Raw genomic sequence first — 72089 nt, forward strand, 5'->3', positions numbered from 1 at the left:
TAAACTAACTTATGTCACATGATGATATTTTAGAAACTTACTAATTTTAATGATTATTAGACGAGAAAAATTCGCTTCGACGCCGGGAATTGAATCCGGGTCCTTGGTTGTACATACCAAGTACTCTAACTACTGAGCTACTCCGAAGTTCAATCCACAACACCGGATCGAATCCCTCTCCTCTAGTATTTTTCCCTTTGTGACCTCAGTGGTTAGAGCACTTGGTACGTAGAACCAAGTTCGATCCCAGGCGCCGGAGCGAATTTTTCTGCTCTAATAAAATCATTGTTACCATAATAAATATATTCTTTAGGACCAAAAATTAATCTTTACGTTGCTAATTTTAACTTAATTTAACACTGTTTAATTCAACCTTCAATTTTTTTACTTTAAATATAATTATAAGGTTCTTTATCATGACTTTGTATAAACATGTCTAAGTGATGCAAATCTAGTCTTTCAGGTAAAGCTCCCTGTAAAGAAGATTTGAATAATTTCAAGGGAAAAATTGTTCCGGGGCCGGGTATCGATCCCGGGACCTCTGGTTGAACGTACCAGCGCTCTGCCAACTGAGCTAACCGGGAACTCCACCCGAAAAAGGGAAAAGTTGAGACGGTGTCGGGTGGAGTTCCCGGTTAGCTCATTTGGCAGAGCGCTGGTACATTCAACCAGAGGTCCCGGGATCGATACCTGGTCCCGGAACAATTTTTCCCTTGAAATTATTCATGTCTAAGTGATATTTGTGTTTATTGTTTACATCGACCTGAAGGTGATCAGTTCTTCGTATTCAAATGATTATTATAATGGTTTTCTAATCCATTATTCTAAAGATAAGTTTTTAGACTGTAAAATTTGTCAAATATTTATCGCAAGCTTACTATATCGTCATCATCATCGTCATCATTATCAAAATATTAATTTATAACAAAGATAACATTAAGTTTAGTTTCTTTGAAAGATTGTATGGACTTCCGAAAATGCTATTAAGAATATAATAATTCTTGCGATGTCTCGCTTACATTCCCTAATTATTGTCCTATTGTAATATTCAGCATTGAATTCTACCCTCTCACTGCTAGTATAACTACGGTGTTCAGTATATGTGCCTTTGTGCTGTTATTTCATTAGCACAGTTAAGTTTCATTATGTCTGGTAACTTGATGCTGGGATTGACCAACATTAATTCTATTATGTCTATCCGTTACAACGGCATTCAAAGCAAATTGTGGTCCTCTCCTCTTCTCGCCCATTGAGAGTATAATTCTAGATTAACTCTTTCAACTTTACTTTCGGATCGAGTTTTGCATGCGCTACCATGTGCTTTATATGCCAGAGGATTTAGTTAAAAGGCAAACGTACAACAAACCTCGTCCACACACTGGCATGCATTGAACTGATTACTGTGACAAGGAAAGACCATGCAATGGGAATTATATATTTTTACGTTTTGGTAAAGGTAAAGAATGAAAAAAAAAATCGTATTGTAGGATTATTAGTAGGGAGCGGATTTTATGTGCTAAAAAATGTAAATATATTTATTTTTTATGTGCTAAAAAGTACGAAAATATTTGCTAAAATATTTTTTTTTTAAATATGACAAAAATACCTTACCTAACTTCATAAAAAAAATGTTACTAGGTACTCACCAACCACAATTGAGTGCTAGGAGTTGGCCGAGAATTGCAGTGAACAACAAAGATCATCTCCAAATTCTCCATCACAAATGCATGCCGATTATCTTTGAACAACGACTTGTACTGTGAAAACGATCTTTCCACATCACAGGACGTCAGACGTGCATATTTAAAGAGAGAGAAATGTCACAAACACAAACACCATCAATTTCACCTACAGGCACACCATCCAATACTTGAGCAACTTGACACATTTTTTTATATCCACTGTTTTTCCCAAACACATTCTGGAATTTGTCCCTTAGTACTTGTACCTCTGAACCTGGTAGCGAGTCTAGTTTAATTTCCACGGCACGCACCTTCTTGTTTCAGACAACAGTTTTTGGATGTTTCGAGTTTTTTTATGGTGTTACACAAAAAGCTTAAATTTGCTAATAGGAAAGCCAAATCGTTTTTTAAATAACCATCTTTCAGTATATCTTGAAGGATATCGATTGACGAAGCCCGATAACAGGGAATGACAACAAGATATATTGCCTTACTTGATAGGCTTGAGCGAGAGGCGAGATATTTGTTTAAATTAAATAAAGTTTATACCCGAGCTCTTATCTGTTGTGATTGACAAACAAAGCGTGGAATGAAATCTTCTGCAACAATAAACATTCCTAATTATATGCTGCAAGATCTCTCCTCCTTGTCCTTGTTAATTTATTCTCTAATAACAACATTGGCATGCTGCCTAGTAGTTCTCAGTACTTGAGGCGATACTATTACAAAAATGGATGATGGATACACCACACAGAGCTTAGAAACACGAAGCAACTGAGAATTCTTACAAAAGATAACCTACTTCTGAGTGATATAATTGATTTAGTTTTAAAATATTTAAAAGTTCTTGTAAAAAATTATTTAAGTAAAAAAACTCCAAGATTTATGTGTTTATAATAGATTTACTGAAAATATGTATTTACATAATTTTTTTGTAAAAATATGTTTTTTTTTATGTGAAATAAAATTCGGGTTATAAACTTTAAACTTCATGTTCGGAATTTTTAACTTTGTTAATTGTGTTTTATCACACGCAAAAATAATATTTAATTACATAGGAATCCGCTCCTTTATTATTAGGTAAAACTAAAATGGACGTGATCATAAAATATTGCTGGCACACCATGCGCGGGCTTTCTACCCTAGTAACCCGGGATCAAATCCTGGCTGGTACAAGTGGAATTTCTGTAAAGCAAAGACGGCGCTTTGTGGTAGTTTGTCGCTGGGTATTCCAGTTTCCCCTACAGGAGTTCTACCAGTGTTTCATTAAACATCATCATGAGGTGCTATGTCACCTCCCATTGTGTGCCGAGGGCAATGCCTAAGGCGACAAGACGAACTGCACTTTCGGCGCGTCACTCATGTATCTGGGCGCTTGGTTGAATGAAGCCAAGTCAAGTACCCGCCACTGAATAATAAAAATCTCAATGTGAGGAATAATTTTATGTTAGTCAGAAAACAATATTTTTGCAAGGAATATTAAACAATTCAACCTCTCAAATATCAAACCCAATATTTAACAACAGGTCCCTAATAGAAACAACAACAACCAAATTTCTTGGTTTACAATTCGATAATGTGTTAAATTGGAAAAATCATATTAAATAAATTACCTCCAAACTTAATTCTGCATGTTTTGCTATTAGATCCATGCAAGAGATAGTAAATATCAATACCTTAAAAACAATATACTTTGCATACTTCCACTCGGTAATGAGATTTGGAATAATATTCTGGAGAAATTCCATAGATAATAACAGTATATTCCTACAATAATAGGTGCCAAATCTAGGGAATCGTGTAGGACCATTAAAAAAAAGCTACAAATAATGCCCATGGCTTGTCAGTATATTTTTTTCATTGATAATCTTCCTCGTATATAATCGTGAAAACATTGTAACTAATTCAACAGTTCTTAGCATAAATACGCGTCAAAAATTACTTTCATACTCCATCGGAAAGTCTATCGTAATATCTAAAAGGAGTGCGTTATATGACAGTAAAAATTTTTAATATCCTCCCTATGGACATAAAAAATGAAATTCAAAACATAAGATTATTTAAGGTCAAATTAAATAAGTACCTAATTTCTCACGCCTTCTATTCTATAGATGAATTCATGAATTTCAACAACGTTTCATGAATATTAATGTGTTTTATTAAGTATTGATACTAAAGCTTTGTGTTGTACTAGTGGACTATATTGTAAAACTCTTCTGAATATATTTAATCTAGACTGTGACTATAATTAAGACTTTATAGTGTTATTAAGATTTTTTTTTTCGTTTGATATATTCCATATTCTAGCTGTGAAGCAATGTACGAATACCATGGAATGTAAATAAATACAATACAATAATTTTTATCTTATCTTTGTTACTTTTTTATTGTCGTCCTTCAAAGAACTAATAATAAGAGCCGAGAGCCAAAATAGCGTAGCTACTGGAATTGTATTTTCTCCCTTCAAAGTATTATCACAGCTAAAAAGGAGTAGGTAGGCTTGCTGCAATACAACATAAAGTGAGCTGACCTTACAGTTTTCATCATTACAAATCTCTGTATTTCACGATAAACAATCGTTTTGGATTTGCTGCTTTGTGGATTTGATGTATCACATGTATCTGCCAATCTCATATGGAAAAAAATATGTATTTACACGACTTTAGATGTTCATTCATTCATAGTTTTCCGTCCAAGGCTAGATCTCTCACTGCAAGTCCAGCATTCTCCAATCTTCCCTATTTTCTGCCTTCCTCTTAATCTCCGCATATGTTCCATATACAGTGCGTTCGTAGCTCGGCCGGACCTGACTGCCGCGTCAGCGGTAGCTACAGCGCTACTCTGGCGGCAGGCGCGCCAATCTTCACCCAGTCCAAGGCCGCGGAACGGTCCGGCCGAGCTACGAACGCACTGTATCTTGATATAGTATATTATCTGGCATCTTCTTCTGCACCGAACTCTTCTCCCGTTCACCATTCCTTCCAGTGAATCCTTCAGCAGACAATTTCTTCTCAGCCAGTGACCAAACAAATTCCTTCTTCTCTTCCTGATCAGTTTTAGATCATCCTTCCTTCATCCACTCTTTCCAACACAACTTCATTTCTTATTCTGTCTGTCCATTTCACACACTCCATTCTTTTCCATACTTTAGCTATAATATACAAAAATGTTTGTCCAAATTCTTAAGTAACTGTATCACTGTTGTTAATTATTAAGGAGAAAACGAGTGGAAGAATGTGACCTTCTTGACTGTTGATGTTCATTATTCTAAACATCATTGAGATAAGCATCCCAGTAGCCTTTGTTATTATTCATCCCCAAGACATTAATTCCAATAAGGGTACAGAAATTGAAGAATAGCAATGTCTTTAAAAATAATTATTAATAATTACTTAATCTTGTATGAATTATAATTAATAACTTTTCACTTCCTAAGTGCAAGAGCAATGACGAGCAACTGACGAAGTCTGCAGTTCTTTTATGATTGCTTTTCATGATGTAAAGTACTTCCCCCTGCTATTTTATCCCACGATCTTTAACTCCTGAGTAACAAACAATATCGTATACTTTCAAAGTTCGGGTGTTTCGGAGCGTGCTAAATATCGTGATACAGATCTTTTATTATATATCTGTTGCTGTGCAACGTCACAATTGCCGTGAAGTGGAAGAGAAATAGAAAACGGTTGTAGTGCTTTTTAATACGCTGACTCCCACGACCAAGATAAACTAGTCGAAATTTAACGGCTATTCAAAGACAGAGATATAATACAAGACTTTCAATGCATAATAAACCCAATTGATGCTGCTGTTCTAGCTTTCGAACCCCTTATCAGTACAAAGAAAAATAAATCTAATTCTGCGATTTACAATATTTTTCCCTGCATAAAAGAGAAGATGAGCATGATATAGAAAATTCTCGTTGGACGCTAATTTGGTGTTTAAAAAAGCGAGGTTTTTAGTTACCTACTATATAATGAAATATAATAAAAATGTGAGCCATTTACATGGCACTATTAATTAAAATATTCCGTAATGAAAATTGCTGGTAAATGAAAATGTAAACATTACAACATGAATGTATGCTCAGAGCTCCACTGAAACATATCCATTATAATTAATTAATTAATTAATCTGTTTAATTAATTAAGAGTAGGCTGTGGTTTACACGGCGCTTACAGTGTAGCTGTGATATAAAGTGAAAGCTTGGGTCATGAGTTCGAGTCTCGACCTCTGTCAATTTGATAACCTGCGTTATATTAATTAGAGTTCTGACATCTAAACTAATGTCACAGTAGATTTACCAAAGTCTTTCGTGAAGGATATAAACTGCCAGATTGCAGAAAAACATGCTGGGGTCTGACTAAATAGAAATGTCCATGGCAGGAAAAAACTATACTATATTAAATAATGTGATGAATAGTTAATGTTATGTAGCGATTTAGTCTACTTCGTATCCCAATGCAACAAATTATGTTCAGAGTCTGATAACTTAATACATTCAACTTCTCTCACGACACTGCTGGGTACACTTTATCATCATTTACTTAAGACTTCGTTCCTTATGAGCTCCGGAGTACCAGATGCGTACCATGGTGTATTACAGCGCTGACCTTTTCAAAGCTAAATAAATCTTCATTACAGATATTAGACAAACTCTAGTTTCTCCTGATTACAAGAGATGTATAGAATTAACAATAAATATACCTGTTTACTTTGTGGACTTAAATATATCGAAATTATTTTCTTTTTTTTTTTTTAGATGATTTCACATATTTTATGCGAAGAATTTATGTCATAGTCATTAACTTTGTTTATCCTTGTGAATGAATGTATCTACAATACAATGGCTAAAATATTTACAAGCCTGTATCAAAAATAGATGTTATCAATATACACGGTGAAATAAGTTTTAATATGAAATATTAAGAAAACAGTAAGAAAACAGAGACATTCCTTTCCATAGTGATCGGTTTTAATCTTGTCTTATTAGCAGATTGTTTTCGAAATATCTCAAAAACCTTTTCACTTCGTATCTCTTAATTCATGTTCCAGTCAACGTCTATATTTTCGGTTCTATAATAAATACAGGTACATTAGAAGTGATTTAAAGTTTTAAGGATGAAACGTACACACTAGTCTGAATCAACATGAGTCAACAAATGAAGCAGATCTGAGACGAATGCAAAGTAGGTCTGAGACGAAGGCAAAACAGGTCTGAGACAAAAGCAAAACAGGTCTGAGACAAAGGCGAACCAGATCTGAGACTAAGGCGAAGCAGGTCGGAGACGAAGGCGAAGCAGGTCTGAGACGAAGACGAAGCAGGTCTGAGACGAAGGCGAAACAGATCTGAGACGAAGGCGAAGCAGGTCGGAGACGAAGGCGAAGCAGGTTTGAGACGAAGGCGAACCAGATCTGAGACTAAGGCGGAGCAGGTCTGAGACGAAGGCGAAACAGATTCGAGACGGAGACGAAGCAGGTCTGAGCGAAGGCGAAGCAGGTCTGAGACGAAGGCGAACCAGATCTGAGACTAAGGCGGAGCAGGTCGGAGACGAAGGCGAAGCAGGTCTGAGACGACGGCGAAGCAGGTCTGAGACGAAGGCGAAGCAGGTCTGAGACGAAGGCGAAGCAGGTCTGAGACGAAGGCGAAACAGGTCCGAGATGAAGGCGAAGCAGGTCGAAGACGAAGGCGAAGCACGTCTGAGCCGAAGGCGAAGCAGGTCTGAGACGAAGACGAAGCAGGTCTGAGACGAAGACGAAGCAGGTCTGAGACGAAGGCGAAGCAGACCTGAGACGAAGGCGAAGGAAGCAGACCTGAGACGAAGGCGAAGCAGGCCGAGACGAAGGTGAGCAGACCTGAGAAAATACAAAGGCGAAGCAGACCTGAGAAAATACAAAGGCGAAGCAGACCTGAGAAAATACGAAGACTTAGCGGACCTGAGACGAAGGCGAAGCAGGCCTGAGATGAAGGTGAAAATGGCTAAGGCGAAATGAACGGATATTGAGAATACGAAAATTAAGATAAAAAAATACCGAGATACGGAGAAGATGAAGATGAAAATAACAGATAATAGGTGATGATAAATTTAGATTCCGAGGATGAATTTAAACTAAAAACTGTAATTTATGCGTTAAATCTACTTTTCAACTATTAAATACAGCGTAGTTCGTTGTCAAACATTTCTTATTCACCCTGCAACTCTTAGAAGTCGTGCATTTTGTAGTCCAAATTTGTCGGTTGAACAGACACAAGCCCGTCCCGGGTTTTTTCACTTCCCCCCTTGATCATTCTATGCAAATGCATAGCAATACAGAGAAACAAAAGACGAATGCTTCCCAGTGTGCACACTTCAATTGACCATTAATTGTCAAGTGGATTCGACAAGCGACACTCCCTCTTCTGTCACTTCCACAATGCAAACATCAGACTGTCTGAGGGAAGTCTGCATTATTTAATACATGCCTCTAATTAATATACCGCACGTGGGAGGACATAAATCAAGGCCGTCAAGTCTCCAAACCATGACATTAAACAGTAAAACCAATGTGTTCCAATGTCTTCTCTGCTAGAACGGTTTCTGGCGCATCTGTCCATCAAGAATCATGAAACTTCAACTGTTTCAAGAGATTTAACAAGCAATTTTAATAGTGCCGAAATTAATTACACCTATAATCATAATTATCATTATCTTGATCATGATTAACTTCAAGTTTAGATCATTTTTCCTGTTTCATCCTCACTTTAAGAAGAATTTTAATCAATGCCAGGTCTTTGGGATTTCCTGGATTTGTGGTCAGCTTAGCACGAGTCCGTCACTTAAACAATACACTTAAACACAAAATGAAGTCCACACGCTTAGTCTTACTGGAAGTGTGACAAGCTTACAATATCCTTCAGATTCGCAATGATAGTAGTAATCAGAAACGTTGCCACTTGAGTCAAATCTGAGCGCTATACGAGTAATTATTTATTCATGTTCAAATATGCGTCAGTCTCTGAGGAGAACTTCAACATAGGCAGGTGTCGAAACCCCTTATTAATATAAATAATATTTAACAACCTTAAATTAACTTGAAGTTGTTGTAGTTACGGTAAATAAGTCTCCCTTAGGAATCCCCTTCCAAAATTATGCAACGACGTTTAAAATATTGACATATACTTAAATTAAAATAATTAGACAATTATTTTTAAATTTCAAACATTAAAACCAAATTACATGTGTTGGTTAATAAATAAATCTGCTCTCTCCTCAATCACATAAATTGTCTTTGCACTCGCCCGTCTCTTCGTCCCTTCCGTCGTCTGGCAAGCCTCTCCGTGTCTACAATCATTAGTTTATAACAAACTGAGGAAGGTACTCCCTATCACTAAATATCTATACACACGCTTCTTTTCAAAGAACTGAAAACAATATGTATAATCCACATGGAGTCATAGTTGTTATAGTTCGATATTCCAGGAGTAACTTGTAGTAATAATAACAACAACAATATTAATACCAACATTAATAATAAGAAACAATTGCGATTTATATTCTAAGATGGAAGAACAGTTGAAAGAAGAACAGTTTGGCTTCAGAAAAGGAAAAGGTACAAGGGATGCAATTGGACTACTACGAACAATCGGCGAAAGATACCTAGAGAAGAATAAAGATGTATACATAGTTTTTGTGGACCTAGAAAAGGCGTTTGACAGAGTGGATTGGAACAAACTGATGGACATCCTGAAGAAAATAAGTGTGGATTGGAAAGACAGGAGACTGTTCAGTAACCTGTATGTATGAAACGAGTCAAAGTCAAGATAGGAGAAAAAATGTATGAAGAAAGTGAAATAGGGAGAGGAGTACGACAAGGATGCCCTTTATCATCTACCCTGTTTAACATCTACTTGGAGCATTTTGTGAAGAACTGTTTTCAGAACATGGGAGGAGTAAAAGTAGGAGGGAGAAGAATATAATTCATAAGATTTGCTCATGATGGCGTTTTTAGCAGAAAAGGAGATGATACTAAGGGATATGCTACTGGAGCTAAATGACAGCTGTGAGCAGTATGGAATGAAGACAAATACAAACCAGACGAAGACCATGTTTGTCGCAAGAAAAAAAGGGAAATTTGCGAATTCTAAGTGAGGCAGTAGAGCAAGTGAACAACTTCAAATACTTGGGGTGTACTATAAGCAGTAACATGAAATGCTCCCAGGAAGTCAAAAGGAGAATAGAAATGGCAAAAGAAGCTTTTAATGGAAAAAAGGAGGATCTTCTGTGGACCTCTGGAAAAATAACTAAGGAAGAGACTAGTGAAGTGCTTTGTGTGGAGTGTGGCATTGCATGGGGCAGAAACATGAACATTACGACGAAGTGAAGAGGAACGACTAGAAGCATTTGAAATGTGGATAAGGAGAAGAATGGATCGTGTGAATAAGAAATGAAGTTGTGTTGGACAGAATGGGTGAAGAAAGAAATGGTTATGATAAGTGATGGAAAACATTTTAGTTTTGTCCTTTAAATGTGCAGAAATGTCATCCGAATAATTGTAACATTTCGTTCTGCGAAGGAATTTTACAATGTTGCATTTGTTTGAAACAAATTTCTGCAAGTTTAAAGATCTAAACTAAAATTCTTGCAATCATTATCATAATATACTGCTCTCTAAAACTGACTGAGCATATTGGGAATTAAATCAACGGCTTTCCCGAAATACGCTCTGAAATATTTCATATGAAAGAATTTTTATCTCGCAAAGGAAGCAAAAGCAAGCAAAATTGTATTAAACATTTGTGTCCGAAATATCTCGAAGAATAAACCCCTGAAATTGCTGACAATGTTTACAAGTTCACTTTGTACACCTGTACTATTATTTACAATGGGGCTACTGTTTCATCTGACTTAGTATGTTGAAGAGCCGTCGGTATGAGTCTACAAGAGAAGTAAGAAGAATAATTCACTAAGGAAATAAAGTCTATCCTTCTATACTCAGTGGATTTGAAACTGGCGGATCAAGGTCAAGCAAGACTGCATTTGCCATGCGTTCTTACCCCATTCCTTGACCGTTCTCTTCAACTGAAGTCAGCAGGGGCAGCCGGGATTATCAGTACTTCAGAACAGTTTAGTTTTAAGTTCTGTGACTCGTGCGTGGTTTGTACGTTTGTTTGATTCGCCAGTTCGAAATGCGCTGACATTAGTAAATATATCAATGAAAGATTCTGGTCCGTTACTAAGCAAGTGGCGACTTCAGTGTGATTTAACTCATTGCCGTTGCCAAGCAACTGGCGTCAGATGTTGAAATTTCTACAAGAATTTATTAATTACACCCTCGGACATATGAGGAGCTTGGTATCAAAACTGGACAACTCCACTTCTGCCTTTTTTTTCTTTTTAAGGAGAGGCGAAAAACTAGTTCCTTGGAAACCAATGTCACTGTTATAAGTACTCTTTTTTTTCAACATTCTCATGTGGTGTCATAGAAGTATTTTTTCAGTCTCAAAATGTGATTAAAATTAATATTCAGGTTGAAATTTAAGTTTAAAAAGTGGCCATCTCTGAAACTAAGTCATGGAGTTGTCTGTTTTTGAAACCAAATGAAGCCATATTTAAAATGGAGTTGTCTGTTTTTGAAACCAAACGAAGCCATATACTGTATAATTAAAGTGAAAAGGTCTACTTTTGAATCTAAGTCTCTTCTAACTCGGTTTCAAAGCAAATATACGTAAAACACAAGCCCTTTATATAAACAATCAGCCATGATGGATTCGCGATGCGTGATGAGAAAAGGTGGTACGAATGTGGGCTTCTCATTGGCTACTGAAGAATTGTCCTAATTTGAAACCAAACCACAGTGAAGTTGTCTACATTCTGATTCTAAAGCGCACAATTAAATGCTATTTTCGCTCTGTTCTGTCCGTTTTTGAACCCAAACAGTTCCAGAATCGCATTCAGCACACAAAATTCTAAGATAAAAATATCAATATATCAAAATCGCAAGAAATTGAGTTGTCTAACTTTGATACTATGCTAAACTTCCCTAACAGAAGTCCAAACACAGATACTCTACAGCTGTTGTAGCCTCCAAAGTTACCGCTATAAATACCAAAAAGGGCAATATAAAGTATAACACGTGTAGAATGATCCAGCAGTCAACAGAAGTATGATTCTGCTTTTAAATGGAGATATAAATGGCACTGGAAGCAACTCCACTACTTCCTGTACGCCAGCGCTCGATAAGAAAGTATTTCCCTCACATTTATTTCAGTGGGAAGTTAGTCCTAAGAGCAATTTTCCAATACTCGCCATCGACTCGAAGATACGGCTCTAACTCATCTGGCAACTATTAGCGTCCGCCACTGGAGAAGGCTTGTTTATCGGGAGTATTGATCCCAGGCCTCCGAATGGGATGATAAATTAGGGTACGGGATTATCAGAGGAAGAAATCGTTGCAAGGCTGAACATTTGCCACTGCTAGCGCTGTATCTCCTACCCCAGTGGCGTCCAAACTGTGGTTAATAAACCACTAAATTATTCTCAGCTATCAATAAACCTCTTAGATATAGGAGCTCTGGGAGAGATGAACTGATTTTGATTAAGTTTATGAACAGTTATATAGCTTACAATATCTGAATATTTTAATTAGATTTCAAACTGCGATATTGCAATATTTCCGGGCCAGTGGGGAGGCGGGGTTTGAGATACTAATTCTAACGTTGTATGTCCTTTGTCTCAGACTCTCCAATCAAACTTCATTACAGCATGAAAAACACTTTTCAAAACAGCTTATTATCTGAAATCCATAATTTTATTACATTATTTATTACATTATATCCGAACTGCGACCGAACACGAGCGCTGCTCATTCGGTCCTCAAATTTTGTTAATATTATTGTATCCTCTTTTTATATTGATTGTATTATTTTAATTCTATTTCTATTGTTGTAATTATATTCTGATGTATTATTCTGTATTATACGCTCTGTTCTGTATTATTATATAAATTTGTACTTGACCATGCTATAGCATCTTCCGATGCATTTGAAATTTGAAATAAACATTATCTTCCCAATAATATTATATGAAAATCTGCACTGTCAATTATCTAAAACAGTATTACATTTTACGATTATATCAATAAAGCATAAAAGAAGTCGTTTCAGTTTATGGACGCAGGTCTAATATTCGGTGACACCCGTAAGAGAGTCCAACATGAATCAAAGTTATCCTGACCGGTGGATTTGGAAAGGAGGTGATACTATTTGGTTCCATGCTCACCAGATCTGGATTTTTCCTGTATCTAGTCTACGAAATAAGGGGACAAAGGGGAAATTTTAACGAGAATCTTAGGCGCTTGTGATATCATATAAATCAAATCAAGAATCTCTGAATGGGTTCGAGTCAATGATGCGAATTTAAAATAGCTAAATGGACGTAATTTTCATAACACATTATAATTAGTATTATTTTTTAATAAATGCTAAGTAGAATCATGTACTAGATCATTCAAAGGGGAAGAAAGGGGACATTTTAACGAGAACCTTAGACGCTTGTGATACCATAAAAACCAAATCAAGCATCTTTGAATGTGTTAGACAGTCAATGGTGCGAATTTACAAAAGCTAAATGGACGTAATTGCCATAACACACTATAATTAGTATAACTTTGTAATAATGTCAAGTAGAATAATGTACTACATCAATAAAACACAAAAAGAAGAAAATTAGGAATGTGTTCTAGCCCTTCGCATTCCTCTACGAAAACGAACGAGAGATTTATCTAGTCAGCAGGTGTGAAATGATGATAATTGCATATAACGTCGTACTGGAGAGCCGATAGGAGTAGTTACAAGAGTCAAACGGTTCTGAAAATTTGTAAGGAACTTACCAGAACATACTGCATAAAAGGAGTACGGGTCAAACTTACACGAATGTTTATGTCACTCATTCGGATCCATTGTACTACCTACAAATGTTGACGTGGGTAAGATGTGGCCGATAAATTTTATCCGCAGCCCTCTCATTCAGGGACAGACATGAACATACGAGACGAGAGTCTCGGCTTTATTTCCTGTCGAAGAAAAGATTTAAGCAATCATCTTTTGTGTTTGTATTTGAGCGAGCAGACATAATATCCAATGAAAATCATGATAACCCCTAACCATTTGATCATCGAGGGAGTCATACACATATACAGGGTGTTTCCGAGGTGGTGTTACAAACCTTCAGGGATGATGGCGAAGGGAACATATATCAATTTGAGATAAGGAACCATGGTCCGGAAATGACTGAATCGAAAGTTATAAGCAATAATAGTTGTGTGGAAATGGAATTGTAATTTGGCACCACTTGTCCTCCTTCCCTTAGCCTTTGGAACAGTCGTGGAAAAATGGTATGGGCCGGATGTCTCCTACGTGGGTACTTGCCCTGATACAATCTGTGAGCTTGTCTACTGTTCCCATTGGCTCATTCGTATTCGAAAATCAGGTCTGCTTATTCCGCTCTCGTGTACTCCATTTCACTAGGACTGATCGACTGGACACTGCAACTTTTACACATACACTGCTGTCTACAGACGTGCATATCAGGACCGACCATGTCCGTTACACATTACGCTATCTGCATTGCTTTAGTGTAGTTTCCTGTCCCCATCCCTCAGACAGCGAACTGGATGGAATACTATAAGTAGACAACGTAAACAACGTCAGATGAATACAGTATGTGCAAGATGTACAGATAAATACACATAAATAAAGTGTACAGAGGAATAAAATTATTTCATTTCCACACAACTATTTTTGCTTGTAACTTTCGACTTAGTCATTTCCGGACCAGGGTTCCTTATCTCAAATCTCAAATTGATACATGTACCTTTCGCCATCATCCCTGAAAGTTTGTACCACCATCTCGGAAACACCATATATATATATATATATATATATATATATATAAAACCAGTATCACTAACGGAGTACCGTACCATTCCAAAGACTCCACCCAGTCCTTTTTAAATACTGCAGATTATAAATGAAATGATGGGGAGGTGAAAATTGTTGGTTGAATGAGAGACACGGGAGTAACCCGAGAAAAGTACTCTGCAAAGTCTACTTTGCCACCATAAATTCCATCTCTACCAGGCCTGGAATCGAACGAAGGGCCATCTGATTGGACATCATCACTAGTGCTGAATACTGACGCTGCGTGAAGTTCTGGTAGGTGAACAGAGTCAGTAATAAAACTGCTGTAATCTACCTAACACAAAATATTCCGATTTTATAAAGAGAAAATAATATTGAAAGTAACTTGGGAAATATACTCTATTCTGGAATATATCTCTTCACAGCTAATGCATAACTAATTTCTTGTTCTTCCATTAACAGAGACAAGCTCTGCACTGGAGAGAAATGCACTTGCAAGACAGAATTTGTTTCTCCCTATGATACGCAATCATTGTACAGATGAGGTCAATTTTTACGTGGGCGATAAACGGTCGTTAAGTTTTGCCTGGAGCCCTCTGTTTCACATTAACCTCTTTATTGTGTCTTGAACATAGAAAATACGGAGCTCTAATTTTCCGCCTGCATAGTCTTCCACAGGCCTCAAGCGGACCAACTTTATCTCCACCTCTCGTTCAAGGATAACATTTACATTTACGAAAGTAGCCTACATCCTGAATGTTTATACACAAAACTGAACTTGAATTTAAAGGAGCATCACATTTGTGAGGGCGGAATAACTGAACAGATATTGCATTTTATTTATCTTGATTGGATCATTTAATGATATTAGGCTGCGTACAGGCCATCGGCAAGTGAAATGAAAAGAACTATGTTAGAAATATTAATTATTAAATTCAATATTTTAATTGTTGCCATGTTCACATAATTTTAAATAATTTGGAGTTTTACTAAGAATCATTTACAATAATTATATAAATATCGTAGATAACATGATCTAAGGAAATTAAGTATGAAATGATTTCAGTACTAGAGCAATAAAATCATAGATATAACTTGAAGTGTAATACACATTTATTGAGTATAGATACCACATATTTTGGGGGAAAGAAAGGGGACAACACTGGAAGAGGAGAAAGAGGACGAGGAAGAGAAGTACAAGAATAAGGACGATGAGGACAAGAATAAGAACGAGGATAAGGGTAAGTAATACAAGGACAGGAATGGAGAGTGCAAGGGGAAACGACGAGTAGAAAGATAAGGACGATGAATACAAGGGTGAGGGCGAGAAGTACAAGGAGAAGGACAAGAAGTACAAGTGTAAGCATAATGAATAAATTAATTAGAACGAGGAGGATAAAAAGTAAATAAGGATAAAATGAGCACTACAAGGATAAGGACGAAAAGTAGAAGGGCAAGAACGAGCGATACATTTATTAGGACGAGGATTACAGTGAGGTTAAAGAGTAAAGGATAAGGATGAGAAGTATATGAATAAAACCGAGGAATAGAAGGAAAAGGACGGAAAGTACAAGGGTAAGGACGAGAAGTACAAGGAGAAGGACGAGAAGTACAAGGATAAGCACAAGGAATAAATTTATTAGAACAAGGAGGATATAAAGATAAAAAGTAAATGATAAGGATAAAAACGAGCACTACAAGGATAAGGACGATAAGTAGAAGGATAAGGACGAGCGATACACTTATTAGGATGTGGATTACAATGATAAGGTTAAAGAGTAAATGATAAAGATGAAAGTATAAGGATAAAGCCGAGGAGTACAAAGATAAGGACGAGAAGTACAAGGGTAAGGACGAAGAATACATGTATTAGGTCAAGAAGGCTAAGGATGAAGAGTAAATTATAAGCATTAAAAGTACAAGGATAAAACGAGAAGTACAAGGATTAGGACGAGTACAGGGATAAGGACGAGAAGGGTCAGAACGAGGAATAAATTTATTATGAAGAGTAGTTCAAGGATAAGAACAAAGAGTAAAGGATAATGCGAGAAGTCCAAGGATAAGGACTAGGAGTACAAGTATAAGTGAGGAGGAGGAGGAAAATAATGAAGACAAGTATTCCAAGGACAGGAATTAAGAGTGCAAAGAAAACGAGGAATATAAGAATATGGACGAAAAGTGCAAGGATAAGTACGAGGAGTACAATAATAAGGATGAGGAGTACAATAATGACGAGGAGTACAAGACTAAGGACAAAGGGTACAAGAATAAAGAATAGTACAAGGATAAAAACGAGAAGTAAATGGTGAATAGTAAAAGGATAAGAACGAGATTTTTTAATTAGTTACGTCGCTTTATCAACTGCTATGGTCATCTAGCGTCTGGATGAGATGAAGGTGATAATGCTAGCGAAAAGGGTCCAACGCCGGAAGTTACCCAGCATTTGCTCTTAATGGGTTGAGAGAAAACCCCAGAAAGAACCTCAACCAGGTAACTTGTCCCAACAAGGATTTGAACCCAGACCTGCTCGTTTCAAGGTCAGGCATGCTAATCCTTACCCCACAGCGGTGACAACGAGCAGTTCAAAGATATAAGCGGAAAGGACAACGATGTGGACGGAGAAGAAATTAGACTGGATGGACAAATATGAGGGCGGGAAGAACAATAAGTGGGCCGGAAGGACAAGGATGTGGACCGAAAAGAGAATGACATGAATCGAAAGAACAAGGATGTGGACGAAAAGGCTATGATTATGGATAGAAAGAACAAGGATTTAGGCGGTAAGGACAAGGATGTGGACGGAAAGGATATGATTATGGACAGAAAGAACAAGGATTTAGGCGGTAAGGACAAGGATGTGGACGAAAGGGATATGATTATGGATAGAAAGAACAAAGATTTAGGCAGTAAGGACAAGGATGTGGATGAAAGGGATATGATTAAGGATAGAAAGAACAAGGATTTAGGCGGTAAGGACAAGGATGTGGACGAAAAGGATATGTTTATGGACAGAAAGAACAAGGATTTAGGCGGAAAGGACAGGGATGTGAACGGAAAGGATATGATTATGGATAGAAAGAACAAGGATTTAGGCGGAAAGGACAAGGATGTGGACGAAAGGGATATGATTATGGATAGAAAGAACAAAGATTTAGGCGGTAAGGACAAGGATGTGGACGAAAGGGATATGATTAAGGCTAGAAAGAACAAAGATTTAGGCGGTAAGGACAAGGATATGGACGAAAAGAATATATGATTATGGATAGAAATAACAAGGATTTAGGCGGAAAGGACAAGGATATGGACGAAAAGGATATGTTTATGGATAGAAAGAACAAAGATTTAGGCGGTAAGGACAAGGATATGGACGAAAAGGATATGTTTATGGATAGAAAGAACAAAGATTTGGGCGGTAAGGACAAGGATGTGGACGAAAAGGATATGATTATGGATAGAAAGAACAAGGATTTAGGCGGTAAGGACAAGGATGTGGACGAAAAGGATATAATTATGGATAGAAAGAACAAGGATTTAGGCGGTAAGGACAAGGATGTGGACGAAAGGGATATGATTATTGATAGAAAGAACAAAGATTTAGGCAGTAAGGACAAGAATGTGGATGAAAGGGATATGATTATGGATAGAAAGAATAAGGATTTAGGCGGTAAGGACAAGGATGTGGACGAAAAGGATATGATTATGGACAGAAAGAACAAGGATTTAGGCGGTAAGGACAAGGATGTGAACGGAAAGGATATGATTATGGATAGAAAGAACAAAGATTTAGGCGGTAAGGACAAGGATGTGGACGAAAAGGATATGTTTATGGACAGAAAGAACAAGGATTTAGGCGGTAAGGACAAGGATGTGGACGAAAAGGATATGTTTATGGACAGAAATAACAAGGATTTAGGCGGTAAGGACAAGGATGCGAACGAAAAGGATATGATTATGGATAGAAAGAACAAAGATTTTAGGCGGTAAGGACAAGGATATGGACGAAAAGGATATGATATAAATAGAAAGAACAAGGATTTAGGCGGTAAGGACAAGGATGTGGACGAAAAGGATATGATTATGGACAGAAAGAACAAGGATTTAGGCGGTAAGGATAAGGATGTGGACGAAAAGGATATGATTATGGACAGAAAGAACAAAGATTTAGGCGGTAAGGACAAGGATGTGGACGAAAAGGATATGATATAGATAGAAAGAACAAGGATTTAGGCGGTAAGGACAAGGATGTGGACGAAAAGGATATGATTATGGACAGAAAGAACAAGGATTTAGGCGGTAAGGATAAGGATGTGGACGAAAAGGATATGATTATGGACAGAAAGAACAAAGATTTAGGCGGTAAGGACAAGGATGTGGACGAAAGGGATATGATTATGGATAGAAAGAATAAGGATTTAGGCGGAAAGGACAAGGATGTGGACGGGAAAGACAAGGACAAAGAGAACAAGGAGAAATATGAAAACAGAATGAAGACGAAAAGGGGGATAAGAAGAAGAGGGGAAGGAGGAAAAGAAGAGGATTAAAATGTATGTATCCAGAAATCAATTTGGACATCCCCAGTTTCTCGGAGAGGTGTCGGAACTGACCAAGAGGAAGCAGCGAGGGGAAGGCGGGAAACGGAAGTTTCTCTTGACAATCCACAAGAATAATGACGATGAAACAGAAGCGATCACGCAGAATTTATGATTTATGTTTGTGTTGTTGTAGTAAAAAATGCGTAATTAATTATAGTAATATAATCTAGAAAGAAGTATAGATGTATATACGTATAGTTAGAGGTGGACAGCAGAAATTAATCATTCAAAACATACCTTTAAGTAGCATAGATGTGAACGCACAATATCTGATAACTTTACTAATGGATCAGAATGCTAATGGCGGCTGCTTACTGCCTTGTGGGGCTCGTTACAGTTTTGCTTTAATGGCTCCGTATTTCACATCTTAATATATGGTACAAGAGAAGAAAAAGGATTGTAAATGTTTGTACGTGTGGTGTATGAATGGGCATCATCAGCATAATGCTGCCTGAAGAGGCGTAATCGCCCAACCTACAATAACTATCACGAATTATTGTAACAGATCTTTCTATTCAGATCTACAATTTGCTTCCTCAAATTTCCTTACGTCTAGAATAATGATATGAAATTATAGAATCACCATTGTGTTAGTAATAGTAACAGCAACAGTGACAATGACAGTTATTTTTATTGCCACAGACGTATTACAATGTCAAGTATATAAATCACTAACATTTAAATTTACAAAATACCATTAAATTCTTGGTCACTGTAAACAGGTTTTGCCAGCAGAGCAGAGGTAGTCATTTTAAACATTGGGTAAGGAAAATTTTAACATTGTCTAGTAGAAAATTTAAAAAGTTCAAAGATACAGTACTTAATAATAGCTGTAATTGGGTTATAATATACTTACAATTATTTACTTAAGCAGGCCTACTTATTTACTTATTCGTTTATTCACCTTTTCGATTATTCGTTTATTTAATTATCTATTTTTTCTTAATTGTATATTAATTTATTCATTTAATTATTAATTATTGAAGCATTCGTTTATTCATTTAATTATTCATGAATTCATTTATTCATTCATTTAATGACTAATTTATTAATTCCTTAAATTATTCATTCATTCGGTTTATTATTCATTAATTCTTTTACTTATTCATTCATTTAATTATTCATTCACTTATTTATTTATTTATTTATTTATTTATTCATTCATTTTGGCAGAGTTTAAAGTCATAAAACCCTTTCTACCATACTACGAGAAGTGATAGATAAGCGTACAAATAAAAATAGCGGCTCCCCAAATTTAGTAGACCTTCAGCTCACCCTAAACTCTTATAGGAGGCCGTTGCCCTTATGGGATTTCAGGCTTTTCATATTTCATATTCATAGCGAATTTACAGTATTTCTTCCTTCTAATACAGAAAAAAAAATTACGGAAAATAAAACAGCAAAGATGAATATCCACGGAAGTATTAAATTAATAATAATGGTGATATAATAATAACGATAATAATAATAATAAATTATTATTATTATTATTATTATTATTATTATTATTATTATTATTATTATTATTATTATTATTATTATTATTATTTCATCTTCACCTAATATTCAGAAACGTACCAGATCGAAAACTTACAAATCTTCTGTTATATCTATGCTTTTATGAACTCTTAGTTTTATTTATTTATTGGGTTATTTTACGACGCTATATCAACATCTCAGGTTATTTAGCGTCTGAATGAAATGAAGGTGATAATGCCGGTGAAATGAGTCCAGGGTCCAGCACCGAAAGTTACCCAGCATTCGCTCGTATCGGGTTGAGGGAAAACCCCGGAAAAAACCTCAACAAGGTAACTTGCCCCGACCGGGATTCGAAGCCGGGCCACCTGGTTTCGCGGTCAGACGCGCTGACCGTTACTCCACAGGTGTGGACTTGTACTTGTAGATGTGAGATCTGGACAATAATAGACATGATAAATCCAGGGTAAGGACAGTAGTTGTGAAATTTTTAAGAAAGCTGCAAGACTACAAAACAAATCAAGAAATGTTATCAGAATTCAAAGTCAATCCAGTTTTGGAAAGGATTCAAAATTACCATTGTATTTTGACCCAATACATTCATCTAAAGGACAGAAAGTGTATATTAATCCTGAAATACCACACCTGTCGAAGAAGAAGTCAAAATCGACCTCTCAAGAGATTTCCAGGCTAATGCGTTACAGGAGCGGAACAGGCCATGGGGCCTATATCCTTGATTACTTTATGATGAAGATGACTTTACCAAACACACGCAAAAATAAGCTACATATCGCTTATTACATAAGTTTGTTCAATTATAGGGTTTTCTGGATAAGCAAACTAAACAACAAAGAGTATCACTGTTAAGGTAAAAGATCCTTGGATTAAGAATTACAGTAAGTAGAGATCTCTAAGAAATAAAAATGTTATAATTTTTTAAAATAAATAAATATGCAAGAATTTGATCGCGGATAGTATGACAAATATTTACAGAAAAATGTAACTAATTTAAATACGTGATACGTGTCTATCAGCAGGAAGTCGGGAAACAGTCCTCACCAAATACGGTTGTCACATTGAAACGAATGAATAATGTCATATATGCGGGATATTTAATTAACACTAAATGCTCCTTCATGTTACGTCTACAGTTTAACTAACAGCTGTCGCTTCGGGTTTCATCTTAATTTGATTACCATTCTTCACTCTATTGATAACTCCGGCCTCAATCTGCCTGCATAATTTCACTCCAGCGTCAAATTGTCTTAGGCATACCTTGTTTGGAGAGAAAATATCTCGTAATCTATTTTGAATGTAACGTGACATGAAATGTAACTAATTCACAAAAAGCACGCCAATAGATCTACACAAACTTATGTTCCAACGCAACGTTATCTGAAATGTTCATATCAATTTACGCGTGAAAGAACTATTCTCAATTTCGTAACGATAGCATTTGACAGGTTTCACTAGATCACTCCTATTTCAGCCATTAAAATTACAGAAATTTTCTTTAATTTACTGTTACTAGACAGCTGCAAAATAACGCTTACAACCGGTTTAGATTCGACAGGTTAGAGAACATTAGTCAAGGTCGAGCGTCCGACCGAATATACGATTTTCAACCGGTTACCCCTTATGTTTTGCAGGCTAGACAGAACACTAGGCGCACTTCATCATACTTGAAACCGACCTTTTCTGTGTACACAAACGAAATAAAAATTGAAGGAGATTTACTTTGTTTTTTTTTTTTAATTTGTTTGCTTGAATTATTGATTGGACACTTTAATACACTTATCTTCATAACTAATACATAAATTAACAAATGGACACCGGTAACAACAAAGGAAATACATGTAAGGCAGAATATGAAATCTAGTGCGTAAAGAAATGCAAGAATAAAATAAATTAAAATTACTTACTAAAGAGAAGAGCAAGTAAGTATATAGGCCTACATTCTAGTGTAATATTTACGTTTTAAACTCAAAATGCATACCTGTAAAACAGTAGTTGTTAATATGTAATGCCTTTTAATTACCCTAAAGAGCTGCATTATTATTTCATTAATAAATAATTTTTTAAGAAGATAGTGTCATTAATAAAAATAAAAGTAATCTGAAGCTCAAATGCTCGTATTTATACGAAGCATGTTGTTTGCCCTTGAAGGTACCCAGCTGTAATACCTGGACTGTATGAATGAATCAATGAATCTATGAATGAACCAACTGATGGATCAATGAATTAATCAATCAATGAATTAATCAATGAATCAATCAATCCATACATGAATTAAATGAATGAATGAATCAATCCATACATAAATAAATCAATGAATCCATGTATGAATGAATCAATGAGTCGATGAATGGATGAAGGATGGATCGATGGATGATGGATGGTTGAATATACTGAAAGAGGAAGAATTATTATCAATTAAATGGTAGGCCTACATAATGATAAACGCATCCTTTCAAGGGCTCATGTAACTCCTGCATGGCTCAATGTGGTCTGCCTTTGCTGTCCACCCACAAAGAGTGAGAAACAACTCGAATATTCGATAAACCGAACCTGAGACACACCGTCAGACGGGAGTGCTTTGCATACTGACTATAGTGACAGGCGTGCAATAGCAGTAGTCTATGTAATATTTCTATTTTTCGTAATCGGTGTGTACGACTCTATTACCCTTATAAAATGGTCCTGAAATACTTTATATAGCCGAAAATTTGCAGTCATAAGAGTCAGGGTTTCATTCCTCGAGAACCTGGAAAGATTTATGTTCAGAGTGAGGTTTTCTCTGAGCAATTCAGACTTTTTCTGCTATTCTTCACAGTTCCTCTGCTACGGTTTTGTCATTAGAAAAGAGCAACACTCACTGTTATCAATAGAGTGAAAAAGCGTATTGAACTGTTGAAATATATTAGTACGATGTAAGTAAGTTATAAATATAATCTCTGTCTTTTTTGTCATTTGTAACAGTTCCTATGCGTAGTATTCAAAGAACTGTATGTCCACTCCCATTGAAAATTGGACACATGTTTATATGGACTTTTTAATTTAGAATAGTCCATACTACCACTCTCTAAAAGATTTACCATTTCTTCTGAATCACGCTGTATATACAGGGTGTAAACAATATAAACCGACAAAAATACTAGTGGTAGAGCATAAATAACGGAAAAAAGTGAAGTAATGTTTTTTCTGTAACCGCCAAAGGTTTTCCAAGAAAAAAAATATATGTTTTGTGAGTAACGTTTTTGAATAAGAGAATAGACAGTCATTATTTACTTTGTCCAATACATACGGTGAAGCAGTTGTTTGTTAATCTGTTGTATTTCTGTTGTGTACTGGTATGTATTGGACGAAAGGTCATTGGCAATAGCATCCACATTGAATCGAAATGTAAACAAATAATTAGACTACTATAAATTTTAAACACATGGTATTTTACAAATTAAAATCAAATTATAAGAAATAATTAAATATCATTATACATATTCTTCAGTAAATTGATATGTACAGTCTATATAATTTTGGCAGTTTATATAGTTTACACCCTGTATAATCTGCAGTCCGAAGAATGGTTGGAACCTCGTGACACCAATAAGGCATCACTCACATATAATTAAATGTAAGTAGAAAGTCTAAGTGATAAACCTGATTAATTAATATAAGGGGTTAAAACAATCCGAAAGCATCAACTACTCCAGTGCAACTAAATATACAGAAGATAGTGCAGCCGTCACAGTGCTGAGAGACTTTTCGAACGGCAAATTGATGACCAACGAAAGTCCAGATGGTGTATCAGTGTGAAACCAATACCATGACCTGTCAGACTGCTTTAACAGTTCCGTAAACCACAATAACGACCTTCTGTAACTAGTATTCTCGGGATAAATCTCAGCTTCAATAATGTCTTAGTACATTTCCTTGCTAGATGTAGAACCTTGATTTATGGCTTGTGGAAAGAGACTGATTTGGAAAAAAAAAAGAAAAAGAGTAACAGACGAAATTGCCAGTCATTTCTCGCCCACGTAAAATTAGCGTCGCCCAGATAATCACATAACATTTCTCAGGTCAAACGCAAGGTTTCAGGGCCCAAATATGGACTTCGACAGATTTAAATACACGGTCGTATAAACGGAAAAAAATCTACCGCTGGCCGTTAATGGGAACGTACGATCGCCGTATGTCAGAATAAGAAAATGAGTTATGGACATGTCATGTGCCTTCAACACGATTTGGAGTCTCATTAATTCTACAAATTTGGATCATTTTAAAAATTGGCAGTCATTTCGCTCACTAACTCACTCACTGCTGAGTCTTAACACTCTACTTAGGATTTATTTTTCCTACATCTATCTCTTTTCCCATCCATCACTTTACAATCGTATTTCCTTGCGTATGAGCAATAATTTTTTACACAGTGGCCGGGACTTGGTCAGTGGTTGTTTGACTGTAGATTCGTCATTTAATATTAATTTCGTAACAGGCTCATCCCTTCACTATTTTAACTAGCAATTCAGTAGCCTACTTCATATTTGATATTTTCACTTGTAAAAGAGTAACAAGTTTAGTAATGACAGTTTATACACAGATATGCATTTATAAAATCGAAATAATGTTGAATTGTGCTCTCATAGTTATGAAACAAAAGGTATGAATTATTTAAGATTGTTTGAACCAAAATGCAACACTGCTACAGTATTTAATCATAGTAGTAATTTAGGCCCAAGAATATATAACAAATTTAAATTTCAATATCCTAATCTTGTCAATTTTAAGAGTTCTAGTATAAAATTTAAAAAGTTATGTATGGATTTTTATAAATAATGAAATATTGTAGATTTAAATTTATATGTTATTATTGCGAAGTAGACATAAGATAAACTGTATTATACACTTCTTAATTTAAATGCAGGAATTCGCCCCTTAGCACGAGTTCTACTCTTTCAGGGGTGAGCTAAATTTTTTTCTCTTTTTATTACATTTTATGTTACAATTATTAGGAAAATAAATGAGTAAATGAGTGAATAAATAAATAAATAAATAAATAAATTCAGAAGTGGGTGCAGCACACACTGATGCAGTAAATTACTTACAATAATGTCTGAAGTGGAAAAACAGAATAAGAAATGAAGTTATGCTGGAAAGAGTGAGTGAAAAAAGAATAATGATGAATCTGATCAGGAAGAGAAGAAGGAAATGGCTGGGTCACTGGCTGAGAAGAAACAGCCTACTGAAGGATGCACTGGAAGGAATGGTGAACGGAAGAAAAGTTCGTAGCAGAAGATAGACGATATTAAGATTCATTGATCATGTACGAAGACTAGAGGAAGGCAGAAAATGGGAAAGATTGAAGAATGTTGGGTTTGGGCAGAAATATATGAATGAATAACAGTCACCTCTTCGCGCATAAACTGAGTAATCTTTACGTCAAAACAGCGAGTGACCACAAATTACGCAATGTCTGTCATTCTAACACAATGGTTAGGTACATTATTAGGCAGAGAATTTGTTAAATGGAAACTTCTTCGCAGAGTAAACACATTGCAGATAGTGTTAAAAGTTGCATTCGTAAGTTTCGTAGCAAATATGCGGGATCTCACACTCTCAAACTGTTAATGGATACTTTTATGAATACTTTTATGAATAGCGCCACGTAAGAAAATAAACTGAAAACACCGAAAAGCTTGCGTGGTGAAAGAGGGGACAGGAGAGATGCACAGGGGGATGAAGTCAGACAAAATAAACATGAGGAATAAAAAACCACTAGAAAGAAGGTAAGGATGAAACAGAAGGGAACGGTCAGCGCGTCTGGCTGCGAAACCAGGTGGCCCGGGTTCGAATCCCGGTCGGGGCAAGTTACCTGGTTGAGGTTTTTTCCGGGGTTTTCCCTCAGCCCAATACGAGCAAATGCTGGGTAACTTTCGGTGCTGGACCCCGGACTCATTTCACCGGCATTATCACCTTCATATCATTCAGACGCTAAATAACCTAGATGTTGATACAGCGTCGTAAAATAACCCATAAAAAACAGAAGGGAAGGGAGAAGAAGAGAAGAGAAGAAGAGCAGAAGAGAGAAGAGTATCGCCAATAGTTTTGCTAGTTAAGTCTGATGATTGCGAAAGGAACGTGTTACACTAGGTCACTTTTAAAATAAATGCATATGTCACAGAGATTCGAAAGCTTTAAGTGCTAATATCAAATAATAACGCTGTAGTGAATTTTTTTTTTTTTTTTTTACTCTGGCGGTTATTCGTATAAATAATGTTGTGTACTATTGATTTGTTTTTCTTGCAGGTCAATAAATTTATGGTTATATCACAGTCTAGTATATACAGTCACGAAGCTTGAGTTGTGAGGGTGCTAGGAGCAATAGACTGTGCCGGTACTATTTCGCATTGTCTGTAATGAGGCGATATTAGCGATCCTAGTAGCTAGCAACTATCTATGGATGCATATTTACTACGTATTGAGCTTCGTGACTGTATATACTAGACCAGCGCCTGGCATGAGAGCGGCTCCATGTAGCCGGCCAGAGCTGCTCTCGCTCCACAAGGCACTTCAATTCCAAGCCAGAGCAGAACGCTCACGCAGTGGCGGACTTACATTGCAGCTACCTTCCCTGCATTAATATAACAAGAGCCACGGTTGTTCTATTCATTCAGTCTGTCAGTACATAATAGTTTATAAGTATATTATATCATTCCATTGTACAGTACAGACTTTTTAACACTCATTAATTTAATGAAATAAACTTCGCTATATACACAAGCACACACACACACACACACACACACAAATCATTAGGCTATATGCACAATGCTTTAACAATTACATAATGGTATTAATAATATAAACATATGTAATAAAGGATTTAAATCAGAAATTTACTATCCTTGTAAATTTTACGTTATATTATTGGCTAAGACCACACCGTACATGAACCTGGCTCTTACGGTAGTGGCTAGAAGCACTTTTTTTTTAAATAAATTTAATTTGTACTCATTAGCTAGCTAGTTAAATAAATAAAATAAACACAATAACAAAATTAATAATAAACATTCTCTTACACCTTTTTTTTGTATGAACAATCTATTGTAACAAAATCGTACTTCTATCAATCTGAAATCAATAAATATTTGCTATTGAAACAAAGCTTTTTCAAACTCAATAACCAAAATAACTATGTTGTTGTTTTCCGAGACTTATGAGATCATTTCATTTGCAGAAGTCGTTTAATGTTTGGAACAAATAAATTAGCCATGTTCAAAATATAATTTAGGTTTTCGTCTGACATACAATTTCTCAGGCGGGTGCATCTTCAAAGTTCGCCATCCTACTGCAGAGTCAACCACTGCAATGACAGTGAGTGACGTACAGTATGCAAACGTCACACCGCTCGGGAGAAATGCTCTTTAAAGTAAACAGCGCTCATTCCTCAGAATCACGTAATGTGCCCAGCTCTGTACTAGACTGTGGTTATATATTAAATTTGCGGCGTGATCCACGACTGAGGTGAAAATTAATCTTTCTACTTTTCTCTACCGTTAAAATGCATCGCCTTCCGCTGATTTGAACCTGCGAACCCGGGGTCAGGGGCATACATGATGACCATTAGCTATGTGATAGGTTACATATTACAACGGAGTAGTGGGGCTATCTTGTCAGGGAGTCAGCACGGTGCCAGCCTCCATCTGAGGCAACACAGGCATCCTTGTGCTAGATAATATTCGAATCAACAACTGTGCTTTCCACGCAACGCTGTTGCATATACGATTGTAGGAATGTCGAACGTAGAGATTTTTCATTTCATTCTTAGCACTGACCATTCTTTTCAAGTCGACCGTCAATAATTCTATTAAGATCTTGCATCCTTTGTACCTGAACTCAGGTACAAGCCAACCGGAGCACAAAGCCAGCTATCGTTCCGTCTAACACTGATGTACTATTCATGATATATTGTAGCTAAGACGTAAATAAGGTTCGGCGTGTCGTAAGGTCACGGAGGGCATTCTTTGAGTGCTGGAGCTTTGTTAGGTTGAGATTATCTTAGGACCTGTTAACTCAGTCAATGCGACTACAGACCGTAAAAGCAGCTCCATCCGCGTTCATCTGTCATCTCGCTGGGAGTTTAGGGTCGCCTTAGCATCGATTCTTCCTCATACCGAGGTACCAAAGCGGCTGGAGCGTGAATCTGATCGCTACATTAACACCTGGTATTGCAAGGTATCTACAGAATGGTGTAAAAGTTACTCGACACAATATTTAGCTTACTTCCATTAATTTTATTGGGCAATGCTTCCAAACATTTCGTAGTTATTGTGATAAGATGGCGTCAAGGAATATTATTCTATTCAGAAATTATAGTTATATCACAATAAACCGTGTCGTGCTACTGATAAAGTATTTTTATTTCATTTTTGTGTGAAGTAACTTATGTCGTGAAATAAATTATTTGCGATTACATTATTACGGATGTCTTTATGTTGTCAAAACCGTAAACATTTATTCACTCCCTCACACACCTGTTCATTCATTCATTCATTCTTCTACTCATTCCCTCTCTCAGTTACTCATTAACTCACTTCACTCGCTCATTTATTCGCTCACTCATTCACTCACTCGCTAGCTCTCATCCACTCAATCGCTAGCTCACTCATTCAAGCACTGCTTACTCATTCACTCGCTATCTCACTCATTACACTGAATAAGTATTACGCCTATAATATATTAGGATTATTTATTATTCCAACAAGATTCGGATTAATTCTATCTGGACATTACATTTTATGAAACAAATTATTAATAAATTTACATCATATTATATACAATTCATAACTTTACTCTTTCGCTCACTTACTAACCTCTTTCATTCATTTACTCGTTAATTAGTTTAGTCACTCACTCGTTAAGTCGTTCAATGACTTACTGGTTAATTCGTTAATTCCTCACTCCTTCATTCATTCATCCATTCACTCACTCGTTCGTTAATTCATTCACTCAGTCGTTCATTCGTTCACAAAAATTTGAAAATAAAATTGAAAAAAAAAAACAAACAAAGAAACATAAGTAGGAAACCCGTGTTACATCATTGGCAATATTCTGTAACAAATACGTAAATCACGATAGTAAAAATACGGGACGTGTTAATGTGCTGGTAATATGGGCTACCTATCCCATATTTGACACATAGCGGTAGCCCATGTTAGCAGCATCGACTCATGAAGGTTTCTAAGATTATGTATGGCAATTGTTGTCCTAAATAAATATTACTCTTATGCCATGTGATTGAGGTATTCTTAATCAATGCAACACATCAAGCGTGATTTCTAAACATGAAATATATTTTTTTCAATAAAATTGAAACTACATACATGCAAAAACTTTTAAATTGATTAACACAAAGAACACACCACATCCACACCACAAAGGCAACTGGTTTGTCTCTTTGTGCACGCAGACTGATGGACACGAGATGTACTGTTAGAGTCTTTTCGCTAAGTAACAACACCATATATAGTAAAAAACAAGGTAACCCATATTACCACTTCTAGCCCATATTTCCACCTTCTCCCCTACATATTAACAATACAAAATTTATAATCTTTCTCCGCAAAATACATCAGCCTATCTAAAATCGGCTACATCTAGCGGAAAAACCACTAAGTTGGCAACACTGTTGGACGTGTAGATCCTAATTGAGTATCACACAGCGAAGAGCAGCCTGCTGCAGTGATACATGTTTCAGTTGTCATTTTACATGTGCCAACAGGGGATTTTCCGTTTTTATTAAGGCTCGAACCAGTATACAGCCACAAAGACGTAGAAAATTCAAGCACATCAGATTGGAAAATACGTTTCCTTTCTTTTCATTTTTTTGCTATCTGGACTAATAGTGGTGCTTGTATTCGGCTCCGGATATTTGAATCACCCTGCATTATGTAAAGTTCCATAATATAAACTGCCGTAACTTTCTTACAGATCTCTTGACGTTTGCAAATTCGAAAGTCTACATTCATTGCACCGAGTCCAAGTAACTGTAGCAGTTGTAAGAAGTCTGTAATTGATTAATCCTCTTTTTCTTATTACGTCGGGTGGAGTAAAGAGCACTTCACTGAATCTGCAGGAACTAGACTGTAAACGGAAGTCTGCTCTCTTCGTGATAGTCACTTTATACTACTTCGACAACTCGCTCAGCAATCCTACAAACGAAATATTCCCCGGGAATGAAATATTTTGCAATTACGCTTTCGCTTTCTTACTCAGAAATGAATTCTTTAAGGCAACTTTACACACTATAGAAGGAAAATAAATACAGACAGTTTGAAGTTAGAGAAATATTTGGTAAATAACGTCTAATAAGGTGTTCAGGTCTCTGTATTTGTGAGAGACCTCTGGTAGCAAATTCGGCAGGAAGATTCTCTTTCTGTTATCTTTCCTAATGAAGGCATTAATGCGTAGATTCGAAATGTTGGATCTTTCTATATTTATGAAACAGTAAAAAAAAAATGCAAAAGCATTCGCACTAAGTGAAATACAGTTAAAGTCTTACACTATGTTTCTCGTACAGAGAGGAAGATTACCGCTGAAATTTCAAAGGTTTGACCACCTCCAATTTGAGACGGGGTTATTGTATAGGACTTTTAGAATTAAGTTGACAATAATTAATTGAACTAAAGGAATATATGAATGCAAAATACAGAACTACAGTGAAAATAATTTCATATAAAAATATTATAGGACTTTCAAAATCCCTCATTTTTCTCTTGTCCTCAATGAGAAAAGTGAAATTTTAATTTGAAGTGTGTTGTATTCTGAAAGCTTTAATATCGTATAAATTGAATATAAAGCCTTCTTTATATGAAGTATTATCCATCTCATTAAATGTGTCCAATGTTATAAGAGTAGGGTTGCAATACGTTTTTTGAAAGTGCTTTTAAGGGAAGAAGATGGTAATTTTTTTCCTAAAAATACTCTGTGATATGTGTAGAATACATTGTATAATATTTTGTTGGTATTTGTGCCCTTAACGGATGTTGAGACACCATTTTTAAACTTCCTGCGCTCTGGATTTTTAAATCACACCGACCTTTGTTTGTTGTTTCCGGAACTTCATTTTTTTTTTCAAAACCAAATTTTTCCTTAAAATACTCTGTGATGTGTGTGGAATACATTTTATAAAATTTTGTGGTATCTGTGCCCTTATTGGATGTTGAGGCGCCATTTTTAAAGTTCCTGCGCTCTGGATTATTAAATCACACCCCTTTTGATTGCTGTTTCTGGAACTTTATTTTTTTGCTACATTCCCAGACAAAAATCGATATAATTTTTGAACTATTAAAGATATATGCACGAAATTTAGAATACACATTCTCTAGACTACTAGGAAACTTTTCTCTGTAACAGAATTTTCCTAACTGATTTCATTTTAAAAATAAGAAAGAAAATAAAAAAAAATGTTATTAAATTTTAATTGTTTATTTTACAAATGTAGGAACTAATATCAAAATTATGTTATAAACAGTTTGTAGAGCGTGCTTTTACAAATAAATTTTAACAAAGTGTTTGAATTTATCTTAAAAAATGGCTTAGATATATCGAGTTTAGTAAAATCCTGCATTGGGTACTTTTTTTTTTCAAATCTGGCTCCCAAATAATTTTTTCAAAATATTTATATTTGGTTGAGTTGCTATAGCCATGAGCTCTCTACATACAAAAAATTAATATTTTACACCAAATAGGAAAAAAGTTTTAAAAAGTACCGTCCTCTCCACATAAGCTTTTCTCCCAATTCAATTTTATCTCCAAAATCTGACTAACGGAAATTGGTTGTCCTCCTTTCCTTGCACTGTCGCAAGCACGCACACGCACACACACACACACACACACACCTCTCTTACGTCAAACCTGACAGTCCTCTTGACTGGGCATGGACAGCTCAGGTCCTATTATCACCGTTTCCAGACTATGGATAGTCCACAATGCACATGTAATGCTCCAGAGCAAACGGTGGATCATATTATATACGAATGCCAAAAATTAGAAAAACTAAGAATTGACCTCAAGAACGAAATTCAGAAGAAAAGTGGAAAATGAGCAGTATTTTTATTTTACTTATTTAACGATGCTGTATCAACTACGAGGTTATTTAGAGTCGATGGGATTGGTGACAGCGAGATGAGACTGAGGATTCGCCATAGATTACCTGACATTTGCCTTATGGTTGGGGAAAACCTCGGAAAAAACGCAACCAGGTAATCAAACCAAGCTGGAATCGAACCCGCGCCCGAACGCAACTCCGGATCGGCAGGAAAGCGTCTTAGCCGGCTGAGCTACGCCGGTGGCCCAAATGCCCAGTAGGCCTAACAAAAACTTCAATGAATCAATACACTGCATCCGACATATTTGCACGGTGAACAATGGTGGATAGATACTGTACATGGATCAAACAGGCGGAGACATCAAGGGAAACTAAAAGTTGATAGACTCAACCAAGTGGACTAAATAGTTTTAAACCCTGTTGATGGTGAAGATGATGTTTATACAGGATGATTAATGTAATTCATTCCTGTTAAGCCGTAATAGTGGAGGTAAAATGCAGTACATTTAAACCCCCCAATGGTATATCCACAAGTCATTAGTTTTTCAGATATCTCAGGTTGAAGACTGTCATATAAAGAGTGGAATACAAAAATAACTACCACGTCGAATGACGGTGATGTATTTGTTTCCGATTGCATGAATCTTAGATAATTTATCACTAACAGTAACGTATTCTATCTTATTATTAAGAATGCGCATAAATGTTTATGTTTATGTCAAAGTCATATTTATTTCAACATTTTGTTAAAACTGTGCACCTCTGTGCCTGAAGCAGGCCCTACTTATTTTTCTTCACTTCACTATCCAGAAATGCATATGGGGTGTTAGTTAGGAGACCGGAGAGAATAAGACTTTTGGGGAGGCCGAGACGTAGTTGGGAGGATAATATTAAAATGGATTTGAGGGAGGTGGGATATGATAACAGAGACTGGATTAATCTTGCACAGGATAGGGACCGATGGTGGGCTTATGTGAGGTGGGCAATGAACCTGCGGGTTTCTAGTAGTCATTTGTAAGTAAGTAAGTATCACGTCGAATTACAAGTCACTCTGTAGTTGTAAAAAAAAGAGTACTTCTACTAAGAAATATTTTGTGTGCATAATTTTTATTTATAATTAAAAGCATACCTGTCCTTATGCCGATAGCTATTTTTCCGATTTTTATTTGGAATTAGTATTCATCCATAGAGACACATCTTTTGACGTAGAATTACGTCTATCCGATAATTCCTCAGAGGAAAATTTTCGGAGCTAGATATAACAAAAATGTGTGACGCAGAAACATCGTTGTCAGCGAGTAGGACGAAGTGGAAACTACGAACGCCGTATACAGTTCGAAGAAGAAAGGATGCGGGTACACGACTGTGAAAATTTCGATCCCATGCAGCGCTCCTAGAGGAAGTGGTGGGAGACGTACCTTCGGGTGTCAAAACCGTGCTCGCTCGCTCCTAACTCGAGAAGTACTCGTCGCAGACGGGTCGGTTAAGCGCCGTTCAACTGAGAATCGTTCGTTCTAGAACCAAGTCTATCTGATCTTTCCTGCTAGATGACATTTTGGAGTTGGATGTAACGAAAAATGTGTAATGCAGAAACACTGATGTCGCAGATTAGAACGAAGTGGAAACAGCGGTTGGAAAGACGAAGATTGTAGGTACATCGCATGAAATCTGTTGACGTAATTCCGTAGGAGAACGCACTCTTTAGTTACTTTATGCTTCCGTTAATCTGACAAATCTGTTATATTCCACATGTGTAATCTGTGAGTAACGGTAATACTTTCTAACGTAAGGAGAACAATTTGGTTGTATAAAACATTCTTCAGCGATAGAAGAATATATAAAAAAAGACCATGAAAGAATATTTCAGAATGATTTTGAACTGCAATATCAAAGATCAAGTTCAATTAATTTGCATAATATTTGTCGTATTAAAGTTAAGTGCAATTTGTCTACAGTGTAGCCTAGAAATTAATAATTTCATGATTGCACGTATGGAGGGTGGAACAAGGTGCCTTGCATTTAAACTGCCGATATATGCCTTTTAGGCCTATGTTACCTCCTAATTTGGAGGCGTGGAAAAATGTTCCGCGAATTTTGCTTAGAGCCCTCTATTACTGGTGCAAATCTACTACATAGGATTCCTAACTTTTTTTCCCCCTTCGTAGGAAGTTAAGAATTTTTGTTTTCTTTAAAACTATCGGTTTCTGCAGGGTTTGAAGCCGTGAGCGTTGGTTCTAATTAAAGGAAACTATTTGCATGCATATTTTAACACTAGTTTTGCATACAAATCTGGAATCTCGTTATAGCCTAAAGGTTTCAGCCATGACGCTCCTCCAAACACAGCATTACACTCTTTACACTCTATGTAATTATGACGTTTTCTCTATTTAGACATTTTTCCAGTTTCAGGAGGTGCTAATCTTTCATACATCGCCATTTCAGTTGTGTTTCAGAGTTTGAACTTTATAGTTCAGGGACTTCTATGAACTTGTGGGCATTTCCACGTATTTATTTCATGGGCCTTATTTCCTGCTCTGTTACTTCGCGCCAATTTTAATTTATGGAGTGCTCATATGCTCATTAGCGAAAGTTTCACGGTAGCCTAAAACTTCTTAATGTTTACGCAATAACGTACATTTAATATTATATTAATAACACACAGTAAAACGATTAAATATCAACTTAAATTTTACAAAATTTTATAATGAAAGAATTAATCACACATAACTTGTTGCAATCAGTCAGCTACAAACAAGAACGAGAATCTAATTTCTTTATACCTCACTCGAATGCAAGAAGAAATAGGTATCAAGAGCTGTTGCTCTCTTTTGCAAAAGTGTATAACTAATGGCAAAACTAGGTAGTGGGCCTTATAACATGCTGTATTGTATTGTATTGTATTTATTAACATTACATGGTATTCATACATTGCTTACAGCTAGAATATGAAACAAGTCAAAAAACTTAATACTATTATGAAAACTTAATTTATAGTCACAGTCTAGATGAAATATATAAAGACGATATTTACAATATATTCTACTAGTACAACACAAAGTTTTAGTATCAATTTCATGAAGTGTTATTGAATGTAATGAATTCACCCACAGAATAGAAGGCGTGAGAAATTAGGTACTTCTTTAATTTGGCCCTAAATAATTTTATGTTTTGAGTTTCATTTTTTATATCGATAGCGAGGCTATTCAAAATTTTTACTGCCATATAACGCACTCCTTTTTGATAGCACGATAGACTTGCCGATGGAGTATGAAAGTCTTTTTTTTTTACGTGTATTTTTGCTATGAACTGTTGAATTAGTTACAAAGTTTTCACGATTACATACGAGGAAGATTATTAATTAAAAGATATACTGACAAGCCATGGGCATTATTTGTAGTTTTTTTAAATAGTCCTACACGATTCCCTAGATTTGGCACCTACTATTATTCTAATTACTCTTTTTTGTAGTAGAAATATACTGTTACTATCTGTGGAATTTCCCCAGAATATTATTCCAAAACTCATTACCGAGTGCAAGTATGCAAAGTATATTGTTTTTAAGGTACTGATATTTACTATCTTTTGCATAGATCTAATAGCAAAACAAGCTGAATTTAGTTTGGAGGTAATTTCTTTAATATGATTTTTCCAATTTAACACATTATCGATTTTTAAGCCAAGAAATTTGGTGGTTGTTGTTTCTAATAGGGATCTATTGTTAATTATTGCGCTTGAAATTTGCGAGGTTGAATTTGGACAGGATTTAAATTGAATTATGTTAGTTTTGTTACAATTTAATACCAATTTATTGACTGAGAACCAGTCACATATTTTGAAGAGAATTTCCTCTGTTGAAGATTGGAATGTGTTGGAGGTATTGGCTGTAATTACTATACTTGTGTCATCTGCAAATAATATTGGATGACCTACATCTTTTATTAGGGGGGAAAGATCATTTATAAACACTAGAAAAAGTAGGGGACTTAATATTAATCCTTGAGGAATTCCATGATTAATAGTTCCCCATATCGATGCCGATTTCATAGTTGTATTGATTTCAACTTTCTGTTTCCTATCTATGAGATATGAGTGAAACCAGTGGTGCTGCAACACCTTTAATTCCATAATAATCTAATTTATCTACCAGAATTTTGATTTATACAGTCAAATGCTTTGGATAAATCACAGAAAATCCCACCAACTTGTAATTTTTTATTAACTGCTTCCAGAATTTTGTCAGTTAAAATGTTGCATTTTCTGTGACTTTATTTTTCCTAAATCCAAATTGTTCCGGGACTAAAATGTTGTATCTTTCTAGATGATGATATAATCTTGCTGGGCCTTAATACCCCCGGGTACCTTATTATATGACATAAAAATAAATTTCGTTAGTCACGTAGTAATATTCTAGTAATCTGAGTACGGCCACAAATATGACATTAACACTATGCGATCATATTTTAACTGGGATTGAAACCTGTAGACGCAACTTTTAAACAAAATTAGTGTCACACTGTTACGCGGTTGAGCTATGGTAATATTTCAAGAGGTATGACAGTCTTCCTCAAATAGGCTGCTACTTGTATGGTAGAGACTATAATGTGAATGTTTCGTGTAGCCTACAACAGTTTATTGGAGGTCTTCGATCCTTGTAATAGCCGATTCAAGGAAAGATCAATATTCCATCAGATGTTTCTGTTGTCTATTGTAAGCTCCTTTAACTGGAAAAGCTCTTGAAGCAGACAATCGTGAAATGCTGCTGCGAGATTGAGTCGAATAAAATACAATAGGAAACTCATGAAAAAAATTCAGGCTATGTTCTAAGATACCTCCTACATTTCTCAACTTTGGATTTTATAGTTCAACGCTCATGTTTATTGTTTCATACGAATTTTCCATTAATACAGACTGTACAGAACGGTTTTAGGCATAATATTAAGTGAATACGTTCGTATGGATATATACATATACGCTCCCAGGCTTACGTAACATATAATCGCAGCAGTTTTCATTTCAACTGCCATGGGCACACATTCTATACTCTTGTGTCGGATGAAAAAACAAACACTGTTAACCATTCCATTGTTCTATTTCTTCCTCACATGAAATGCTAAAAAATTCCTGCTTATTACCAACGTGCAGAACAGTTCGGCGTGAAAGAAACCTTGCACTCGTTCAAAGATTCTGAGTTCAATGCTAGAGTACGAGAAATATGTTCATTTCGATGGCATACTTCATTTCTGGAATAAATAGCAGAAATTGTTAGAAATATTTCTTGGAGGGGTTTTACACGAAAAAAATCTAAAGGATTCAGGCACACTGACACTACAGATCAAGACACTGATATATCATATTCGCCACAAATTTAATGTGCTTATATGCAGTTCACGAATATATTTTTAATTGTGTGTGATACAAAAACAATTCTTCATTTTTATCCTTAACAATACATTCTGTTTAAATGTATTATTATTATTATTATTATTATTATTATTATTATTATTATTATTATTATTTCAACTATTTTTGTTTGTAAATTTCGACTCGGTCATTTCCGGACCAGGGTTCCTTATCTCAAATTGAGACATGTGCCCTTCGCCATCGTCCCTTAAAGTTTGTAACACCTCCTCGGAAACACTCTGTATTCACTGCTACCCTCCATATCTGGAGGCAGTCTCCTCTATCCGTAACCTGAGGATGCGCCATGCCGTGGTGATTGGGACCCACAATACATGGCCTAGGTAATGAAATCTATAGTATTTAGCAGCTCACATATATGTATGTATTTATTCACACTGCAAATGGGTAAATAACCGGTGGCAGTGGTAACTAATTGCACTCAATAATGACAATTAATAATAAACAATTAATAAGAAATATAATTAATAATAATAATAATAATAGTAATAAGAATAGTAATAATAATAATAATAATAATAGATGCTTATCTATGCGGATGACGTGAATATGTGAGGAGAAAATCCACAAACGATTAGGGAAAATAAGGGAATTTTACTTCAAGCAAGTAAAGAGATAGGTTTGGAAGTAAATCCCGAAAAGACAAATAATGTGATTATGTCTCGTGACGAGAATATTGTACGAAATGTAAATATAAAAATTGGAAATTTATCCTTTGAAGAGGTGAAAAAATTCAAATACCTGGGAGCGACAATAACAAATATAAATAATACTCGGGAGGAAATTAAACACAGAATAAATATGGGAAATGCCTGTTATTATTTGGTTGAGAAGTTTTATCATCCAGTCTGCTGTCAAAAAATATGAAAGTTAGAATTTATAAAACAGTTATATTATCGGTTCTTCATTATGGTTGTGAAACTTGGACTCTCACTTTGAGAGAGGAACATAGGTTAAGGGTGTTTGAGAATAAGGTGCTTAGGAAAATATTTGGGGCTAAGAGGGATGAAGTTACAGGAGAATGGAGAAAGTTACACAACACAGAACTCCATGCATTGTACTCTTCACGTGACAATTAGGAACATTATATCCAGACGTTTGAGTTGGGCAGGGCATGTAGCACGTATGGGCGAATCCAGAAATGCATATAGAGTGTTAGTTGGGAGGCCGGAGGGAAATAGACCTTTGGACAGGCCAAGACGTAGATGGGAATGTAATATTAAAATGGATTTGAGGGATGTGAGATATGATGATAAAGACTGGATTAATCTTGCTCAGGATAGGGACCAATGGCGGGCATATGTGAGGACGGCAATGAACCTTCGGGTGCCTTAAAAGCTAGTAAGTAATTAATAATAATAATAATAATAATAATAATAATAATATAACAATATTAACAAGGAGCATCCTAAATTAAATGGAGCACGATCACTTAAAATAACATTTAAAGTAAATCTAATTTGTATCTTAACCCAAAGTTCGAACTAAAACCCACGAGTATGATATGTTCATACGTGCACAAGTACCTTTCAGCACTACACTTTTTTCACTGTCAACTCACTCACTGCACTGGAACTACGATACATTTCACTAATACTATCCTGATTTCACTAACACTTCAAAAACATTTCACTGTTGAAATACTTTGCACTATAACTATGAACTATAAAACTTCACTGACACAAACATACTTCACTAACACAACACACTTCACTGACATAACACATTTTTTCACAACACTTCAAATAACAAAACATTATATTAGCCTCTTTCGCGAGAAAATCGTACGCAAGTGCGAAGCACCTTCAATTGTGAACGTTTTTATTATTTTAGTTTACCTTTATTAGTAGGCTATTATTATTCATTTCCGTTGTCGATAAATTTATTCAGGTTTTTAGCCAACCAAAAGTAGACATTTGCAAGTAAGAATATAAATCCCGGGTTACGTAGCGAGCTTAGAACAATACCACGGTACAAACACAGTGTAAGATAGCCTACCGAATCCATTTTAAGAAGAAAAGAATATATCTCTATTCTCCTGTCAAGATTCGAACTCGATCCCTCGAAATTGTTAACCCCAAATCCTGCGACTTGACTCAGTATTCATGGCAGTAGAGTTTTCTTTGTGTGAATAATATCGTAGGCCTACTTATCTTGCTATGCCAAAACCAACAATTCACCGCAAATAATTACAGTTATCCATCGACACATTACGACCTTTCAACCTGCATGTATATTTCAGAAACTCTTCGTGCTTACTAATCGATGTACCTTGGCTGTTTCTGAGAGATACTTTGATCAACTTTCGTTCTGAAGGAAGAGAGAACAGAACATTGATTTAATTTAATTTTAATTGTGGGGTTTCTGTTCTTTGAAGTAGAGGAGTGTTAAATTATCACTTTCCTTTAGTGACGTCTGATGTTGAGGTAGTGGATTTATTGAATGAAACGTACGAGAGACTGAATGCAATCAGGCACTTTTGTTATTAACGTATAGGAAATCGGCAACAAAGCAATGACGTACCTTTTGCTTGCTACATAAAATATTGGCGTTTATTAAACGTCTATTTTCATTGATAATTAACAGAGGCTGCGCTATTGTTATAAACTGAGAAATGGTAAAGTATTATAGCATGGAAAGCAAGACTTTGTATCCTTCCAATAAATTACTTTCATTTAATCGTTCTTTCATTACAGATTTATCATAATCTCATCGTTTCTTTATAGCCGCTACAACTGAAAATAAATTATTAAATAAATAAATGCAAATTAGTTAGAAGAATTTTGAAACTAGATATTGGTAATTGACAAAAAGATTAGTATGGTTTGTAATGTTGATGATTTTGTCATTGTGTCATATACGGAGGATAACTTGCAAAGATTATTTTATCAATTTTAGTTCAATTTCCAGAAATTTAATATGAAGATCTCCATTAACAAGACCAAATCATTAACAATTAGTAAAGAACCGCTGCGATATAAACTGGAAATTGAAAACAAAATAATAGAACTTAAGACTTCATTCATCCATTAATTCAGTATTTCTCAAACTTTTCTGAAGTGGGGACAACTTCTTTAAGTCAGAACAGTTCCGCGGACCACCTTACTCTTGTTCCCTTGAAAGCAAATTTATCATTTATGTAGCAAATTGTAATACCAGTATACTTACATTTTAATATATAAATAATTAATTAAAATTAATTTACTACAATTAATTTTATATTAGTATTAACTAAGTAAGTTAATGTTAATAGAAGAAAATTTCTTATATATCGGCATTTGCGAAAACAGAAATAAAAAAATTAATGCAGAAACATGCCCGATTTTCAACAAGTAATGATGCAATTTTGCATGTTCTATTATTGGTGTATGACGTACAGTACGTGACAATTTGAATGTACAGACTGAGTGTCAGCAAAACTATTAAGAAAGTCATAAATATATGAAAAGGTTCGGTACTTTGGTCCTGTTATGACTTCGGGTTGTTCCTAGCACAGCGCCAGATTTGCACGGAAAAGATGGCGAGAAGCACCACGTTCATAGTGCTTTAAATCCGTCTTTTGTTGCTGAGAGTAGAGTGGGAAGGCAATAGACGGGTAGGGTAAATAAATTTCATAAAATGTCAGTTCTGGGAGAAAATGTGAAAGGCGATTTCTATGTGTCATTTACAAACTCTGAGATTTTAAGCTATAGTGTGATACGCAATTCGTTTGAATTTTATTTTTTCTTCTGTCTTTTTTGAAGGACTACAAGGGCAGACCTCGATGACCACAGGTGGTCCGCGGACCATAGTTTGAGAAACGCTGCATTAATTCATTCACTTAATGACTCACTGAATTTTTTCTTTTTCTTAACGGGTTTTCAAGAGTCAGATCTTCCAACATTGTTTCATATCATCCGGTACACTGTAAAGTCCAGTCTTTTGAGCTGAAATCAAACAGACAGAAACTGTACACACAGGCCTACAATCCAATGTATCTGTTCCATGCAATTGTGTTTTCTTTCTGTAAACGGCTCCAGGAAAACATTTTTATGGCACTCTAATTGCGATCGAGTGGCCAAAATTCCTATAAGCACTTGTTTTGACATTAATAACATGATGGAATAAAAAATATTAACTTTTTTTTATCTGCCCCCATTAGAATGTTTGCTTGTAAGCTTCTGTAGGACAGGATTTCTCCGATTAAATGATCTTTTCGTGCCGTACTAATTTCATCTATTCTCAGTTTCATTACTGCATCATGACCATACACAGCATGCAAATAGGCTCTCTAGTTAAGAAATGCTTAATAAAGGATTGCGATCACCATTACTTCAGTGCATTAGAAGGCAGGATCGAAATTGGCGTTTGAGACTTGTTCAATTGCACACACACTCTTCCAATTTCCTTTAACGCTGAGGAAGACAGGGACTGTTTGAATCTTTCTTTACCATCTCTATTCACTTAACATATGTATGAACCTCGCCGAGCAGGCGGGAACGAAAGAGAATATAACCAAGATTGGATGCACCGATATCCTAGCAAATAGGTAATCTTGTTCCATTAGACTATTTGACCCGCGCCGTCACTTCACTGAGGCAGATGCCAATCTAAGAAAATGTGTCGATGTATTGGAAATGGATATCGCTTCCCTATACTGTGTACATTGCCTGTCAAGATTGACGTCATTTTATCGTACCTCACGTTGTATTTTTTCTTAAAGCTTCAAAGATACTTATGCCTATGGGATCGTTCTTTTGTATTTACGAGTATTTGTGTTTGAAATTTATTGATATTTTCAACCGAATTGTCGTGGTAAAATTTAATGAAGTTCTCAAGTTCTCAACTAAAGGACAACCGGCAGGAAAGTAGTTATTTACCTCCCACATGCACACACTACACACACATACACATAAAGAATGTGTGCGTAATCATTTTACATCGATGTACACTAAATAGAGTACTCGGAAAGGAAACAAACTTCTGACTCAGTCTTCTTTATAGCATAAGCGACATGTCATATTGTCATGATCTGATGAATTTACCCGAAATATCAATGTACAGTCTTAGAAAAATATTTTGTCTCACAGATACTTTATACAGTAATTCCCAGAAAGGAGGCAGTGCGCATGATCCGAGGACGGGTGATCTGGTTCACAAGAGAACGATTACTTGAGGCAATAAAATTAGTTTTGTTTCGTTGTATGTCTGATCATGCGCACTGCCTCCTTTCTGGGACTTATAAATATCTGTGCAACAAAACTTTTTTTCGAAGACTATACGTAGTTCTGTATTTGATTTTATTGTAAGAAGAAAGAGTGCTTTTGAAACGACTGGATTTTTATTCGCGTTTATTGTGCAAAACTAACAAAATAATCTGAAATTATGAATCGTACTCTCAAGGAATTGTTTTTAACCACTTCCATTATTATCCCGAGTTAACTCGGGTTGTTATATGTGTCAAAATTTATTAACCCGAGTTAACTCGTTTGAGTCCCACTGTCTATTTCATAGTGATCTTTTAAGTATGTACGAAAATTAGTGATGTACAGTGATTCTGCAATATTAAATGACCTCTTTACGAAAATAAAAAAATATGACACTTTTTTTTTTACAAAACTGGTAAAATATATAGTAAGGGAAGAGGTTAAACGCACTGTTAAAGGTACGGATAAATGCAGACATCGGCACACTGTTACAAACGGAAAATTGAAATCTCCTGTTAAGTTAGTCGAATATTCAAAATATTTAGAAATGAGAATAAGTTCTAATGATAGCAACCATTTTATCTACTAAAATAGTAATAAAAATTGTGAATGGAAATTCAATAGGCCTATCCCTAACAACGAATTCTCTAACCGATTTTAAAAAATCGGTAATATTATTGATATGTCATATTACAGGAGGTTTCTCAATCTTTACTGGTAATTTGTTTGGTATAGGATATGAATTTCGTCAAATAAATCGACAGAGATGATAATAATAATAATAATAATAATAATAATAATAATAATAATAATAATAATAATGGTTGGTTAGTAGGTTATTTTACGGCGCTTTATCAACATTTTAGATTATTTAGCGTCTGAATGAGATGAAGATGATAATGCCGGTGAAATGAGTCCGGGATCCAACACCGAAATTTACCCAGCACTTGCTCATATTGGGTTGAGGGAAAACCCCGGAAAAAGCCTCAACCAAGTAACTTCCTCCGATCGGGAATCGGACCCGGGTCACCTGGTTTCGCGGCTAGACGCGCTGAACGTTACTCCACAAAAGAACGAGATACCGGTACAGTGTCCAGGGCTAAGTCCGGTGGATAGTGTTGAATTCCCAGCAGAAAAATAAAAATTAGTTTTCCTCTTATTATGACAATATTGTGCATTCCATATCTTACGTAGTTTTAAGAATAGCTCTTGCGTCATGTCGACTACATATTTAGTGAATCCCGTAATTGTGAATGCCTAACATTGGTTCCCATTCCTCACATGAGGACGCAACACAACTTAGACCCTAATAATCTATTAAGATGTGACGTATAAGTAAATTGTAGACAAAATATTAAGAAGACTTGTACGTCAACGTATTGAAATATCTTTATAAATCTGCTTTCATTAAAACTGCAATTGCGCAAAACTCTTCAGCCAGAATTAATGTTATGCTTAAAAACTTACAGGCCTAATGGATTATTTAGTCATCTTTTAAGGTAGGGCTAAGAGAGACAACTTTTAGGTGCATACTTTTCTTTACCTACTACTACTACACATAAAATATATTCTTAGATTTGCATATAGTGCAGACTTCTCATAAACAAATTATGTTAGAAAGCTCAAATTTTGTGCAGGCTTTCAGAACTCAAGCAGATCAGAAATAGAATGTTCTTACGATATTAATATAAGAATTTCAAGTATTTTTACGGAAATTATAAGCTTTAATAACAGCGATATTTAATATCAAATTTAAAATTCTTTTCAATGCATATAATCACAGAAACATTAATATAAACCACGATTAAAAAGTATTATATTAAGAATGATCACCAGTAAAAAATCAACCTGCTTACATTATTTTTTTTTTACAGATCATACATAAGAATATTTTCTCGGATAGTATGTAACAGAGAGTAAAGAAAGTTTATACATCTAAAAATGTATATCTCACAATTAAGATATTCCTGAATAATAAATTATAAAACTGTGAAAATTACATCAATTTATGCATGCAATATTTCGCGCATCTATATTTAAAAATGAGCAAATCCATAATTATTTTGTAATTCCTTAACGTAAAAGAACCCTTTGAACTACGACATAATTATACTCAAGGAACTTTAACAATAAGGGCCGTATTCATAGACGTTTTTAGCGCGGGTTTCCGGTAGATGATCAGCGTTTTTCGTATTCATAAACCAGTGTTAGCGATAGGATATGATTTGAATTCTGTACTAGTAACCAGTAGATAGCCGGGGCTAGCTTAGTACGCTCGTAGCGCGTGCTGCGAAATGTCTACGAATACGGCCCTTAAAGTTTATATTTAATAGCCCTACTAACAGGTAGGCTTATAATGTTTTCCGATCTTGTTTAATTTCAAATATTCCAATTTGGTCTAGTGTGAAAAGTTAATAGTAACTTGAACGGAGGCATAACTAAGAGCTCACGAGAAAGCCAGGAAGACTTCATAACAAATCTTACGTCTTTATACTTTTTCACCTGTTAATAAGTGTTGTGTTGGTATGTGAAAGGCTTAGTGCTTAACGAATGCATTCGTTGGAGAAACGAAAGCAACTACGAAAAAACCTTTCTCGTGACATTACAGTACCGAAAATCTCATAGTCTGCCGAACATAACGTTTCCTGTCTCTGCGGTAAGGTTTTATCCTTAATAAATACATACTGTATACTGTATGTAGGCCTAATACAGTTAGTACAGAACTCCCATAGAATAACTACGAAAAAACTGCATAATCTCAGTCAGGACGGCGCAGCTTGTCACAGACCTTCCAAATTCTGTAAGCCAGCACGCTACATTGCTGTAGATTCTTTCAGAACTTTTTTAATCAAAGTGCCTCTAAAAACTCTAGAAGAATTACTCTATTGACCAGTCTAAAGAAGCTGTCATTTTAATTATATAATGATGACATAACGCGGACAACATGTCCTAAATCTTCATTAAATTTAATCAAGAGTAAGTGGCAGTAATTGGTCAAGTGTTATATGTCACACATATCTGTACAAAAACTGTAATTATTTTAATCATTTAATTAACCATATTGACCCCTAGATCCTACTTGTTTCTACGAGAATTCTTTCACAAAACGGACAATATACTGTCAAATTCAATATTATGTTACGTTCACTTCTATTTACCTTCGACGATTTGAAATTATCCAATAAAAATTCTACCATTTCAAACTGTCCAATAAAAATTCTGTCTTTAAGTGAGATCCGATGTTAGTGTTCTGTTGAGCTACAGCCCTATATCCGAGGTCAGTTCAATACCGGATCTCGATTTTTCTTACTTGATACATATTCCAGACGGGAATCTCACAACATCAAATTAACATGTCGAATCTCCATCTACGACAAATCGGGACATGGCCTAGGCAACGGACCAACAACAGTACTGTTCAGACTAATTATTGTAAACCACGATCGTAGTACATCAATAGGCAATTAATTCAATTAATCAAATTATTATATTCTTATATTTATATTAACCATTTATCGAATCTCATCGTTATACTTTAGGCCTATAGGCAGGGTTAGGATTTTATGTTGATTTTTTTTTTATTTTTGTGAAAAATAAATGAATTATCATACTATGATTGAAAATATAGCTATAATTTCGTGAAAATTTCGTTATTTTTTCACCATTTAATGTCACAAACTCTTACACTATATTAATTAACAATAACCTTACACACGGCATTGTATTTGCTACATTCATGGCGAAACAAAGAAGAAGCAGAAGAAGAAAATAATAATAATAATAATAATAATAATAATAACAATAATAATAATGTAATTCCCAAACTTGTCTCATTTTTTGCTGCTAACGTCTTCAAACCTAATATATTGTATTCCTTTAAAATAATAAAAGAATGCAATTCTCCCTTTTTTTATTGAAGAAATGAAAATTTGCGGCAGAAAAAGTTAATTCTCGTGAAAATTTGCGACACATTTACTGTCCTAAATCAGTCACACTTGTGATAAGACCTGCGTATACTTCTTGGTGCATCTCATTAGCCGTATTTAGCGTTTAATAATATGAAATACCCTTTCCTGGTTATAATTTCACTGTAAATGCTTACCCATTTATATACCGCAAACTTTCTATGAACTGTTCTTTTCATGAACGTTTCATTATCTACAAGCAACTCCCCTCTTATGTTACAAATATTGTACTATCTAAACCAGATGGCATGGTAATAATGGCAAAAAAGTGGAAACTGAAGTTATAAAAAAATGTGTTGTGGTCGAACTCCGTTCTCAGAGTTGCAAAGACGATAACTAAGAAAATAATGGACAAATTTTTATTTTTATTTATGAAATGTAACATTTTATGAAGAAATAAAGTCAAAGTTATATGATAATTTGAAATTTTCGTTACGAAAAATGTCGAATATTACGCAATCCAGCAAATCTCAATGTATTTATAACTTTTTTCGAAATCGCATGCCTTTCTTATGGCTCATATTGATGCATTCGCTGTGCAAATTATTTTGTTTGTTGGGAAGCCATTAAATCCATTTCTGTACAGCCCAGTCGTTATTTTAATCTGTTCGTTTTATGTCTGTGCACGTATTGATGAAAATGTTTATAATAACATACGCCAGACTGACGCAAATATCATCCAGCCAAATTATAAATCCTGGACGCGAGTGTTTAGGAATCATAACCAGCGTGTTCTATTAGTCTCTCTTTTCATCGACTGCGCTATTCAATCCAGCCCGCATCGTATACGTGTTCACAGAATATTACTCTTTTAAAATCTGCTTGTCATTAAAACGTCTATGACGTAAAAAAGTAATATTTTTTTTAACTTTAATATATCGGTGGACAATAAAGACGTTATGATCACGTTCATCATAATCTGCGTCGAGGATTAGGCCTACAAAAAACTTCCGCTCGCACTGAAACTGAAATGCCACCTTCCAGTTCAGCCCGAAGAAGAACCACATGTTTCTATCCGACGTCGGTGAGTAGTTTATGCCTTGTTTGGCAATGCTACGGCCTTTCATTCCATTACCACATTCCTGCTATGGAGTTTTCTTTTCCGGTAGTCTTATCGTTTAAATTTCCTATTAAAATGTTATTAACTTTTAACGTCATTCGTATGTAGATACTTGACTTAAAACATCAAGTTTTTCATTTTTCCTAAAGTTACATTTGAAATTTAAGTGTCACTAACTTGAAGAATTAATGGTCTATTAAATCAAATCATTGGTAATTTCTTAGATTACGTCACTACCAATCTGTAGCTGAGCGATTTTCGTCTGCTGAACCGCGAGATTATTTAGCCGGTCTACAGAAGATTCATAGATTGAATTATTTTAGTATTTACTGCGTTTTTATAGGAAAGCTAAAAATAATATAAAATATAAATCTCACCTCTAGATTCAAAACAAAGTCACTGAATTAATTCTGAATGTTTGTGATTGAAGAATACAGATCTCAGCAAAAAGCATTAATATTGATTGATAACTTTTTCTACCATATACACTTCGAAACATCTTTTTTCGGCCAGCTACAGGAATCAAATAGACGTTGGTATTATAAAACATTACGTCTTGCAGTCTCACCATTGGAACCAAGAATCGAAATAATTTTTGCAAATAAACAACAGCAGTGATGTCACACAGAGTAAATAAATACCAGTGACTTTGGTAGAAGGATAAAAAAAAAATGTTTGCTGATGTGATGGTAAAAGTTTAAATATAAGTGGTGTAAATTTTAGTGATGAAGGTTGAAAATAAACACTATAAAACAACTTTATGCAAAAGTTTTCTCTATCTTTTGCCGCTCCACGAGTATTAAAGGGTTCAAACACGCTGTGGGAGATTCTAAACAATATTAAAAATATGAACAAAAGTAGACCTTAAAGTAATGTATTTGTTACAATTTTAACATTTCTAATCTTTCATACTGCATAACTTATCTTAGATTAGACCTTTATAATCGGTAACCAGTAATATTAGGCCTACTGGAGAGTTAATAAAAATCACTGTTTCAACATTAAGACCGCATCAAGATTGTGTTACCTTAAACGAAATATACCCGTACAGAAAGTAGAATGAAATCAATACAACAATATTGTATTCGTAAGTAGATTACAGCCTAACACTACGGAGATACGTAAAACCGGAAGCATCACACACATTTTGTGATTATTAGGCCTATGTCATTACTTCAAAGCTCTACGTTTACTGGTGTTTATTGAATTATTTAACGTTGATGTAGATATAGAATGTAAGTTGTGTAATCTTACTAGTTATATTTTTTGGATATCGGTTTTATAAATACGAATATGCAATTAGATTTGCGAAACTCATTATGCATATCAGTGTTTTAATAACAAGATTACTTTATAATTACACTACCAAAATAGGAAATGTTTACAGACACTTCTAACATTATTGCCAAGACATCGATTTTCGTTTCTGAAATTTATTTCTAATTGAAGAATTATTGTGGTTGTGAATTTAGAAAAGTGAATTAGAATATTGTTTTTCGTATTAATATGTTTTTGCATCTGTTTTATAAATATTACATATAACTGCATGTGTGGATTTTATTTTATCTGGCATCCCCTTAGTCGTGAATTGTTAAGCTTATACCGTAATATATTTTGTGGATTTTATTTTATTTGACATTGCCTCAGTCGTGAGATTGTACATTAATTGTTACGCCTATACCATAATACATTTTGCAGATTTTATTTTATTTGTCATCAACTTAGTCTTGAGATTGACTATTAATTATTAGATCTATAGCGTAATACATTTTGTGGATTTTATTTTGAATCACTTTAGTTGTGAATTGTTAGGCTTATACCATAATATTTTTTGTGGATTTTATTTTATTTGTCATTGTTTTAGTCGTGAGATTGTCTATTAAATATTAGGTCTATACCATCATAAATTTTGTGGAATTTATTTAATTTGACACTGCTGTCTTAATCATGAAATATCTATTTGACATTGTCGTGATTTTGTGTATTAATTGTTACGCCTATACCATAATACATTTTGTGGATTTTATTTAATTTGACATCGACTTAGTCGTGAGATTATCTATTAATTGTTAGATCTATACCATCATTTTATTTAATTTGACATTGTCTTAGTCATGAGAATATCTATTAATTGTTACGTCTATACCATAATACATTTTGTGGAATTTATTTAATTTGACACTGTCTTAGTCATGAGGATGTGTATTGTTACGTCTATACAATAATACATTTTGTGGAATTGTCTTAGTCATAAGAATATCTATTAATTGTTACGTCTATACCATAATACATTTTGTGAAATTTATTTAATTGGATGTTGTTTTAGTCATGAAAATGTCTTAATTGTTACGTGTATACCATAATACATTTTGTGAAATTTACTTAATTTGACGTTGTATTAGTCATGAGAATGTCTACTAATTGTTACGTGTATATCATAATACATTTTGTGAAATTTACTTAATTTGACGTTGTTTTAGTCATGAGAATGTCTACTAAATGTTACGTGTATACCATAATACATTTTGTGAAATTTATTTAATTTGACGTTGTATTAGTCATGAGGATGTCTATTAATTGTTACGTCTATACCATAATAGCCTACATTGTGTGAAATGTATTTAATATGACATTGTCTTAGTCACGAGAATGTCTATTAATTGTTACGTGTATACCATAATACATTTTGTGACATTTATTTAATTTGACGTTGTATTAGTCATGAGAATGTCTATTAATTGTTACGTCTATACCATTATACATTTTTAACGACGCAGCTTCAGAACAAAATGCTAGTAAAATTAAATCCGTACAGAGATTGCAAGGGCGATGCAATTGATTTGTAAAACCGGAAGTGTAGTCCTACCTTGTGCATATCCTGGCATAGAAGCTACGAGGAGAATGAGCAGTACTGGGGCTGTAGCCTGCCATCTCGGGGAGCTTCTCTCTTCTTTCATGGTTTATTACACGATAAATGTGCTTGGAAGATCATATAGCTAAGCGTCCGCTCGGCTGTCGGCACACTCGTCACACGCAGTACCCACTCTTAAGTAACAACTCCACACTTCACGTGGTGCTACTACATGCCATCACCCACGTGGTCCAGTCAGGGCGCACCGTCTTCTGTCTTCTAATATCTACGAACACACGAAACTGTCACATTTACTACCATCACTAAATTGAGAATTTTGTTTGTTACACATTCACGTGAATTTGAGTTATTTTAATCACTGTTCCTACATCTTATATTTATCTTTGGGATTCTAGAGGTTTAAACAGAAACAGGTCACTATACTATGAGCACCACCACCACCACTAAACAGTTGCGTTCAGAATGAAGAGTGTGTGGATTTACGCTTCTTAAATGGACGTCTCCACACGCTTTATTAATGTAATCAACACACACAAACGACACAGTGAACGATTTAATTTGCCGGTCACGTCTCCACCCGGCGTCACACGACCCAACTGCTAAACACCTAGGTGTTCCCACCTCGCTATTGTCTGGTTCCTTCCGCCCATGCTATACCGGGTCCTCGGCGGGATGCGGCCGCTGCGTGAGGCGTCGGCGCTGCGACTGGCCGTGCCGATCAGCCCGCTGCCGCCCGCTGACTGCCCGCTAGCTCGCACGCGGCACGATCACCCCTCCCCGCTCGGGCCTGCGCCGGGAGCTCACTACTGGGATTCTGTGTGTACTTTCGAGTGGGTTTTGGGGGGACTCTGGATCTGTGCGCGCGCGCCAAGCGTTATGGGATACCGACGGCAGGGGAGAGAAAACCCCCGGCTTGATGGGATGAACGGGGGAGTCGGTTGTGACTGGGTGAAAGGGAATCTTGGAAGGAAATATACAAGCAAAAGGTAGGGTGGGATGGCGAACAAGAAGGCAAGGGGTCAGAGGTTAACCATGGACGGGAACAGCCCCTTGGTAGACTTTCTATCCAGTAGCTGCAGGTAAGACGACAGACTTCCCCCATTCCCACCTCGTCATCTGGAAGGTCAGGGATGCTAAAGGGATGAAGTTGCAGTATGGGATACGTTAACCTTAAGGTACCGCCGCCCCGCTGTTCTCTCGATTCCAGAGAGGGATTTAGTCTCTGAAGTCTTCCGTACCCTGGAGTTGGATTCTTGAACGGTTATGAGCGTTCCATCGGCCTGCAGAATCAATATACTCCAACTACCACTGCCGGATATTGATTTGCAATTACGTCACTTCTTGTTTTTGTTTACATCAGTTCAATTACTTCACATCGCTCCTAAAGACATGACAATGCAATTCTTGACGTTACCCGTCTTTCGCTATGACAGCAGTGCGGATTTTCTGCTATAAATCCAGCGGACGCGAGTTCGATTCTCGGCAAAGAAATAGAGGTTATCTCTCTTTTCAAAGGGCTGCATAGTGGAACAGCCCCTTGGTAGACTTTCTATCCAGTAGCTACAGGTAAGACGACAGACTTCCCCCATTCCCACCTCGTCATCTGGAAGGTCAGGGATGCTAAAGGGATGAAGTTGCAGTATGGGATACGTTAACCTTAAGGTACCGCCGCGCCGCTCTTCTATCGATTCCTAGGAGGGATTTAGTCTCCGAAGTCTTCCGTACCCTGAAGTTGGATTCTTGAACGGTTATGAGCGTTCCATCGGCCTGCAGAATCAATATACTTTAACTACCGCTGCCGGATATTGATTTGCAATTACGTCACTTCTTGTTTTTATTTACATCAGTTCAATTACCTCACATCGCTCCTAAAGACATGACAATGCAATTCTTGACGTTACCCGTCTTTCGCTATGACTGTAGTGCGGATTTTCTCCTATAAATCCAGCGGACGCGAGTTCGATTCTCTGCAAAGAAATAGAGGTTCTCTCTCTTTTAAAAGAGCTGCATAGTGGATATGTTTCGTTATGTTATGTTTATACTATGATATCTTAAGGGATGATTTTGCGTAGAACGATCACATGGTCAAGGTGTAAACGTTGAACATAGTCCTAAAATCTCAAAAGAATGAGGACGAAATGGGACAAGTAATCCAGTTCTTGATGGTAATGACCAGGGCTAGGATTTAAATGTAATATAAATGGCTAAATATGTACATACATATGGGCTAAAAATTGTCAAAATATGGACTAAAATTTTGTAAAAATGGTGAAAAATAATGTAACGTATATCTGTATTGGTCCCGCGCCGTGGCGTCGTGGTCTAAAGCATCTGCCTAGAACTCGCGTTACGGAATGCGCGCTGGTTCGAGTCCTCGTAAGGGAAGAAATTTTCTCATGAAATTTCGGCCAGTGTATGGGACCGGTGCCCACCCAGTATCGTGATGCACTTGGGGAGCTACGATAGGTAGCGAAATCCGGTTGCGAATACCACCAGCTATAACGGCTGGGGGGATCATCGTGCTAACCACACGATACCTCCATTCTGGTTGGATGATCGTCCACCTCTGCTTCGGCATGTGGGCGTGAGGCCAGCAGCCGGCTGGTCGGTCTAGGCCCTTCACGAGCTGTAGCGCCACGGATTATTATTATTATTATTATTATTATTATTATTATTATTATTATTATTATTATATCTGTATTGTATCAAATTTTAATACTTTTGAAGATCACCCATAAGATACTTATGTAAGATCGCAATTTTACAGATGAGGGCTTATGATATGGCGACATTTTAATTGCTTAACACTCCGAATGAACAAATAAGTGTATATAAACCACAGAGACACAGTTAAAGCTTATACACGACTGTTGATGGTTCGTGAACTACAGAGCAGAACATGTTATAGCTAAACTCTTAAATCTGAACACTCCTCTATCAATGGTAAATGGACTTGATCAGCGACAATCGTAGATTGATTGTTGCAAATTCCAACTGTGGCATTACAACGTGCAGGACAGACTTGACTATTCTAGTTATATCAATTAATCCCATATTTTAAAGACCCAGGATCTCGTTCAGAGGCTCACAACTTCAAATCCCCAGAATATCAAAATCCAGCTTTGAAACTATGGCCACACGTCGCTACTTTTGCTGCGCAACTTTTGTACTGCAGCTGCAAAAGTTGCGTGTCGTGTTCACACGTAAACCAAAAGTAGCGCGCTGCACGCTACTTTTCGTGCTGCGCAACCCGAGTGCTGCAAAAGTTGCAACTGGAGGTTGCGAGTCTGTTCACACACAAGGCGCTACTTTTGCAGCCTCAGTCATGCTGCAGGTTTCCATCTCCGTGTTGACTTCTCAATATACATTTTGTGGTTATGTTCGCATTATTAATAAACTCATCCGAAAGCTTACTTATCTATTATTTGCTTTTCTGTCCTAACTAGTATTCAGAAATTGGCATTATTTTTACTATAAAGCTTTTAAAAACGCCTATATACTTAAATGATAACCAACAGCATATTCACGTAATCAATGTTGGCAACCCTCCTGTTTGAAACTACGATACAGAAAATTAAAGAAGTGAATTATATCGTCAGCAAATATGCTCAGACTGTGTTGTGCATTTAATAACTGTTACAAATAATTTATTTTCATCACATCTAACATTAAAATACATCCAAGCAATAAAAGTATCATTGGCACATTTGGGTGGCAACACTGGTCGCAACCGCAGCAAAAGTTTCAACAAAACCGATATCAAAAATGCTGCGGCTGCAACCCTGAGAACCCTGTTCACACGTCGCTACTTTTAAGCTGCACGCAGCATGGAAAAGTAGCGAGCGGCAGGTTCGGCAGCCGCTACTTTTCGTGTTGCACCGTTGTTCACACGTCGTAGTACGAAAGTTGCGCAGTTTTTTGTACTGCATCGCTGCAAAAGTAGCGACGTGTGACCGTACCTTAATGCTAATAAAATAAATTTTAAATGATTTTCTGACAAGAATAACTTTGAAACCATAAAACATGGAAGATATTTAAAATGAAATGTTAAATTATGTAAATATATGTGAGATTACTTTGTGGTTGGAGAAAACGTGGGAAAAAATCAACCTGGTAATCAGTCTACGCCCGAGTGCAACTCCAGATCAGCAGGCAACCGCACTACCGTCTGTACTACGCTGATGGCTCTCCTGAATTCTGAAAATAAATATTTACGGGCGTACAGAACCCATAGCAAAAGCAACGCTAGAATATTGTGATGATGATGATGATGATGATGATGATGATGATGATGATGATGATGATGATGATGATGATGATGATGATGATGATGATGATGATGATGATGATGATGATGACGACGACGACGATGATGATGATGATGATGAATATAGCAATCCGTCATTTATGCAACATAGACAAAAAGAAATAATAGAGGATTCTGTATTGATTGCTGTAATGAAGTACACATGCAGATAGTTTCGTAATTTGTTTTTAATAATCTGTCGTTTGATCAAGTTCGTTAGCTATATATGATATTTAATTAATTTTTGCGCGTTAAGTAAATTATGACAAATACATTAAACAATTAAATTTTCAATTTAATAATAATTGCCTAGCTATTACTTTTAACATTTTAGACAACTGTAAACATTAATGGGGCAATAAAACTTAATTGTGGGACGAATGTTTTAACGAACATAATCGATAATTACGTAATCGTGCGTACCCCTCTGTAGAACGCTTGAAGCAAAGGCCTACATCACTTCCACGCAAGAGAAAGGTAATTAGGTGTATAAATTAGAGTACCTACAGTTATTGATTTTGTGTTATGTGTAACAAAATGAAACAGTTTTCACTATGTAGGAATCGTTCATTAAGTTGGGATCTCTATAGAATATATCAGATAGTTTCCTTAGGAAGAATCCAGTATAAGGCAGCTAAATTTGTTAAAGTTAAGAAATGAGACGGGTGGGAATGATACGATAAAAGAACTTAAATGGGAAACATTGGAAAATAGACGTAGAAAAACTAGAATAACATCATTGTACAGAGCACACCTAGGTCAAAAAGCATGGTTAGACATAACGGCTCGGATAGAGAAGCCAACGTACTAGTAGGAACGATTATGAGTTTAAAATCAAATATAGGAAACAGGAAACGGATGTAGGTAAATTCTTATTTTTAAAAGCGAACTATAAATGATTTGAATGACCTACCACCAGCTGTCTTTGAGGGCTGTCCTTCCTTACGGAGATTTAAAAATAAATTCAAAAGTTGTGTATAAAGTGTAAATTAAAAAAAGAGACGTTACTTAAGGTGACATGTATTTACTTAGCCTGACGAGTTATTCCCTTGGTTTGAATTGTAACTTATTTTAAAATACTATAGCTTGTAAGAGGGTCTTAGACTACAAATCTTCAGTTTAATGTTTTGTTTACAAGTATGAATAAGTGTGTAATTGTTTGTCTTATTTGAACTGTTGTATCAGTGAATCATGGTGAGTCAGTGAAGTTATGGTTTACAATGACAGTGAATAGTTTCGATCAGTGATAATTAGACTTCTTGGAATTGCCACGAGAATCGTAAGGTTTACTGCGCACGCGGTATAGACTGTATGAGAAGGGGACGTGCAAAGGATAGAGTATGCCTCTGATGTAAACACTGAGCAGTATACTGCGGTTGCAATAAAACCTGTATCCTGCATTCAAGAAATATAATGAATGATCATTGAAGTAAGAAATGTCTAAACATGTAAGTACACAATTATTTTATAGTGAGATATATTAATTCTTAAATGTAAGATACTCACATCATCCTTGAATATTGCATTGCTGTTAAGAGTTACGTACATTTTGAGCGACTGCAAAGTGAACCTCCTCCGAGGTCACTTAAAGAGTTTTTATATTGGGAAAATGTACGTTCAACAACACACGATGTAATAGGTGCATATTTTACAAAAAATGGTTTGTTCTTTAACACTAAAATACTTAGTACCAAACTCCTCTATAAACACACGCAATTATGAAGTATTATATTGCGGCATGTTTGATTGAATTTTTGTCGCACTGAACAAATGTTAAGCTTTGACTATTCCAACCACAGTAAAGCAAAATAAAGTGCTTACATAGGTATACATTAGCTGTAGCTGCTCCATCAATTTGGACCGGTCACAACTCTTAACATGAACTGCTTATACTACGAGACCGGGCGGTCTCTCGCCTCCTCTATACTACCGTACATCGGCAACCTGATTGCATGCTGCGTGCGGCAATTCAACGAAGTCTAGTGATAATTTATAGTGTGTTTTATAGTGTCAGTGAAATGTGTTCTAAACTGTTAGTGAAATGTGTCATAGTGCCAGTGCAGTGAGTGAGATGAGAGTGAAGTGAAGTGAAAGGTTATCAGTATCAATGTGAAACTTATGTAGGGCCTATATATATATATATATATATATATATATATATATATATATATATATATATATATATATATATATATGTGTGTGTGGGTTGTAATAGAAAATTAGGTTTACTTATTAATTAGTTTATTTTATGTAATTATTGTGTATTATTTTTATTCTGTGTAATTAAGTTACCACTGCCACCGGGTGTTTGCTCACTTGCAGTATAAATATATACGTACATTAATAATGAAACTTACTGTGAACAAAGCACCGAAGCTATACAAATGTCATAAGTTATAACCCTTATAAGTCTAGGGCTAGGTTTTTGATGAAATTGCATCTTTTTTCTAGTAAGCCAGAAACATTACTGCTTTAGTATTTATATGTTATTTTAATTTAATTACTAGTCTAAATATTTACTACAAAACCTCTTTTCCTACTAAGCCAATTATGTAAGATCAATTATTAGGCCATTTTTAAGGGCATTTTTTAAAGATTTTTAAGTAATAAATACTGTACATTGTTTTTAGGACATTTTTTCATGATTTATAGGTCATCAAAATCCTAGCCCTACGGTATAACAATAGTTGAAGTGAGAGCGGTCACGCACACATCAGAGTAACGGTTTAAATGTTGTGAAGAAAAGGTAGTTAAGTCCTAAATGATTATTCCCTAATTAAATTACGAAATTATTTTACTATAAAGCCAAGTACAAGTGTCTGTAGATTGTACATGTTATATAACGGAAACGTACTTTACCTCTGGTTTGCAAAGCTTGCCGGAAGTAGTGGGTGAATGGAGAGAAATAGTTTTTTTTTTCCTTATGCATTCTCGCTTTTTCCAATCACTAATAAGATATATTTCTTCCACGACTTCGCTGCGTAGGCTACTGCTGCCATGACGTCACTTCCCGTATTATCGCCACACAAAGATAGAATCAATCACAAAAACATGGGAGAGGAAGTGCGCATACCGCAGAAGAAACCGAATTGGCAACTTATGACAGAGGATGCTTCGAATTTAAGCATTTAACACTTTTATACTTTCGGGGAAAGGTCACTACGATCCAGTACTACAACCCAGTTACCTTCTAGTTAGGCGCATTCCCGCCCACATCAGTTGATTACCCTGAGGTTCTCTGAGTATCCAAGTTTCTAGCAGACAACCCCACCTGTCTCTAGACCAGCCCCCTCCGTGTGTCGCCAGCAGGCGTTAGGGAAATGCTATTGAATGGTGACGGAATAGGGATAGGATATAATGATGTTTTTGTTAGTTATTTTGCTATGCTTTATCAACTGCTATGGTTCAGCACTATTATACATACAGATGCACTACACAATCATAATTTTCTCTTAAATCCAATCCTACTTTGTAGGTTTCACCCCCTCGCCTATGATTAGATCAACCTCTCTCCAAAAGACAACACAGATTGATATGATATGATATGATATGATATATGATATGATATGATATATGATATGGTATGATATATGATATGGTATGATATATGATATGGTATGATATAGGATATGATGTGATATGGTATGATATGATATGATATGATATGATATGATATGATATGATATGATATGATATGATATGATATGATATGATATGATATGATATGATATATGATATGATATGATATGATATATGAGATATGATATGATATATGATATGATATATGATATGATACGATATATGATATGTTATATGATATGGTATGATATATGATATGATATATTATGATATACAATATGATATGATATATGATATGATATGATATATGATATGATACACTGTATTTATTCCACCAGCTTACATCGGTCTGATGACTTCAATTTCTGGATACAGTGCCATCACTCCCTTAGATACATAATTTTCTGCTTACGCTTTTTTAAACATCCGGCTATTACATATAAATGACCCTGATCACTTTTCTATTACGTCACTCATCTCTGTTTCCCTCCCTTCTCTTTCTATTTGCCCTTACCTTTCCTGGTTATCTATATTATTCTAACAAATATCATTTAACGATGGAGACCGTAACAGGCCACTAGGCCTAATACCTGCAAGGACGATAATGATGATGATCTCATTTAATTAAACAATCACTTGTCTCAACCTCTTATTACTTGTTCCCAACATTGTTTACATTAGTTGAACTCTTTCATAGTTGTTTTTATTGGGTTATTTTACGACGCTGTATCAACATCTCAGGTTATTTAGCGTCTGAATGAAATTAAGATGATAATGCCGGTGAAATGAGTCCGCGGTCCAGCATTTGTTCGTATTGGGTTGAGGGAAAACCCTGGAGAAAACCTCAACCAGATAACTTGCCCCGACCGGGATTCGAACCCGGGCCACCAGGTTTCGCGGCCAGACGCGCTGACCGTTACTCCACAGGTGTGAACTTCATAGTTGTTAACTTATTTATTCACTTGAATCACTAACGTTCACTGACAACTTATTCCCATTAATCTACTCACACAGATAATACGAAAATGATACAAACAAAACACATTATATAATAGGCCTATATCCTAACCTAACATACATATACACAAACAGGCATAAAGTGTATAATTGTATAGTTACCATTATCCCTTCGTTAATTCGCATCATAAACTTCAACAGTTGAAGTTCTAAACTGTCTCGCCTTCAAGAGGAACAATCCAATCCATTTCCCATGAGGTCAAGATATGCAAGCGAACTCCTATTCTGACTTAGCATCGAGGATAGTAGATATTTTCTCCGGATATGTTCCGTTTCGTCACACTGGGATAAAATGTGTCTCCAGGAATCCTTTTCTCCACACAAAGGATAGAGGCGCTCTCCTTCTTCGGTGACAATTTTATTACCCTTCCATGCCCCTCAATCTTAGCCAAGCTAAACTTGCTCTACTATCTTTGTAACAAGAATTTATGTAATCACACCTCCCCCAGTTAACCATGAGTTTTGATTGTAAATGTAGTGAGGATAGTTATCTAGCGTCTGAATGAGATGAAGGTGATAATGCCAGCAAAATGAGTCCATGGTCCAGCACAGAAAGTTGCCCAGCTTTTGCTCCTAATGGGTTGAAGGAAAACCCCGGAAAAAATCTCAACCAGGTAACTTGTCCCAACTTGCCCTCCAATAATGTTAATGTATAACGTGAAGAAACGGAAAAACCCCGAGAAAGGCCCCAACTGCGACCTTGTTTACCACATGTTTTACTACGAATTAGTCAATGGAAAATTGCATAACTTATCTGATCTGTACTCGGAACAAGACAGTCTGCGTGGTAGGCCGCAGCTCTAAACCACTTACAAGAGAACGTCAACACTGGAAAATTTCGTAGGACCTTCAAATTTTGTATACTGGTAGGCCTACGTCTTATTAGTGCAAGATTTTGTGCCAAGAAAGTTGCGAAAATAATATGTAAGGCTTTGAATCTAGTAGTTGCGGAACCTTTTGAGTGTAGCTTGTGGTAGAGACGAGGGAGAAACAAGGCTGCAACTCAACGTCTGTAAATACAGAGTTAAATAGGGTCCAACGTTACGAACAAAATGTGAACTTATTTCATAGAATTAAACAAACTCATATTACATTAATTTGCTGAGGTATGTTTAATGGTCATACAAATTAAATCTATAACATATTTTACATTCACAGTATTCTTGTCCTTGTAATTATTGTATCGGTCTACAATTAAATTCCTTCAATTAGCCGTTGATCTGTAATGTATATTTCTTGCTTAGGGGTGTTTTCCTTTTTATGTGATCATAGCGAATTTGGATTATAGTAGTATCTGTCCAATTCTGTTCTTAATTTATGTTTTCTATAAATCTCTAAATACTAACATCATGCCCAGAAACCATTTTTTGAAATTTAGAGTGGAGACCTTCGACTACGTTATTGCTTCTATGATCATCTTAAAAAGTTACTTCTTAGAAATTCCACATAGGCCTAGAAGGTGGGAATCCTGGCGGAATAACTTTCCGAAAAAATGTTAAATAATCGTCTCTCTACATTCCATAATACATAATGGGCCAAAAAGGAACAACATTTAAATGATTATAATTCAGTAGCTAATGATTTCACTTGAAAGTTCTTTTCACAGGCAAATTTCACAGTCCTTCTGGACCGGGAAAGTACTGTAATATTTAATTTTATACCATTTATTAAACATTATTTTTATTTTTTTTAAGACCGTGCAAAATCAATCGTTTATGTCGAATTAAGCATTATGGTCTTACGAGTTCAGCAGGCCAAGCCGTTTGTTGTGTTATCAAATTGTAAGGAACTACCCTCAACGAGAATAGTCTGTTTCAAGCGTACAACAATTGACTAGCAAGATATGGACATGATATCCCTCCTGAGAGATTATTGCATGAAAGATCGCATTTCTCAGATTCTCTGATGGTTTCCGCTGGAGTTTCATACGAGATCTTAATCCTACGGACTATTTTGTATGGCGTCAACTACTCGTACAAAAAGCAGTTTACTACAAAACAAGAATTCGTAATATTGAACATTTAAGACAATGCCTTCTTGAATGTTGAGACCGGCTTGATCAAAGACAGATATCCAGTGCTATTGGACAATGAAAAAGACGCTTACAAATGAACCGTTCAGAGCAGAAGTGGTGTAAGTCATAAATGGGTAATGAGGGTTAAAGTAAACATTCTGTAAAATACAGCGCAAAGTAGCAATTAATATTCAATTTGTTTAAACTGTTAGTAGTCAGTAGATAGCACGAAGGACATATTAACTGCTACTTTGCATTGTATTTTACAGAATATTTACTTTAAACCTCATTACCCAATTTTGACTTACACCACTTCTGCTCTGAACGGCTCAAATGGTTGTGCGGACAAATGGCGGTCACATAAAGCATCATTTTTTATTTTAATTATTTGAAAGATCATTAATTATTATTAATTTTACCAACAATCAGTTTCTGCATTTTGAAGTAATAAATTGTCTTCAAAAACCACATTTTTCGCATCATTGTGTATTGACCTCCATAAGATTTTAATTGAGTCTAAAAAAATAATAAAAAGTCCTGCTCATCTTTAAAGTCTACTCTTTCCAACAGTGTAGTCATTATAAATTAATGTTATGTATTTCCGAAAATTGAATATTTCTAATTTTGTGCCTTTTTTGGCCCACTGTGTATATATTGGATATGTGATCATCTCTTTTTCTTTTCTCAATCGTACTATCAAGGACTGGAATGCTCTACCTGCAGACTTACTAAAGGCTTTACCAATAACCAAAAATGTATTTAAAAATAGGCTTAAGGACTTCACTAATAGACGGTAATACATTATGCAGTGAGTAAGCAGAGAAACATAGTGAATCTCCAGTGATTTATTTTGGGTGTGCAGTGTGTTGTAGTGAAAGTCCAGTGAGCTTATAAGTAAATTCTGAGAGTTATAGTAGCAGAAAAATAGATTTATAGCGAACGGGTGTGAGTTATAGTGCTTGCAATGGGGCCTAAGCTATCGATTTGAGGTTAATATAGTAAGTATAATTCTACGGAATAATAAGGATGTAATCGATGTTCTGTTATTTGAAATGTTGTATCAATGAAGAAGTGTGTTGTGTCTATGAAGTGTGTTGTGTCAGTGAAGTGTGTTTGTGTCAGTGAAGTTCTATAGTTTACAGTGGTAGTGCAAAGTATTTGAACAGTGAAATGTTTTTGAAGTGTTAGTGAAATGAGGATAGTGTCAGTAAAATGTGTCTTAGTTCCAGTGCAGTGAGTAAATTGATAGCGAAATAAGTGTAGTGCTGAAGGTACTTATGCAAGCTTCAACATATGTCATATATACTCGTGGTTTTAAGTTCTAACTTAGGGTTAAGATATAAATTAGATTTACTTTAATTATGTTATATTAAGTGATTCATTTAATTTAAAAGTTAAATGTTATGGTTTATTTAACGACGCTCGCAACTGCAGAGGTTATATCAGCGTCGCCGGATATGTCGGAATTTTGTCCCGCAGGAGTTCTTTTACATGCCAGTAAATCTACTGACATGAGCCTGTCGCATTTTAGCACACTTAAATGCCATCGACCTGGCTCAGGATCGAACCCGCAACCTTGGGCATAGAAGGCAGCGCTATACCAACTCGCCAACCAGGTCGACCATTTAATTTAGGATTCTCCTTGTTAATATTATTATATATTGTTATTATTATTTTATTATTAATATTATGACTGTATTTTATTATTATTGTAATTATTGAGTGTAATTAGTTACCACTGCCACCGGGTACTTATCCATTTGCAGTGTGAATAAATACATACATACACATACCATTTTGATTTGTGGACATTTCTGCATATTGAACATTTTGGCTAGCGTCCTTATTTGATTGGACGTTTTAATTATGATTATTTTTGTAGTGGATTTTCTGTATATTGGACGTTGTGCTGTGGACGAATTGACCTGGAATGCCTCATCTATAACACATGGAGGAAAACCCAAAACTTGTCTTCTCATATCCTATAGTTAAGTTACGAAATGCTGCATTGGACACGTTATTTTTACTGCATTCCACCACCTCCCGGAATATATAATACGTATCTTTTTATGTGCTCTTCTGTAACATAGCTGCGTATACTGTACATATGCGCAATGCTAGCCGTAGAGAAGAGTTCTGTAAATTAAGCAAAGGCTACGTATAATTGACAGATCATAGTCATGGCTTAATGGACGTAACCAAACGGCCTTTCAACGCCAAAACTCAAAACGCAGCAGATACAGAAAGAGAGAGGGAGAACAGCGAACTGACTAAGCAAATCGATTCTGGGAAGCCATTTGTTGAGAGTACAGCTCAGGATAGTAGATCCCATGTTCGGAGTGTCAGACATCTGTTCAAACATTTGTTTTGGGGTTATTAGAATCACGGATTTCTTTGTCTGTTGACTCTTAAATTATTCTGAAAGATCAAAAGCTCCATTATACCGCATCTCATTTTTTAAAAAGAGAAGATAATTAGTCGGAACGGACGACTAAAACGCCTGTGCCGAGACGCGCCCACACGTACAATGGACTATAGAGCTGAACGCATGGCCGCCTCTTTCCGATTATTCTGATACCATTGACGTTTGGGGCATTCTTATCTGTGTCAGCTGTGACACTCCGTAAGTAATCCACTTCGTATCCGTTGTTCCATCAGTCCTTCCTTATGAATGCCGAGATTGTAGCTGGGCTCTAACAAAAATAAACAAAGTATCGTCATATTACAGGCATTACGTTTCGTTTCCAGCGTACTATAATAAAGACATTATATATTACAGGGTTTTAAGTCTGGAGGAGACTTGACGTCAAAACATAACAGGAAGAGTAGGGCGGAACCGGTTTAATAAGGGCTCATTTGTATTACAATCCTAGTCATGTAAGACTGTATTTTCCCCTCTTGGTGTCATCTCTATAATCAAAACATTTAATATTTAATTAAGTGCTTCCCAGACTTCAACTCCACACCCCCTTCGGAAGCACCGTTAGCCAAACGGCTGAAGTGCTAGTTGAAGACACAGGTTAAAATGTCCTTTGCTCCACTCGAAATTTGTGATGAAAAGAAGGTGTCAAAACAGATTTTCTTGGAGTTTTTCTGGTCATTTTCGGTTATGTAGTCTTTTGCTCAATCCGAAAAAGACTAAGTTTCGAGTCATTCATGAAAAAGAAGTGAAGGAACTATATACTACTTCATGAATGATGTACAATATTGCCAGAAAGTTTAGGAAGACTTATATTTTTAACAAAATTCTGCCTTGGCCTTAAATTATGAGAGAAACGAACAAAGTTCTTAACTATTGGTTAACAGTAGAAAATACTAATTTTTAGTGCAATTACTGTATTTATATGATGACTGTTAGTCCTTACAGAGAATTTATAAGTTTATCAAACAAAATAAAAAATATTACTTTTTCATATTAAAGATGAAAATGAATCAGTAACTAATTGATGTACGATTCACTATTGCTGGATGATGTAGGATAAAATACTCTTTAACTGAGTAAAGATCAAATATTTGGAAAAAAAATTGTGAATGTCCTAGCAGTTTCTAAGGTTTGAAGTTAAAAAAAATGGGGAAAATTTTTTTATTGGTCGGTTCATCTGTAACTGCTGAATGGAGGCAGCTACGAGGTTTGCACACCTGCGTCCCCATATCACTATAATCCCAAGGAATGCAGCTCCATAATTATTCATTGATTTTCTACTTTAATACTGAAAACGTAAGATTTTTTATTTTGTTTGAAATCTTATAAATTCTCTATAAGGACTAACAGTCATCATACAAATACCGTAATTGCACTAAAAATTAGTATTTCCTACTGTTAATCAATAGTTAAGAACTTTGTTAGTTTTTATAATAATTTATGGCCAGGGCAGCATTTTATTAGGGTTATAAGCTGTCCCTAAAATTTCTGGCAGCACTGTATCTCTAGAAACTGTAACAGCAATATTAAAGATGTAGGCGTAATATATAGTATGTTAAGTTTTAAATTGCATAAAAGGGGAAAGTGGAATTTTCATACTCAGCAGATAATGGTACGCACCTAAGTTTTAGGATATGACAGCACTCTATGGTCGTGTTCGGTGAGTTAGTCTAGCGGCAACATCGATAACGTCAATCTAGTCAAGTGTTAGCGCTGTACTGTTGATTCAAGCGCTTCCAGTGTGTCTGTCGATTTGTTTGCAGTTTTCTTATAATTTTGTGGCTTCATTGTGTTTGAGGTAAGTAATATGCATCTGTGTGATATGGATTTTATGTAATGTGTCCTAAAATACAAATAGTTACCTGATAACTGGAGAATAAAGGTCTTCTGTTACTTTGCTTCCATGACCATACTTACTGGCATTTAAGGAACCCGGAGGTTCATTGCCGCCCTCACATAAGGCCGCCATTGCTCCCTATCCTGAGCAAGATTAATCCAGTCTCTATCATCATATCCCACCTCCCTCAAATCCATTTTAATATTATCTTCCCATCTACGTCTCGGCCTCCCTAAAGATCTTTTTCCCTCCGGCCTCCCAACTAACACTCTATATGCATTTCTGCTACATGCCCTGCCCATCTCAAACGTCTGGATTTAATGTTAATAATTATGTCAGGTAGAGAATACAATGAGTGCAGTTCTGTGTTGTGTAACTTTCTCCATTCTCCTGTAACTTCATTCCTCTTAGCCTAAAATATTTTCCTAAGCACCTTATTCTCAAAAACCTTTAACCTATGTTCCTCTCTCTAAGTGAGGGTCCAAGTTTCACAACCATAAAGAACAACCGGTAATATAACTGTTTTATAAATTCTAACTTTCAGATTTTTTGACAACAGACTGGATGATAAAAGCTTCTCAATCGAATAATAGCAGGCATTTCCCATATTTATTCTGTGTTTAATTAATTCTTCCCGAGTATCATGTATATTTGTTACTGTTGCTTTCAGATATTTGAATTTTTCCACTTCTTCAAAGGATAAATTTCCAATTTTTATATTTCCATTTCGTACAATATTCTCGTCACGAGACATAATCATATACTTTGTCTTTTCGGGATTTACTTCCAAACCTATTTCTTTACTTGCTTCAAGTAAAATTCCCGTATTTTCCCTAATCGTTTGTGGATTATCTCCTAACATATTGACGTCATCCGCATAGACAAGAAGTTGAAGTAACCCGTTCAATTCCAAACTCTCTCTGTTATCCTCGACTTTCCTAATGGCATACTTTAGAGCAAAGGTAAAAAGTAAAGGTGATATTGCATCTCCTTGCTTTAGCCCGCAGTGAATTGGAAAAGCATCAGATAGAAACTGACCTATACGGACTCTGCTGTACGTTTCACTGAGATACAATTTAATTAATCGAACTATTTTCTTGGGAATACCAAATTCAATAAGAATATCATATAAAACTTCTCTCTTAACCGAGTCATATGCCTTTTCGAAATCTATGAATAACTGATGCACTGTACCCTTATACTCCCATTTTTCTCCATTATCTGTCGCATACAATATATCCGATCAATAATTGATCTATTACGCCTAAAACCACACTGATGATCCCCAATAATTTCATCTACATATGGAGTTAATCTTCTTCATGACCAATCACAGCTAAACTCCCTATTCTAATGGCGACAGTTGAGGTATTCGCACGCGGTTGTGCTTCCCAATACTCCTGCGTTGCAAATGCAATCAGAAGATTGAATGATTCTAATAGTAAGTTCCTATTTTGTGGGGAATTCGGTAAAAACAATGAACTCTGGTATCGTTGTGTTCTGTATTCAGGATGGGTTCACTTAGATTTCAGGGGTTGCTGAAACTCCTAAAAATTTCTTTTGTGACTATTGCCAATCCACATGAAAGATAATTTAGTGTTATGTTTCTCTCATTTTTGCTTATTGTTGCTAAATATTGATTCTATACCATATTAATACATATATGTACTACTACCCCAACTACCTGCGTCTAATTTACCCACTTGGTAGGGTGATGGCATGCATTACAACTTTTTCATATATCATCAATAGAAAAGAATGTTGTTTAGAAATACATTTTGTAACTTATAAATATTATTAAAACCCAATTGTTTCAACATCTCCGAAAGTTTCAGTGTTATATTAAAATTATCTTGTAATGTATAACAACAGGGAGTTAGGTGCGTGCAATTACACCACTCTATCCTAACCTCAATTGTAAATTTGGGGTCTAAATCGCTTAAATTTGTCATAAGGAACTGTTTTTATTCTGAAATATTGTGTGGCCTTCTGAGGCCTAATACGTAAGTTTCATTCATAACTTTCTTTCATGTTTTGTCTTCTGCAAAACTTCATAGTCCCACAAAACGCTAAAGTTTGTAAACAGAATAACTTAGATATCCGAGATACCTCCAAGAACTTTATCCCTGTGCATTGTAATTGTTGGCCTAAATTACTTTTTCATTCTGAAAGAACTATCAGAGATTGTAACCCCACTCCGTCAAGCTGCAGTTCAGTCAGCTGTCGATTTCTCACCAGAGGCGACCGTGGTTTGATTCTGGGCAGATCCCGTGATGTTTGTGGTAAACAGAGCGGTTATAAGTCTATGGGTGGTACAAACAAGAATGAGCATTCATACCTTTGTAAATTATGAGAAACCCTGCACTTTGTTTCACATCGAGTCACTTGCCACTCCTGTCTGAAAACCAATCACTAACCTAACAGAAGAAAATCTACATAATTTCTGCATCACAACGATTCTCATCCTCTTTTGTTAGATTTTCTGCAAAGTGTTGTTTTAACCACCTAGAACATTCCTTCAAAAATAAAGGTCTTTATAATAACTAGTGACGAGTGTCTATGAGTATTTTACATCTATCAAATACTAGGCCATCGAACTTAAAATCACTTTCTCTACAAAATGAAAGCCATTTATTGAGGCAACTTGAAAAATCACGATCAATTTTTCCTCTAAGGAAGCATGTTTAATTTTTATTTATACAAAATGTGAGGTTTTGCTCCGAGATTGGACAATATTTCCTGGAGAATAATATTTTCTTCTTGTTCAATACCAGGCCCTTAACTTGCCATTATTCGCCTCGACTCTACGAATCTGCCTTATAGACGTCGCTAGTGCCGAGAGCTGTAGATAGTTAGTCAGAAACACTCCAGAGTGCACAAAGGCGGTAGATTTACAGGAGTAAGAAACAATTGCTGAATTTTATCCATTCTATCCATTTTTTTAAATAGCTAAATCTATTTCATTCCCACTTTCCCAGTGGTCAAAGAAAATGTAAATGAATTTTATTCAATTCGCTGGTGGGCGGGAAAAAGAGGATAAGTCCATATTTTCATCATTTTTCAGGAGAGAGAAAAATTTGTTTAAGCAATTATGTAAGATCGCACGTTTTAGGTGGAAGCTTTATTTATTTTTGTATTATTTCTTGAGGTGAATACAGTGCTGGAAAAATATGTAATGATATTTCTGCATATTCATAGCATTTTCAAATTAAATGGACTTGTCCCTTCTTGTATTAATTAACTTGGAGATATCCCTTCATTCACTTAATGAAATTATTACTAATACATTCAATTTATTGGGTTTATTACAATAATATGTTCAGTATATTAACCAACTGTGCCACGGTGTAGCGTACCTCTATTAACACTGATATGAATGTGACATTGATCTTATGTAGGCTATTGTGTTGTCCTTAACCATTTTCCGTGCTAGCAGCACCATTATTCTAGATCTAATCATTTTAATTGATACGCTGTTGAATGAGAATGAACACAATATTAAGCTGCTTGTAGCAAGAGTCAACTACATACAGTCGTAGAGTAATGAGAGAATCGTTGCGCGATGTGTAGTAACAAGCACACCAATAAAAAGTTTGCATCAATGAAGAATTAGAGATCATTTTTTTCCTAATATTAATGATATTGTTTGGTGTCCAGCAAACAAAATTGCTTGTGTTTTACTAGTTCTAAATGTAAGTGACATTTTCCTATTTGTAAGTTATACAGCAACTGCACAAACTCACAACACGGAAAAGAGTTAGGCATTGATGTTTGTTAGTAGTAGACAGTGGGGTAACTCCGAAAAATATAAAATGTAAAAGGGGATAACATGACTTGTTCACTTTCTGACAATTAAAGTAAAACATTCATAATGGGATAACTTACATAGCCTCTTTCGCACAAAACCAGCCTATATCAGATTTCACTAAAGCATAAAATGTGTTAAAAATGAGATTTTCTTATCTCTATTGTCAGAAAAATGTGCGCTCGTTCTCAATGAGTACCAAGGCTTGCTTAACTCATTTTTCACAATTTTGGACTTATTCTCTTTTTTCCGCTCACCAGCGAATTAAACGCAGATTCTTTGAGTGAAAAGTACATCATGTAATTATACATATTATTGCAAATATTGTTCATTTTTAACTGGCTTATTTTACGACGCGTTATAAACTGAAATAGTTATCTGAAATTAAGGTGGCAATACCAGCGAAATGAGTATAGGATCTAGCGCCGAAAGTTACCAAGCATTTGCTCTTAATGGGTTGAGAGAAAACCTGGGAAAGAACCTGAACCAGGTAACTTGTCCCAACTAGGATTTGAACCCCCGGGACCGCTCCTTTCGTCAGATATGCTAACCCTTACTCCACAGCAGTAAAGTATATATATATATATATATATATATATATATATATATATAATACTAGGCTACTGTTTATTTTAGATTACTGTAATATGAACACATGAGACAAGAAGCCTTCGGAACATAGAGAATTTCACAAAAAAGCTAAGTTGCTAAAGTTTGGTAACAAAACTGCACAAGGACTGTTAAAGGGAGATGTAGATACAAAATGACCAAAAATCACATTTTATTAAAAAAAAGCTTACTTACTTATGGCTTTTAAGGAACCCGGAGGTTCATTGCCGCCTTAACATAAGGCCGTCATCCGTCCCTATCCTGTGCAAGATTATTTCAGTCTCTATTATCATATCCCACCTCCCTCAAATCCATTGTAATATTATCCTCCAATCTACGTCTATATACACACAATATTGTGTATTATATTCTGTGGTTACGTAACAAACTGTTTTTTACGATGCTGGGTTGTTAGCCCTTCGCCCAACCCTCAAGCTGAGGATCATCCCTCATCGGCTGTCCGCGATTACAATCCATTATTACTTACTTACAAATGGCTTTTAAGGTTCATTGCCGCCTTCACATAAGCCCGCCATCTGTCCCTATCCTGAGCAAGATTAATCCAGTCTATATCATCATATCCCACTCCCTCAAATAAATTTTAATATTATCCTCCCATATACGTCTCCGTCTCCCCCAAAGGTCTAAAAAGTCTAAAAATATTGCATAGTATTGGGAATATCTCCACAAAACTTTACGGCCCAAATGTTAGTCTAAATGCGTTTACTCAAGAAGAGCCATAGAGTGGTTCTAGGACAAATATTGGAGGAGGACGTGAACTATAAAATAATTGTAAAAATAAATGATTCATCTTCAGAATTTAGAATAATTGATTTATCAGTTCTTTCGTATGGTATAAACAATGCTTGTTGTTATTCTTGTGGGCCACAAAAGGTAAAAAAAAAAATATTTAATCATGTGGCATTCATATTCAAACTTTACTATTTGTTATCCGCAATACTCAATTTTCAATAAAGAAGGAACATTTTCTCACAAACTATTTGAGATAAAGTAATGAAATTTTGCATACTCCTTTATTATTACATAATGCAAATTTTCCTGCAGAAAATTTGTTTTAAGTGAATATTTAAAGAACTTTACTTTAACAAAGCAACGATCTCATATTTTTTATGCTACTATATATTTTATAAATTATTTAAAAAAATAATTGTAGTTTTAAAATTCTGTCTGTAGGGATTTACTACATTATAGTATAGAGTAAATGTGTACAAAATTTCGGAACCATAT

The sequence above is a fragment of the Periplaneta americana genome, chromosome 15 (assembly GCF_040183065.1).
Source record: "Periplaneta americana isolate PAMFEO1 chromosome 15, P.americana_PAMFEO1_priV1, whole genome shotgun sequence".
NCBI classification, from domain to species: domain Eukaryota; kingdom Metazoa; phylum Arthropoda; class Insecta; order Blattodea; family Blattidae; genus Periplaneta; species Periplaneta americana.